General features: G+C 38.0%; 2 pseudogenes; both read right to left on the reverse strand.

Annotated features, from left to right (window-relative positions):
* Gm20832 (predicted gene, 20832) lies at positions 22,272-54,206 on the reverse strand (annotated as a pseudogene).
* Positions 67,375-67,753, reverse strand: Gm46704 (annotated as a pseudogene).
* Between the last annotated feature and the right edge of the window lie 4,336 nt (positions 67,754-72,089).

The following is a 72,089-nucleotide window of genomic DNA, read 5'->3' on the forward strand; positions in this document are numbered from 1 at the left end:
ATTTCTTTGCAAATGGAAATACCCTAGTGTAGATATTGAAAAATGCAGAGTCTGTTTATAAGGTATGTAAGTGGGCAACATGCTCTTGGGTAGACAAGAAAGTTTCCACAGTCCCTTGGTCATTTGTTGAACATTTCAAGGTATTTTGGATAGAGATGTTGTGGGACTCACCTGAGGAATAGTTGTAGCTTTTGATGTTTTGATGTTTTTTTTTTTTTCCAGCAGGACATGATGCAAGTATTACCTTTTAACAGAATTTCTGAAGTCTCCTATTTCAGAAGGATCAACAATTAACCTGTTTTTTTTTTGTTTTTGTTTTTGTTTTATTCCTAGAAACTGGATGCCTGTGGATCAATTTGGTAGAGGGCGAATGTCTACTGCTTTCAACCAGACAAGACAAGGAAAATAAACACTCTAGGGTAGATGGAAATAATTGTAAAGCACCCTGTTCAGATATGATAGACATATGACCTTTTGCACAGATGGTGAAGGTCTAAATTTCCTTGTGTATATGTACAAGTCTTGAAAATAGCTTCAGAATTAGGAGAAGGCCCTAGAGATACCTGCGTAGATGTGGCCTCTCTTAGAGCTTCATGGACATGTGTAAAAGGTCTAAGAGCCTCATGGGCATTTAGTGAAATTTTTAGACCTCCTTGTGTAACAGTGGAAGTTCCAAGAAAATTTTCTTCAGCTAGAGAATTGGATAACAACTTCTGTGTAGATATTTCAGGTGTCATAGACTACTTGATGGGCAAACAGGTTCCAAGGGCCCTTTGGAAGATGAAGTAAAATCCAGAGCTTTTTCAGGCATTTGGAATATATTATGGAGACTTATGCAGGCATGGAGAAGGACCAACAGCCCTTGTGCAGGTGCATAAGAATGTGTATTTGGAGAAGAGGGCTGATCCTCTTGAGAGATAGAGAAGTTCTCATAGTCTCCTGTGAAGTTTGGGGAGGTCATATGAATTCTTGTGCACAGGTAGAATACATGGAATTCCCTTCTTTAGCTGTACAGGATGCTTCAGACTCTTGTGCGTGCAAATCCCATCCGATAGCACCATGTTCACATAGGATTGGATCCAGAACCTTCTTTACAGATGGAATCTGTCCTAGAACATCTTTTGAAGATGTATCATATCCATGAGCCATTTCTAAAGATGGGACTGTGGCTAGAACTCTCTTCTGTAGATTTATCCTGTCCTACAGTCACTTTATGTGATAGAGTAGTATGCAGAGACTCCTGTACAGGTTTTGGAAATCCTAGAAACTTGGACATATATGGGGAATTCTTCACAGCCTCTAGTGTCCCCAGTGGCAGCTGAGAGGGTGATATCCTCTTAGTTGTGTATTCTACGACAAATATTGAAATTTTTTAGCTCACTGGAAGTGTTTTGGAATAATCTCTCAGGTGTTTGGGGCCTGCTGACAAATCAAGTGGGCTCTTTTGGCTGATAAGAGATATCTGAATAATTCTTGATCAGATCAGGACTTTCTGAAGACCCATTGTTTGGACAGAGCATCTTTCAGTCTTCTACTAGAATGACAATGTTTGTGTCACATTTCATAGCAGGAGAATGATATAATCTTCCTTTCTGTTGTAGAGAAAACTTAAGAACTGTCTTTGAATCTGTTCCATAGAGGGGGATAATCTTCTTGGCCCCCTGACAGAATGAGAATTTATCATAACCCCTCGGGAAGTTGCCTATGGTTCTAGTTCACTTTGTGCAGAAGTAATGTAGAGTCCCTTTGGAGGACTTAAGTGATTCTACCACATCTTGAGTATGTGTGGAACACTCAAGTGCAATTCCATGAATGGCAAAGGTACTTGAGCTCCTTGTGGAATTTTTTTCTCTCTGCTTGGGCAGGTATGAGCTGTGTGAGGCTCACTTAGGAAGTTGTGCATTTAATTCCCTTTGGACTGTAAGAGATGACATGAGCCCATTTTATAATGATAAAGGACTTTGAAATCCCTCTTGGTTTAATGGGGAAGTTTTGAAACCCCCTTGTTCAGCAGGGTCAGCTCTCAAACTCATTTTACTAGAAGCAGATTGCATATGGCACTTTGGGGGAGAAAGGAAACATATTGGGTTTCATTTTGAGAGGACTTAGCTCTCTGCCCTGCCTTGGCAGCTGTAAAGCATGTTGAATTCTCCTGGGAAGAGGAGGTGGGACTTGATGCATTAGAGACTAATAAGACATCACTGACATTACCGTTAGGCGAAGAAGGTTTGGAGCCCTCTTTGTCTCATGGGGCCTGTTGCTTGACAAGAGAGTTCTTCTCCAAAATGCTTTGGAGGAGAATTGGAAAGAATACAGTTATGTAGGGTAGGGAACAAACTTTTGAACTCCTAATGGAAGAGGAGGCATTTATGAATTTCTTTTAAGCACACGTGGGAAGTCTATGGGATGCCTGGGCAGATGTGCAATGTCCCATAGAGTCTTGGAAACTTTGCGTTAGTTCTCAAAACTTTTTGGTGCATAAGGACCTGCCCCGAGAATTTGAAGATCCCAGATCTCCTTGGTTAGATTGGGAAGGGTGTAGGGAACCTTGAATGTGTGGGGAAATTACCTGTCCATGTTGTCCAGCAGACGATGGCCCAGACACTGTGTTATCTTCTTTGAATTTGTGACTGGTATCTCCAGCCCTGTGTTTGGAAGATGCTGCAGGCACTCTGGTACCCGACTGGTCAAAATCCTTAGGTTCTTCAAACCCAGTGGACATAGGCTGGCTTCTTTTCACCTGTCTATGCATGGACACAGCAGATGAGGCCACTCATTTTCTGGTGGAAGGTGGTAAAACAGATTGTCTGGTACCCTGCTCAGTGGGTTACTCATGAACTCAGGAAACATCAGAGAAAGTGTAATTGTCCATTTTTTTTGTTCTCTTTTAGCTCCTTCAGAGGGCCCAGGGTCGTGTTAATGGCTGAAGGCTTTATAAGAGCTTTCGGTTTCTGTAGCTCTTCTGCAACATGAGCATCACATTTTTTGAATGTGTGGTCTTCATAGGGCTTTAGGCACCTGAACTTGTGCCGTTTCTGTATAAGGAGCCCTGGAGGCACAAAGTCCCTCGGGTCTCTGCTGGTCAAATGCTTCCCCTGTTGGCTTAAGGTGTTAAATACAGCTGGGGGTCAGTGAAGTGGGTCCCAGGCTATTCCCCGATTCGGGTAGGGTATCACTATTCTTTGGGCGACACTGAAGGCAGTACCAGGCTCTGGAAGCAGGGAAACCTGTGGTCTGTGGTCATAGGGTCAAGTCTGTGCTGAGGCTCGCTGCCATCTCTCCACATGTCTTGCCATTTAATCATTAAGAAAATTGTTCAAGAAACATGAAATGGGCGACTGACCCTTAAAGGGGCAAGGAATGGACTTGCCAATGGTGACTTGCAGAAAGAAACAATGAAGCAGCATCCTTTAAGAGTGATGTTCTCTCCTGAAAATTTTGGACATATCATAAGGCAAATCGCACAGAATATAAGTAACAGTGGCCTCAGGAATCAAGCAAATTTTGAGAACGGCTGTCCTCATGCCTAATCGGGCCTGTCCGGAGCCTAGATAATGACTATCCTCTTGCCTGCACAGGCCAATCTGGAACCTGTAGATTGGTTGTCCTTGTTCTTGCACTGGCCAATCCTAGGCTGCCTCACTTTACAGTTCTGCTTCAGGTAGCACGGCAATCGTCCAAAGTTTCTGAATGAGGAGGGACCCCAAGGACCCTCTTCTTTAGGTTTCAGAGTGCTACCTGGTCTGGTGCCCACTCTAAGGGGTCATGACAAGGAATTGTTGAAGTCAGAGCATGATATGAAGTAATGGACATGTTGTTCTTAGGAGGCTGTGATCTCAAGTCCATTTTACACCAGGATAGATCCCTATAGTAGTCAGTGAGATTTTCAGTGATGTCAGTTTCCATCTCATAAATGAATGGGTAAGTTTTATCCATACAATTCTTCCTCAGAGGCTATGGGGATAGACAAACACTGGCATACTTGCTAGGGAAAGAACTGTAGATAGTATTTGAATAGAGCAAAGAATTCATGGAATTGATATCACAGATATTATTCTGTATTTTAAAAACGACCTCTCCTACATAAATTTGTGACAACTGTGAGTCTAACTGGATGCTGAAAGACATCTCTTAATGACTAATACTTACTGAAATATTACTGTGCAATTAACATGTTATTGTTCAGAGAATAAGGGCAAAACAGTAATCTATTTATAGTACAGATGCAAGTTTTATTTCCAATATTTTAACTGTTTTTGACTAGATTCAGAACACAGACAAAGGTGGACTCCTGAATGTAGCACTAGTGGCCTTAAAGAATTGTTTTGTCTGTCACAGTTAGCAAGTTGGGTTCTTATTCATTTTCATATTTGGATTGCTTGTTGAAGGTCATATAAATCTCCTGAAGCACAACAGGATAATGGCTCACATCAGTGGCAACACATGGACCATTCAGTTTGAGTCCAATGATGCAGCTGGAATATAGTTGCTCAGGATTATTTATTAAACACTTAGTCAAGCTGATTCTTTGAAAGGTCATGTTTTATAGAAATTGGTACACTGAGAAAGTGTAAAATTGAGGCTATAAGTGAAGATCCTACTTTACTGACACCGAAACTTGTTTTGCCTGTTTTGTACACTTTGCCAGTTTTCAAAGAGCAGTTTTTGATATTGCTGGATGAAAGGTGTTTATTTGGCTCCTCTCTTTGATTTTTGTGAAGGATTTCTGTTTCCCTTTGGCTATGCAGCAATAAAGGTTTGCATCATTCAGAAACTCAGGGACACTTTCTATCAACCAGTTATTTCCTTGTGCCATTGCCTCAGTGCTATGCCATAAGTTCTTCTTGGAATTCTTGAATGCTTTACCACCCCCTCTCTTTTTTTTAACTCCAACTTATCTCAGGAGTTTATATTTAAAAGCTATTTGCTGTCAGAATATCCACTCTTCTCCTACAATCTGGGGTAACTTGTATTCCTGGCTAATTCTGTATTAACTATGCTTACCTGAATTTCTAGTTGGTCTTTTGCTATCTCTGAAAACATTGAATTTAAGTAACAGAACAATCCTGCTAGGCATGAAGAACTTGCTGCATGGTAAAATGGGTAGGAAATTATATGTATCGATTCAGATAATATACACCTTTTGAGAATTAGCTGTGCAATCTTAAAGTCAGAACAAAAAAGCTTTCTGGATTTAAGTTACTGTTACTATGTTTCTTTCAGATAATCTATAAAGGCAAAATGAGTAGTGGTTTATAAATGGAGAAATGCTTGATTTAAGCATGGTGATATTGAAAAGAAATTTCAATTTTTCACTTTGAAATTAAATCTATGAAGGTGATTACTTGACTTATGTTTTGAAAAGTTTTCTGTGAATTTTTCTAAATATTGGATATGTTTTTTAAACATATCATTATTAATAACAGCATTGTAATGTTGTTCAAATAAAATGACTTTTATTCATTGTAAATGTAATAATGAAAATAACTGAATAGGTTTGTAGCATTTAACACAGTAATTAATATTCTTTAATAAAGTTTTTAAAATCTACTCCTTTTCTTATGTTTATTCTCTTACATGAACAAACAATTGAATGACCAGGAAAGACATAAGACCAAGTCTTTTTGTAAACTAAATTAATATCTCTTGACATTTGGCATGTTAAAAGCTTGACACTGGAAGTCAGTCAAACAAAATGTTGGTTTGGATATTTAATAGGGCCTTTCTTTTTCATGACTGGAGCTTTCTTGATGACACCATTGTGCTTTTATGCTATTTCTCCTAGCAGAGTTTTGTGGGAACAGTAAGACACTGTCTTGTTTGTCCTGTCTTAATGTTTTCTTACAATTTATCTTCTTATGACTCCTCCTCATCCCTTCTCTCTTTCTCTCAGTCTCTGTCTTTCTGTTTTTCTGTGTCTCTGTCTATCTTTCTCTGTCTCTCTGTCTCTGTCTCTGTCTCTGTCTCTGTCTCTGTCTCTGTCTCTGTCTCTGTCTCTCTCTCTCTCTCTCTCTCTCTGTGTGTGTGTGTGAGTGTTTGTGTGTGTGTAGAGTGGATGAGGGAGAATGGAGGTGGATCTTAATGGCATGTATGTATAATGTTTTTTCATGTATGAAGCTTTACATATGTAAGAGTATATGTTCATGTGTGTGCATGTGCATGTACAGACCACATGTTAAAGCTGTGTAATTTGATGACTTCCACTCTGTTTACTGAGCAGGGTTTGGGTTGTCTAGCAAGGCAGCTTGACCCAGGATTTCCAGTCTTCCTCTGCTCAGAGTATAGGTGAGCAGACACACTCACTCACCACTGGGTACTAGGTTATCTGAACTCTTTTCCTCACATTTGTTTGGCAAGCACAATATCCCCTTAACTATTTCCCAGCCCCTATTATTTTTAAAAAAAATGTTATTAGGAATTGGCTTTTACTTCCTTTATTTCTTTCTCAGCAAGTTCATTGATGGCATATATAAATATGTTGATTTTTTAATGTGACTTTGTATCACTCCAATTTGCTGAAACTGTTTGTATATAAGTTTTCTGTTGAAACTATTAAGGACAGGATTCCATTTTCTACAAATAGGGATCAATTGACTACTTCCTCTCCCATATGTATCCATGGTGGTATGTAAACATGGGCAGCACTGTGTAAATTAGTACACTGGTTTTCAAAACTAGACTTATGAGATAGTCTAGCTGTCACACACCAAGACAAATACTTAAAGATCCCACGTCCTACATCTGATATATGTTCAATGCATGTTTATTGCAATATTCACAATAGCTAGGAAATGGAACCGCTTCTTTTCCATTATGAACTTAATAGATGAAATGTGGTATATAGGGCCGGTGAGATGGCTCAGTGGTTGAGCGCTCTGACTGCTTTTCTGAAGGTCCAGATTTCAAATCCCAGTAACTACAAGGTGGCTCACAACCATCCATAATGAGATCTAATGCCTTCTCCTGGGGTACCTGAATAGAGCTGGAGTGTATATATATGATATAATTTTAGTCAACTGAAAGGTAGTTTGCCACAGACAAACCTCACTTGGGTCCTTGCTCTATGGGCATATCTTGGATTCTGAGTAAAGGTGGGCAAGGATTTACCAAGAAGAGAGGCTGAGAAACAGACAGGACACAAAGGAGTGTGGATCTGAATGTAATTTGTCTCAAAGGGAGCAATAGTCTTATAAGTGACTTTTACACAAAATTGAGGAATGCCTACAAAGGACTGGCAGGGACCAATTGGGATAAAATTCAATGTTAAAAACTGGGATCAAAAGTAGCCTTCCCTAAGGTTTGCTTAATCTTAGAAGTCATAGGCAATGGTTTTGTGCCCTTGCAATAGTTCCTCTTCTAGTCTATCATAGAATACCGCGGGCCCCGAGGTCATTGAAAATTCCTGTGTATGTTTGAAGCTCAACTATCTATAGTTCTAATTATCTATTCTGGTTTCTTCTTATAACACAACCTTTCTTTTTTTTTTTTTTTTTTTAATTTTTTTTTCTTTCCATTTTTTATTAGGTATTTAGCTCATTTACATTTCCAATGCTATACCAAAAGTCCCCCATACCCACCCACCCCCACTCCCCTACCCGCCCACTCCCCCTTTTTGGCCCTGGCGTTCCCCTGTTCTGGGGCATATAAAGTTTGTGTGTCCAATGGGCCTCTCTTTCCAGTGATGGCCGACTAGGCCATCTTTTGATACATATGCAGCTAGAGTCAAGAGCTCCGGGGTACTGGTTAGTTCATAATGTTGATCCACCTATAGGGTTGCAGATCCCTTTAGCTCCTTGGGTACTTTCTCTAGCTCCTCCGTTGGGAGCCCTGTGATCCATCCATTAGCTGACTGTGGGCATCCACTTCTGTGTTTGCTAGGCCCCGGCATAGTCTCACAAGAGACAGCTACATCTGGGTCCTTTCGATAAAATCTTGCTAGTGTATGCAATGGTGTCAGCGTTTGGATGCTGATTATGGGGTGGATCCCTATTCCTAGATAATAGTAAATTCTTGCATATGATAGTAGTTTGCCCTGAGAATTCTAACTCTGTGGAACAGATAGTAATGCCTGATTTCTTTCATTAACTCTCTTGCAGTACTAGAGGTAAATCTGAATGTCACTGAATAGGCAGCATCCTTGGTGAATTCAAAGACCATAGTTTGCTCAAGGAATGCCTAGGACAGGAATTCCTAGGTGAGGTATCTAACTTAGCAATATGTCAAAATCAATCCTTAGAGGCACTTACAAAAAAGCAATATTAAGGGAAAGCACACAGATCCATTTACCGACTAAAGCAAGGACATTGGAACATTCATTATACAGGTTACCATGAATACAGGAGACTAATTTTCCGTGAAGTTTTCGCCTCGGGACCATGTCTAGGCTTTTCGGCCTGTCAGGTGGGTCACTACTGGTGTGTTTGTAGCAGTAGCTGAAATCAAGGCATTTGGAGGAAAATGGATGGAAGGAGAGTGTTTTGTTAGGTGAGTTAACACAGATTTGGAACAAGGTAATTAACATAGTTTTGCTCTCATACAGGTTTGAGGCCATTTTTATATAATTTCGTGCATGTGTGAGTTTGAGTGATAGTATTCTCTTGCAGAAAGATAGAAAACCTAATATATTACTTATCATAATGAACATAAAGGGGAGTTAGCAATTGCTGTATTATTGCTGTGATCAACCACTATTACCAAGGCAACTAGTAGAAGGAAAGCTTTATTTGTCTTATCATTCCAAAGGGATAAGACTGTATCATGATGCCACAACTCTTCCCTGCAGCAGAGCTGGTGTTCCAGAACTCCTCCCACATACAGAGATATCTTGACTACTAGGAGGTCTGTCATAGCCAAGCTCACAGATGAGATACCGCTTGCCACAATACTGTGCCTACCTGGGACCTCAAGGGGCCCAGTGAAGGCAAACCATATCTGTCTTGCCCTGGTAGAGATACATTTTCCTTCTGGCCGAAAACTGGGCCTGGGCCAGAGCCGCTGCTCCAGATCCAGTCCCACAACCATCGACAACTTTGATTCCCGGAAGCACCACCACAACCAGTTCACAATCAGCTCGTTGGAGGAACAGGATCCAGTCAGAAACAATAAGGCCAGTAAAAATCTGAGATAAACAAATGGTGAGAGGCAAATATAAAAATTGCAAAAGACCCAAAAAACACTGAAAGTTTAAAAAAATCAAGAAAACCAAAAAAAAAGAAAAGAAATATATATATATATATTTCTAAAAATAAGAACCTAAAGCCCTAACATAATATACCAAATTTCTAAAAAATAAAATAAAATAAACAATGACAAACAAACAAACAAAACAAAAGCCTTAAAAAAATAGAAATTAAAAAAAATCCTAAAAGCCTTTAAAAGCCTTAAAAGACCCTAATACCCTAAAATACTTTAAAATTCAAAAGAAATCAAGAAACATCCATCCCTCTCCAAATATAGACCTCAAGAAAACCCTAAAATCCCAAAAAAATCCAGAAATATTTTTAAATCATAAAAAAACTAAAACCCTACATATAATCCCTGTCATTCAAGCCCCCCATCCTAAAAACTCTAAAATACTTAAAACTCCCTAAAAGACTCCTAAAATCTTTAAAAAAAAAACCTAAAACACTTTAGAATCTTTAAACAAACACTAAAAGAGACCTAAAAAGCTTTTAAAATAACCTAAAATACTTTATATTTATCTATCTACCTATCTACCTTTCTACCTATCATCTACCTACCTACCTACCTAACTACCTACCTACCTACCTACCTACCTATCTTCTCTATCTATGTATCTTATCTTATCTATCCATATCTATCTAACTGTCTGTCTGTCTATCTATCTATCTATCTATCTATCTATCTATCTATCTATCTATCTATCTACCTACCTACCTACCTACCTACCTACCTACCTACCTACCTACCTATCTATCTATCTATCTATATATATACTTTTTATGGTTTTTCAAGACAGTGTTTCTCTGTGTAATTCTGCCTGTCCTGGAAATCACTTTTTGGACAAGGCTGGCCTTGAAATCAGAAATCTGCCTGCCTCTGCCTGCCATATGCTGGGATTAAAGCCATTGGACATCATAGAAAGGAGACCCGAAAATACTTAAACAAACAAAAATACAAAACAAAAAACAAAACAAAAATACAAAACAAAACAAAACAAAAAAAAAAAAACAGGAACTCTAAAAAGACCATTAAAAATTCTAAAAACACTTTAAAAATGCCCTAAAATTCCCCAAAATCTCAAGAACCCTAAAAAGACCTTAAAAATTGTAAAAACAAAAAAACAAAAAAAAAAAACAAAACAAAAAACAAAACAGAAGAACAAAACAAACAACAACAACAACAACAACAACAACAACAACATGTCTTTAAAAAGTTGCCTGAAACACTGAGGAAACCCTAAAATTATTTTTTATATGAAAGAACCTTAAAAAAAATCCTAAAAGCCATAATTAAAACTTTACAAACTCTAAAGAAAAATCTAAAATTCTAAAGAGAACTCAAGAAGTCTTACTAAAAAAACAAATGAAACAAAGAAACAAAATATAAAACAAACTAATGAAAAAAAAAACCTAAAACTCTAAAATAACCTTAAAAAAAATAGAACCCCAAAAAAGACACTAAAAACCGCAATGCCCAAAAATCCTGTGTACATGTGCATGAGAATAGGCACACACGAATATATTAAATAAACAAATGAATTTGAATAAATAAATACAAATATTTTGACTGTAGGCCATGTTTCTGCTATAAGCATTAAAGTTGGCAAAATCAGAGCTGGCAAGAAGGCTCAGCAAGTCAAATTTCTTTTTTTGCTCCCTGGCAACTGGATTTCAAGGACTGAATCCATATGGGAGAAAGGGAGAATTTCACTGAGTTATTCTTATACACAATAAACAAGCAAAAATAATCAATCTGTAATAATTAAGGCCAAATGTTGGCTATTGCATTAACTGTGGTGGAATTAGAACTGGTTATGTTATAATTGTTGCTGAATTCCAAATTGGTTGATGAATGAGTTTTACTGGGATTCCTTACAGGAATAAGTGTGAGGGGTTACTTACAGGAGCAGAAATGACTCAGGGACAGCTGCACCACCAAAGCTCACCCCACTATGGTCCACAAAAACGGGAACCTGGAGAATAGAGCAGACAGCTCAACAGGTTGGAGAGAATCCTTTCAATGTAGCTCAGTGGATCTAAACCTCTTCCAGGCAAGGTAGCTCCAGCTCCCTCTTGTTTCTGCTTCTTTCAGACAACTAGTCTCAACTTCACCAAGACTCTGTAAGACCCCCAAAGCTGGGCCTCCACTCAAGTCCCAGGATGAGCTGCCCAGCACCCCAAAGACTCAAGAGAAAATCACACCTAATGCAAACTGCAAGAGGTTTTATTATCAGGTAGCTGAGGAGAAACTCCTTCTGCCATGCAGGGCAGGGGAGTTTGACCCTGAGCCGTAACATTACAGGACTTTAACAGCTACCTGAGGAATTGGAAGAAGTTGGGAGGAGAGTTGGCTATAGGTGGGGGGTAGTGGGGGAGTAGTCTGCACCTCCTCTCTATATCCATATCCTTGTAGGTCTTCCTACAATTATCGCATCTCTGGCTGTAAGGCACAGAAACAAAAAGGCTTTTGCTGGCAATAGAATACAAAGAGCTTCTTTCTGATGTTTATTTAGAGATCAAGGGAAAAAAAAAAAAAGGTTGGGAAATGTCCAGGGGCTCTTCCTTCCAGGGATAAATGCTATAACACAGGGTCTCACATACCCTACTCCTTCTAGTAAATAGTTCTAATATTAGAACTAGGAAAATTAATGTTAATTTTGGCCCAGCTGTCAAATAAAGCCAACATGAGGTCACATCTTCAGAATGTGGCCCAGCTGTCAAATAAAGCCAACATGAGGTCACATCTTCAGAATTTGTTACATTGAGAGCCCCAGAAGCCCTTTAATGAGACTAAAGAGTTTCTCACCAGAGGTGGGATGGAGGGAGGAGGTTCAGTTCCTGAGCCAAGGCCAGTTAGTGCAAGCAGGGCTGGGCCAGTGGGCCTCGGTGGGGCCAATAGGAGGAGCCAGACACAGGCTGGAGGAGCAGCAGCAGAGCTTGTCACAAGAACCAGTTAGGGTCCTTTTCATCTGGGTTTATGGTTGTTAGAAAGGTGGTGTCAGGCCAGGATAGGATGCTCTATTTGAAATTGATGTGGTCCCATTGTGGTTCCTGGTACCTATGTATTTTTTGTTTGTTTGTTTGTTTGTTTGTGTGTGTGTGTGTGTGTGTGTGTGTGTGTCTGTGTGTCTGTGTGTGTGTGTGTGTCTGTGTGTCTGTGTGTCTGTGTGTCTGTGTTTGATTTTTTTCAGCAATTCCCAGGAATCTTTTTTGATCAGTTATAGGGCCTTCAAGTGAGCTGGCAGGAGTTGGGAAAAAGGAACACCAGGGTCAAACATTCTCCCTGCTTCATTAGGTCTCCCATGGAGGAGTTCAAAGGGTGTAAGTATAAATTTCCCTGGGAACAAGGCGAAGGTTAGGATTGTTGTCCAATCTTTTCTGCTGGTCTCTAAAGCCAATCTAGTTAAGGTTTACTTTAATGTTCTCTTTATCTGCTCTACATGTCCTGAAATCTGGGGTCTATAAGCAATTGTCTTATCTGAGCAACTAAGGAGAGGATGTTGTCTGATGAAATTACCTTAGGGATGCCAAATATTGGGAAAATTTCCTCTAATATCTTCTTTACCATGACATTGGTGGTCTCCTTCTTAGTGTGGAAGGCTTCCATTCACCCTGAAAAGTGTCTAAAAAAACTAATAAATATTTATTACTGTACTTGGCTGGATTAACGTCAGTAAAATTTATTGCCCAGTATGCCCCTGGCGGGTCACCTCTTAGCTGCTTTCCCGGGGCGAAGCCTGAATTTTAACTGCTAGCAACAGAGTATTCCAGGAAGATTGACAAGGGAATAAAACACCCAGTTCTAAGAGCCTTTTGAGGTGAGGTCTGATGCCCTCGAGGGCCTCTTTGTTCATGGGGTATTATCATACCCCAATAGGAGTCGCACCAGCTTTGAGCATCACAACGATGGGGGCACCCTTTTTGTCATTTTTATACCTGCAGTCTCTGGCCAGGCTTGAGGATATCTCTCTAACCAGTTCCCTTCTAGAACTTTTCTCTAACAGGTTTGAGGCTCACTTTATCTATATTAGTTTTCTGATTTTCAAGCTAAAATTATAGAGATGGTGGAATCCAAGAGACTGAAGTTCCTTCTGAAAAGAAACTTATGTGGGCTTTTATTTTGATAGTAAGTCTCTCCCCAACAATGGGGTGGAGCATTCAGGAATGATGAGAAAGTAATGAGTTACTTGGCTTCTTCTTAAATCAACTTTATTATCAGTGGTCCAAGAGTATGGATTCTGACAAGTAGCCACTATTACTACAGTTATCTTGTTCTTCAATTTCCCCAGTGGCTCTTTCAGGACTAAAAATTCTGCTCTGGTATCAACAAGGAAATATGTTGTGGTTGCCTCCACAGTTAGGATTACCCTAGGCTCGGGGAGGGGGGCCTGAGGCCCATCTGCCCTAGGCATTGTCCTCTGGGTTAAGGAACTTGGGAGGACTGATATCTATTTTTTTGGGGGGGGCAGTCTTTTGCCCAGTGTCCATTTTTTTTTTTTGAGTATGCACATTGGTCCTTATCTAGAGGTGGTTGCGAAGGTCCTCTGGAGTTTTGAGATCTTCTTGGTGCTGTGTTACCCAGGTACACTGTCTGCCTACTTCCTCCTCCCTTTCTATAATATTCCTTATCACCTGCAATTATATCTAAAACCCTAGTTAAATTTCTTACAGCCTTCTATCTCGTATAATTTATCTTTCTTCAGACTCTCTCTTTACTCTTTCTCTTTTTTCTTCTCCAGTCTCTCTCTTATAGTACACTTTCTCTGTCTCCTTAACCATATCTTTCAAAGATAATATTTGCAGACTCTATAGACACTGTAACCTTTTAATGTCAGAAGCAGACTGGCCAATGAAAGCCATGGCCATCACTGCCTGCTGGCCCTCTGATGTAGGGTCAAAGTGAGTGTAAGGCCTGTATGGTTCTAAGAGGCACTCAAAAAAACACTGTTGGGAGCTAATTTTCCTCTTGTAGGATCCCTCTTACCTTGGCCAAATTAGTGGGGCACCTGCCAGCTCCTTTCAGCCCTGTTACTAGAGCCCAGAGGAAAACTGTCAACTGCCCCCTACTGTGAGGCCTTTTAGGGTCCCAGTCAGGACTTGTCAGAGGCAAGCCTGCATCTATTTCATTCAGAAGATGTGACAGCCATTCATTGACCCCTAGCATGTTCTTTCTTGCCTCCAGCAGTATCTTTTTTTCTCCTCTGTGGTGAAAAGAATGCTCAAATTCTGTTGACAGTTATCCCTAGTGGGCTGATGAGAGAACATGAGAGATTACATTAGATGAGTATGGCTAGACGGGTTTCCAGAAAAGGGGGCATGATATGCCTTCAAATTATAGGATCAGTAGAGGAAAATGGCCAGTACTAAAGGGACTGGAGTTGTCTGGGTTCTGATGGAGGAGGGCCATAAGTATATAAAGGCAGCACTGTGCAGTCTGTTTCCTCTAGGTTCCGAGCTCAACAGCCTCAGGTTCCAGCTGCTGGTCCCACCCCCACATCTCCAGAGGTACCTCAGACATGTTGAGAGGTCTGGGAGGGGACGAGTTGGGGATATGGTGGTAGGGTGTTATGCCATTTTGGAGGTTCTTCTATCTCTGGATATATCTTTGTGGGAGCCAGGGTTGCAGTTCAGACTCCACTATTTTTATCTCAGTTTTTTTTCTCTGAGTGGCAGAGAGTTAGGTCTCAGGAGTCTGGCTTTTTCCACTGAACTCAAGGTTTCAACAAGGATGGGGGGGGGTCCTTGGCTAAATTTTTTTAGATGAGATTCTATGGCACTTGATTTGGTTGAGACCCTGGTCCCCTCTGCCTAAACAACATTTTAAAGGGCAGAAATCACAATCAAATCAAGAGTGTCCTCTGGTGTTAAACCAACACCAAAAGCTTGCCATTCCCTAGAGCAGAAAGTTCTTCAAAATCTCTTTCTGACATCTACAGACAGGTTGTGAATCCTAGTCTTAATTTCAGTCCAAATCACAAGACTCATACAAGGGGAGTGCTAATAGTCTGTCTCATTGTCAGAGTCACATTCAGGGAGACAAACAAGACATACACACAATAAATTACGATAACTGCAACCAGTACCCAATCAGACAGCCGAGTAAGCACACTCTTAACTCTGCACCCAGTAACAGAAAAAGATGACTGAGTGAGCACACTCTCACTTGGCACCCAGTAACAGAAATGGATTGCTGAGTGAGCACCTTTCAATTGGCACACAGTAACAGAAACAGATGGTTGAGTGAGCACCACTCAATTAGCACCTAGTAACAGAAACAGACGGCTGAGTGAGCACAGTCTCAATTGGCTCTCCGATGGGAAATACCCAGGCATCCCTGGAGATCCCTCAGACCTTCTGGGATGTCTCCCAGGTTGGCAGGCACTTACTCCTGACACATCTGTCAGTAACCCTCCCCTCCATCCCAGACAGGGAATTTGTTGCTCTCATGTGCACAGGCTACTGTAAACTAAGAATACAAAATTCAAAAAAAGCCTGTAGACAAAGACATAGACAATGACATAGACAAAGGCAGGATCTTACCTCTCAGCGGGGATTTCTGAGAACTGGGGTAGGCCACAAATCTCAGCAAATGAGCACCCACATGTAAGACCACCAAAAGCTGGGCCTCCACTCAAGTCCTAGGATGAGCTGGCCAGCACCCCAAAGACTCAAGAGAAAACCACCCCTGATGCCAAATTCAAGAGTTTTTACTAAATCTAGCTGAGGACAAACTCCTTCTGCCTTGCAGGGCAGGGGAGTTTGACCCTGAGCAGTAAGAACAGGGGGTTTTAACAGCTAGATGAAGAATTGGGAGGAGTTGGGAGGAGAGTTTGGAGGAGATGGGGAGAGTTGGGAGGAGTTGGGAGTAAACTTGGCTATGGGTGGGGAGTAGTCTGCATATCCTCTCTATCTCCATATCCCTATAGGTCTTCCTACAATTATCACATCTCTGGCTGTAAGGCACCGAAACAAAAAGGCTTTTTGCGGGCTATAGAGAACAAAGAGCTTCTTTCTGGATGTATTTTAGAGATTAGGGAAAACAAGGTTGGGGATTGTCCAGGGTTTTACCTTCCAGGTAGAAATGCTCTAAGCCTTGGCCTCATATTTCTCTTTTGTACCTCATCTTTCTGCATATGAGAGGGACTCTCAGCTTTTATTCCTTTCTCTGGCAGGGAGAAGCCTACTGACTTTTGTCAGTTTGAGGGACTCCTTGAAGCTCTTTGAAGGTGTTTGCCTTCCTGCTTAAAGAGCTTCCTGGATTTCTTTTGAGTTGTTTATCTCTCTGCTTAAGGAGCTTCCTGTAGGGTGGAAGGTTTCAATCCTCTGAGGATACTATTATACAAATGTATATTAAGGGCTTTTGGAGTTATAGTAGTAATAAATTCAATATTTCTTGTATTGTACAGTTAATAATTTTATGTCACAAAATAATATTATACTAATAAGTATTTAAACTGTGTCTTATACTGCTAATATGGTTTCACATATACATGGGAGTTTGGTAGCCTCAGGACTCTGTCCAGGTAGCTGGATCATGTTAATGGATTTTACACTCAGATTGCCATTCATTTTATTTTTAGTTGCCAATTTCAAGGGCACACCATTTACTTTGCGACTACCAGTACTTTAGATTTTTTTTTTTTATTATTTTCGTGACAGGGTTTCTGTGTATACCCCCAGCTGTCCTGAAACACACTTTGCACAGCAGCCTGGCCTCGAACTCAAAAATCTGCCTGCCTCTGCCTCCAAAGTGCTGGGATTAAAGTCGAGTGCCACCACCACCTGGCTAGTACTTTAGATTTCTAAATGGTCCCCTCTGGTAAGTTGGAACAGGAAGAAAATTGTACAGCTAGTACCCAACACACACAATCCTGATTAGGTGAGAAAAAGTATAATCGAGGCTGTGTACCCAACATATCCAGTATAGCCCACAAAGGGCATGGTACCTGATACCTACATTGACATTTTTTTCGGTCCTGTCAGATATTAGAGAAACTAGACAAGAATTAGATGTTTTGTTCAAAGTGGTTTGGAAATCCACACCATTGAATTTCCTAAGTGACTGCATTAAAGAATGTTTGGCCCAGGCATGTGGGGCTTCCAGCTGAAGTTTAAATCACACTTCCATTAGGTAGGTCAGTTTTCCCCAACAACTTAAGTATTAGTTCAATTTTGGTTTTGGTTTTGTCCAGGATCTCATTATGTAGCTCAGAGTAACCTGGAACACACTGTGTAAACCAGGCTAGCCTCAAAATCACAGAGGATTCTGACTCTGGAGTGCTTAGGTTTAAACACATGTGCTATTACCATTCCTAGTCCTAATAATTGAAGTTTTAGTGAGTCAAGATTTGTAGCAGGACCGGGGAACCTTGTCTCATACAAAGGATTACAGGAATCCAGTTCTTTTTTTTTTTTTTTTTTTTTTTTTTTTTTTTTTTTTTATCTATCCAGGCCATAGTTCTTCCATGTTAGTTTTTTCACATGCATGGCCAAAATACACCCTTAGCTACTGGACTCTAGTGTCTACCAGGATGCCACACATGCACACTGTAGTGAAGTCCGCTTGGCAGTCCAAGCGCCCTGGAAGCACTCATGAGTCAAAGAGTTTCAAAACGAACTCAACTCCTGGATCTTTGGCATTCTCATAACCCACATATTCATACCCTATCCCCTTGTTAGTCTGGTGTACAGATCCATGTGCTCTATTTTAGTAATATCTTATTATAAGTGCCTTTTAAGATTGATTTCTGACATAGCTAAGCCTTTGCCAGTGTTCCAATGTTATAGAAAGTCCTTGAGCTGACCATGGGTTTGGAATTCAATGTTGCCTATTCAGTGACATTCAGAATTGCCTTTGGTATTACACTATCACTTATAATAAAAGCCAAATCACTCCCACATACAGGAATTTACAATGGTTTAGGCAGTAGATCTGGCTGTGGTTTTAGGGTAATGAAATGGTTAGCTAGAGCCAAACTCCCTAATTAGAAATATGACTTGGGTGTGAAAGCCATTGCCCTAGGAGTGTAAGACCTCACACCTGGCTTCTAAGACTTTAGGTGACCTTAATTAGGGCTGACTTCGTCTCAGTTGTTTTATTGACCAGTTCCTGCCTGTCTTTGTGTTTACATTCCTCTCTTTTGTGTAAGAGCCATTAAGCATCCAGTAACCTCATTTGTACTTTGCCAATGTGTCACCTAACTTCCCTATTTTCTTGTGTATAAAAAGTTTGATGCTCAATTTGACAAATGACATTCAGATAGTACACAATCTCACGTGTTGGTCTGTCTGTCATTCGCAGACTCTTTGCCCATCTCGGACTAGTGACTCTTTCCATGCAGAAAGAGGGACCCAGAGGGTCTGTGGCAACAGGACCAAAAACAGATTTCTTGCTATGGGAGCAATGAGAAATGGGCTAATTTTTATTTCCTCATAAATAGAATGGAAGATCTGGATGTCACTTAATGCATGATAGAAACTCTCTTGACATTTAACACAGACCCTGTGATAGTGCCCTTTCCAATCTGCCAGCCAGTATTCTGTCAGGGGTTTCTTAAGTTAGTGATATTGAAATTAGAATGTTTCCAGGTCCCTAGTTGACAGTCTGATGCAGAAGGCTCCTTTTGAAGGAGCACCATTTTTTCACTTGTAGTGCCAGGTTGTTCATAAGATGTGCTTCCAGTAGGAAATGTAAAAATGGGCTTTAGGGGTACATCTGGCCAGAGTTGAAGGATGTTCACATATATAGTTATCATTTAGCCTGTATGCCCACTCTGAGTGCTGCCAATGACTCAATGAACTTGATCAGCCATAATCTAGGTTTGCAGAGACATATAAAATTATTGACACTGGTTGTCCTAGGTTAGAGAATAGTAACTTTTGGATCATTTGTCCCTGTCCTAAGGGATGGCTCTGGTCTTCTTGTCATTTCACTGTTGGGGAAAACTGCATATCAAAAAATAATGTCTCCCATGTTGGTAGATGGAGTATGTGATTTTTTTTTATACTTGAAAAGTGGATGTGACAAATGAAGCTGGGTCAAGTAAATCCTTATCCCAACTGAGTCAGACAAATACAGTAGATAACAGAATTAGCAGGCTGGGCCCACAAAGCAGGGGAAGACCAGTCCAAGCAAGCAGTAAAAAAAAAAAAAAATCTGTCCATGCTGTAGGCAGCCAGCACCTAAAAGATGGTGCTGGTCTCAGGTACACCATCTCAGTAAACAACACCACTGAGCAGGTGCTAGACCAAATCTGGCACCAACCCCTCCTGAGTGGGTGCATGCAAATTAACATGTCTGCAGACTGACCAACCCCAGCAGGACTCATAGCCCTCCCCAGTGCAGGGTGTATTTAAAAAGTCCTCCCTGGGTTCCTGGGGTTCCTGTAGCATTGAGGCATTCCTGCTCTTAAGCTGTTGAAAAGAATTCAACTGTGTTGCATTCTCTTTACCAGGAAGAGGTAGGCGAAACATCACCCCAGCAATTGTGTTCCTCTTTTCTTGCCTTTGGAGGGCCTCAGCAAACCTAGCGCTTTCTGAGCTTCCTAAAACTTGGAAGTTTTATTTGCTTCTGAGTTGTAGGATCCTCCATCCTCCTTATAGGAAAAAATGTATGAGAATTTTGCTTCCTATAAAAACCCAGTAAAGTTATATATGTAGTTTTTTTTTTATTTTGTTTTGTTTTAATCTCATGTCTGTCCCCAGCTGCAGATAGTTTTTGTTTGAAATTCTAGTGATTCTTGAGAGTGTATAAAAGAAAGAGCTCCTGAGAGGACCTAGGGCAGATGCTGCTCCTGCTGCACCTGCTTTTGTTATCACAGGATTAAATGAGCAATGCTCTTGTCAATGGAGCAAGTTTGTGGATTTATTTGTGTCAAAGGGCACTGATGGACATACATTGTTGCAAGGAGAAAAACAAGTGCATAATTTAGCATTTTTAATGAGTAGGTAAGATTAGGTTATCTGAATTTATCTGAAGGCCAAGCCAAATGAAATGTTGTTTTGATTCCTTTTTGGGAATACAAAAATCCATGTCTCAAACTAATATTTATAGATTTTGTCAGTTGCTTTTAATGTGTTAGTGTTATGAAATATTACATGGCAAGGGAATACATTTGCTGGGCCCATGCATGTTGTGACCTTCAGAAATTACACCACCGAACAGACCTGGTATAAAGGGAATGATTGGGAGAGGTTAGAGGAGTGAGGAAATGGGGGAGGTATAGAGGCATAGAGACAGAAACAAAACCATTAGGTCAGAAAAATATGGGGCAAAGAACAGATAGAGGGGAAGCTGAAAACAAAGAGAGAGACAGAGCTATAGAAACAAGAACAATGGGAACAGAGAGGTTGGGCCTAGAACAGAGAGAGGGGGCTAATCAGTCCTTTTATCCTGTCTTGAAGTTAGCAGTTTAGTTTCTTTCAAGAAAGAAATATACTTTCAATGAATTTTGTAAGTTAACAGGAAATATTTTCATCTCTGAGAGCAATGTTAATTTTAAAGTGTTTATAGGAAATTTTTGTGGGACTAATTTCTTAAGAACAATATAAGCCAGGTATGTTGTCACATACCTGTAATAATACCTACATGGAATGCTGAGATCACCTGGAACCTAAACATTCTAGAACTTCTTGGACAATACACAACATACTATGTGCCTTTTTCAAAAATGAAATGAAGTGAAATAAAATCAACCCAATGTACCTTCTTTATTTGTATCTCTTACCTTAGGAAACTAATAAGATAATGAATCAAAAAATAAATAAATTTCAATTATCTGTATGAATGAAAACAATTTTAAATGTTAAGAAGGTTAAAAAAATCACTACAGTGATGGGGAGGAAAGAGCCTGGGTGGGAAATGGGACAAGAAGGTGAACATGATCAGGTATTATGTGTGTGGGGAACATAACTGAAGTGCTGAGGAAAAGCAAAAAGAATGGAAACAGGCAAATTTTTGAGGTAGGAGGTGAGAAAACCCTCGGTTATATCAGAGACCTGGGAGGTGAGGGACACTAAGGACTCAAAGGGAGGGACCTTAGAAGAAATGCCCTACAGTGGGGAGAGGGAACTTGTAGAGTCCTCCTCCAGTGGAGGGACAGGACATCAAGTGGAAAGATTGAGTTACCATCCCACAGTAAAAAGCTCTAACCCAGAATTGTTCCTGTCTGAAAGAACTGCAAGGAAAAAACATGGAGAAAAGCCTAAAGAAAAGGAGATCCAGTGACAAGACCAAATTGTGATAAAGCTCAAGGAGAGGCATCAAGGCCTGACACTATTACTGATGCTATTCTGTGCTCACAAAAAATGGGCTTATCATGACTGCTCTCTGAAAGGCCAAACCAGCAGGTGAAAGTGTCAGATGCTCAAATTTATATGCAACCAATAGACAGAAGCTGGGAACCCCTGTGGATGAATTGGGGAAAAGCTGGAAGAAGCTGAGGAAGAGGTTTACCCGGTAGGAGGACCAACAATCTCAAATAACCTGGACCTCAGGATGTCTCAGACACTGAGCCAGCAATCAGGCTTCATACACCAGATGATATAAAGCCACCAACACATATACAGAAAAGGACTGCCAGGTCTGGACTCAGTCAGATGAGGTCCATCTAATCCTCAAGGGACTTCAGGCCCCAGGGAGCAGGGAGGTCTGGTGGAGAGGGGACAGGATGGTGGGGACATCCTCTTGGAGATGGGGATTGTGGGCTTGGGGCCCTTGGAGCATGGGGGCATGTAGGCAGGAGATATGGGGTGTGGAACAGTAAGAGGGGGAACTAGGAGAAGAATAAAATCTCAACTTTAAAAAAAGTATAAGAATAAATTTTAAATAATTCAACTATATTAGCGTGTGGAATTTCAGTCAACAGGACTATATACCATTCACATATTCATTTAGATTTCCTTTGGAAGTTAATATAAAGATGCACTTACACTTAAACAAGAAAATGATTAAAGATATTTAAAAATAAAGAAGTTCTATTTTGACTCTAAAGGTATAACTGCTAGTTAACTTTGTAATCACATCACTGGGATTAACTTCCTTCTCAGAATCATCAGAATAACAAGGAATAAAGAAACTTTAAAACTCTGTTTCATAGGAAACAAAAAAGTTAGAGATTTTTTTATTTGTTTTATATATATACCAGCAAGTGAAAATTTTTCATGCTTCATTTTTCTGAAGATGGGAAAGTAGAAGAGTACTTCAGATTATTCTCCATGATGGCTCTTTTAAACATAGACATTTTTTTTTCTCAGTTCACCATCTACACCAAAAAGCATATCTTAGTTCTTTTTCCCCAAGTTCATCAAAACCTAAAACAGAAAAGTACCTCTTATTAAATAAACTCCCAAGGATACAAATATGAAAGATTCTGTGCAGATGATGTATAGGGTAAAGGTTAAGGTCAGGATTAGGATTAGGGTTAGTGTTAGGGTTATGTTTAATAAAGCAGGATAATTATAGTGTTATTAAAGTATGAGGTACATCTGAGGTCAAATTCCCATTTTATCATTTCATATCTTTAATAATTCCTACAAAGGCATTAGGATTTTATGGAAAATAGCAGTCATTTCAGTCAGAAATAATTCAAAATAATAAGTAGTTAAACTTTATGATTATTAAAACATATTTAGATTCCTAAGGTCATTTTATGGACCATGTGCAACATACCTCCATGGACTTCTCATGCATTTCTTTACCTGCTTCCAGGGTCTGGTTCTGACTACATTTGGACAGTTTCAATGCTTGTTGTTCTTTTTGACAACTATTCTACAAATGTAAAAGGAAAACATTAGTATAACAATTCTGTTTATTTTTGTTGTTACTGCCATGCAACATGCATGGTAGTCTAACAATAAAACACTAAATGTATATCTAATACTAAAACATTTATGTGAGCAAAAATAATTCTATATGAAAGTTAAAAGGAATAGTTTTCCAACTGATTTAAAATTTTAACAACTATTTTGACTAAATATGTGTATATTTTTACAATAACATGAAATAAAATTATGCTACCAATTGTGGGGTAGGAATTTTTTTTTAATGTGAAAGAGTTTTTCATAATGCTCAGACTGGCCTTAGCCTCCCAAGTTCTTATGTTTATCGGCATGCACCATGTATACATGAACTCGGTAAAATCCTAGTCTTGGAAGCTTAGATTGGTTTTCTCTAGATTCCAATCTCAAGCAACATATAGAAGTAGTAACATAAAGTTCTCATTGTATTCTTTAGGGTTGCACACAACCATGATAATTTGCATTTAAAAAAAATTAAGACAAGCCCTTTACAATTTTCATCTTGGGCTACTACAATCCTGTTTTGCCCTTTATTCACTGTGATCAATTTTTTACCTCACATTTGCACTCAAATCATCGTAATTAAGTAAAATTACCTCTAATTTGCAATGCTTATCTTTAAAAAAAGTGCAACTGCATACATTTGGAGACAAAGGGTTAATACTGGGTGTCATCTTTGATTTCACAGTACTGTTTCAGAGACAGAATCTCACTAAACCTAGAGCTCATCATTTATGCTACACCTGGTGGCTACAAAGATCTGGAGATCTTCTTATCTCTGAACTAAATCTGAGATTGTTTTTTTTTTTTAAATGCTCACCACTACACCAACTTTTTTTTTGTTGTTGTGGTGGTGGTTTGTTTTTAGTTTTGCTAGTGTGTTGTTGTTTATTTTGTTGTTGTTGGTGGTGGTGTGGGCATTCATCCCAATGCAGGGAATATAAGCTGGGGTCTCCATGCCTACACGGGAGAAAGATTACCAACTAAACCATATTCCAGCCCTGTAAATCATTCTTATTGGGCCCACATGCAGCATATGACACATTTAGGGATCTTTTCTTCTTTAAAACTTTCCTTCACTCATGGTAGTTTTCTTTCTACCAGTGGTTCTCTTACTTTACTGGCTCCCACTCACCAGCTGCCATATGCAGAATTACAAATCTTGAAGTACCCTGCTGTTCTGTCTTTAGACTCCTTATTTATAGGGATGATCACTTTCCCTTGAAATGTCATCCAGAGTCCAATGTTTAAAAATTGCCTTCAATTGGAGTATTTATTATTTATCTTTAGTTCCTATCTCTTTCCGGAACTGACTCATAATGGCAGCTTCCTCAATGCCTTCTGAGGCAAGAATGAATTTGCTGTTCCTTTCAAATTGAGTACTTTCCAAACTATTAAACAGTCAAATAAAAAAAATAGTTAATATGATTATCGTTGCCTCAGATCTTACTTGGAAACCAGGTGATGACTACAGTGACTGGTAGAGTAATGGAGACGTGATCTAAAATTGTTTGCTGATATTCTTCTACAGGAAAATTCTTCCAGGGCTGTTGAGATTGTTTGTTTCCATCCTCTGTTGTTACTAAATCTTTACTAAATTTAGGACTGTAAGAACTGATTTACCAAATTGAGTTGTTTTTTTAATATAAACAACAGAGTCCAGGTGAAACCAATAAATAAGCTTTCTCTCTTCTTTGAACTCTGATATATTGTGTGTGTTTTTTTTTTTTTTTGTAGTCACTGGTAATCATCTCTTGATCTTTCTGCAAATGTCTGCCTCTTGAAAATTTATGATCTGGTATACCATAAAATGCCTAGTCGTTTTCATTGATAGAGTATGCAATCAATAGTTTATATCTCAGTAAGACTAGAACAGAAGCAAGGATAGATAGATAATGTAACTTAATTTAGTTTCATATGCTCAACTCAAGGCTAGTTGTTCCATTCCTACTTAGTAATACTAGGTTAAATATTAAGTTTTTTTATGGTACCAACCACTGATTTATCTTTTTCTTCATTGAATTTCTGTACATCCATATCAGACTTCTGAAATGTAGTTATATACTGCTCACAAATTTGTTGTTGATGTTCTTCCTGTAAAGTACAGTAACGAAAGCAGGCACATTTCATACCAATATGAAAAAGAACACTCAAAACAAATTCAATTGAACATTTCATACTATAAAAAGAAAAATAGCAGTATAAAATTTCTAATGGGAAATCATTATAGATTTTTCCTCTAACATATTATCAGAGAGGTTTTCATTTACGTTTTAGCTTTTCAAAATTAAAGAAATATAAACACACACAACACACATGTAACACACACACACATATATATATATATACATGTACAAAATTTAATTATATTTCAATGTGGTTTTTTTTCATTATTTTCTACCAAATATAAGTTCTAATTCATTTTTCATACATTGCCTTAGTAAAGACAGTGCAAAACATGTCAACTAAAATATACAAATTGTCTGCATATGTAATTGTAGTTGTTCCTTTTGAATATTGTTAAACATAATAATCCATAAATTACATTCCTAAGACTATGTGCAAGACTTCTGTATTTCCACAATGAATGTAAATTAAAATTTAAATCTCATTAACATTGACTTAAAGCAGAAAATAAAATTTTCATAGATTTCTATGAATTAGATTTAGTTTGCTTGAAGGCATGATGTTATAGGGTTAACTTTTTAGACAAAATCAAAGCCACACATTTTTACTAAAGAATCAGACATGATATAATTTTTTTAAACTTCAGCCACATATAATTTCTAAAATGATACACATTTGACCCTACAAATATAACAACTCTACCTCTCTCGTTCGTTCATTTTGCAAAATCTTTCTAATTTCTGGTTGCTGCCTTTGAAAGATTCTTTGACATAAGTTTCCATCCATTTTCTCTTTATGTGAAGCGTCTTATAAATGTCATCTATATTAAAAATAAAGGGTCATTTTGAAGAAAAATTAGATGATTCCATGTATTCAAGTAAAAATAGATATAGATAAATTTCATTCAATAATGCTATGGAAACTTAAAATTAAATGATAGATATCACAAACATGCTTCATACTTTAGAATACTTAGGGTTTGGTATGTTCAGATGAAGGATGTTCAACCTGTAAAGTCTACAGAAATGTTCCACAACATAGAAAAAAACAGTCCATGTATTTTGGATAAGAAATATCTAATCTTATCTGAATTTTAATTTCTGTAAGGAAAATAATTTTGAGCTTCAAGAACAGTTTTCAAAAGAACAAATGCACAAAACAAAGGATCAAAAGTATACTTAATTCTTCATAGTGAAACACTTTTAATAAAGGCTAATTCTTTTCCAAATCTAAAAAAAGATGATGCAACTGAAAGAACAAACTTGACTGTGGAACTGTTAGACCCATTGTTTAAAATATTCAATTAAAATAAGAGGGCAGCCGGGCATATTGGTTCCCATGTTAATCCTAGTATTCTGGAGGAAAAGGCAGAGAGATATTTGTGTGTTCCAGGTTAACCTGGTCAACATACTGAGTTCGAGGACAGTCAGAACTACAAATGAGACCCTGTCAGAATCAAACCTGCGTTTGATTCCTAGCACCTACATAATGTGCACAAATATCTCCAACTCCAGTTCCAGGGGATGTGATGCCCTGTTCTAAATTCTGCATGCACCAGGTACATATGTATATGACTCACAGACATACTTATAGGCAAAATACCTATATAAATAAAAATAGATAAAAATGTTAAAATCTATGTTTAAAACAATGATCTCCAAGTTTTTTTTAATCAAAATAAAATTATTTCTAAAGTGAATTGGTAATTATATTTCAGAACATATCCTTTAAAAAAACACTTGAAGAAAATTATGGTAGGAACTTTTGATCAGTAACTGCTGCAGTTCATGAAAATTGTAATGCTTCAGAAAATGTTTAGTACCTTTCTAGCATGCACAGTTAGTTTTCAGTAACTAGGATGAAGCTATATTTCGGTGTACATGTTTAATATTCTCACCATATATAGTACTAGACAAAATCAGATTATTAAATGATTATTCTGCCTCCTCTAAATAGAGCAAATCCTTCAGTTGAAAAAAAATAATTTGGTAAAATGGGTAACTTGAAAGAAGCAAAATATTATTTTTTAAAAATATAATATTGTTTCATGGGGGTAGAGATATGGCTCAGCAGTTAAGAGTACTTCCTGTTCTTTGCAAAGGACATAGGTTTGGTGTCTAGCACTCATATAGTGGCTCACAACTATCTGACTCCAGTTCCAGGTATCTGAAATAATCAACTGATATCTGAACAACAGGTACACATGTGGTGAACATATATAACTGTAAGCAAAACACTAATACACATAAATAAGTCCAAAAATAGGTATTAGGAGCATTGTTTAGTAAGCCATGTAAGATGTTTTTTTGTGTATGATCCTAGTATTGGAAGCTTAAGCAGGAGATTTCCAGTGTAAAGAATGCATAGGTTAAATAGGAAAATGCAGGCCAGCCTGAACTACATAATGACACCATATCTCAAAGACAAGTTACTATCTTCTGAGAAAGCTCACTTAGCATTCAGTTACATATAATTTAAAACAGATACTTTAGAATCTGAGTATCATTCTCTCATTGTTTAGTAAGTTGTCTTCCACTTACAGTTAGATAATTCATTTCATAAAAAGAAAAAAAACAAACAAACAAACAAAAAAAAAAAACAATGAAGGGATTGGAGAGATGATTCAGCAGTTAAGAGCACTGGTTCCCTTCCAGATTTCTGAGATTGGAGTACCATAACCCACAAGGTGGCTCACAACCTATAACTTCAGTTTCAGGGGATTCAATGCCTTCATCTGGCTTCCTCAGGTACAAGACACACTAGTTGTGCACATACACATGTGAAAGAAAAAAAAAAACAATAACCATAACATAAAATTTAAAAATAAGTTATAAGGGTTACATTAAAGAATTCAGTTTTGCACTGTGCCATATAAAGAAGGAAGCACAGAAGACTCCTAGAAAAGAAACTGACTTAATATAAAATTAGCACTGGATCAATGAAAATATGTTTCATGTACAGAATTTTGTATACATATCACTTAGCTATGAGTACATGGAACTGTGAAATTGTTTACATCTATTTTTTTTCCTTTTAAAATTCCTTCAAAGCTGTTACAAATACGACTCAGTAGTCAAGAGGGCCTACTGTGAAAAGAGGAGGTTCACAAAGTACTTTTTTTTTTGTTTTTTAAGGTAAGTAATGTCACTTCATGCTTATCAAAGGATAATTCATCAAAGATGAACTCACAATTCTGAATATCTATGCTCCAAATACAAGGGCAACCAAATTCATAAAGAAATTTTACTAGAACTCAAAGTACATATTGTACCCCACATAATAATAGTGAGAAACTTCAACACCCCACTCTGAGCAACGGAGAGGTCCTGGAAAAAAGAAATGAAAAAGAGACACTCTGAAACTAATGAGAAGTTATGAAACAATCGGATTCATCAGATACATATATATGTATCTGTCACACACACACAGACACACACATACAAACACACACACATATATTGAAGCAAATTCACACACAGATCTCATTAGATGAAGAGAAATTATTTGAAAAAAAATCAACAAACCTTCATGATAATAGTCTTGGATAGATTAAGAATTTTAAGCACATACCTAAATATAGAAGCAAACCAGAAGCCAACATCAAATTAAATGGAGAGAAACTTGATGCAATCCCACTAAAATAAGACAAGACAGGACTAGACAAGGCTTCTTACTCTTTCCCTACCAATTCACTATAGTACTACAGTTCTAGACAGAGCAACTAGAAAACAAAAATTGGTCAAAGGAATAAAAATTGGAAAGGAATAAATCAAAATATCACTATTAGCAGATAATAAAATAGTATACTTAAGTGACCACAAAAATTCCATCAGAGAACCCATAAACCTGAAAAACAACTTCAGCAAAGTGGATAGATATACAATTAACTCAAACAAAACAGTACCTTTCTTCTACTCAAAAGATAAACAGGCTGAAAGGCAATTATGGAAACAACACCTTTCAAAAGTCACAAATTATAGTTCCTTGATGTGACTCAAACCAAGCAGGTGAAAGATTTCTATGACAAGAACTTCAAGTCTCTGAAGAAAGAAACTGAAAAATCTCAGAAGATGGAAAGGTCTCCCATGGTCATAGATTAATTTAGTAAAAATGGCTGTCTTCCCAAAAGCAATCTACAGATTCCATGCACTCTCCATCAAAATTTAAACTCAATTCTTCGTAGAGACAGAAAGAGCAATATGCAAAACCATTCAGAATATCAAAACTCCAGAATATCCCAAAACTATTCTCAACAATAAAAGAACTTCAGGGGGAATCATCCCTGACCTTAAGCTGTATTATGCAGAAATAGTGATAAAAAATGTATGGTAATGGTACAGAGACAATGCCTTCATGAAATGGAGAGATCTAAAATATATCATCCTGTGTGATCTCAAAGGAAAAAAAAAACATGGTATGCACTCACTGATAAGTGGATATTATCCTAAAAGCTCAGAATACCCAAAATGTAATTCACAGACCACATGAAGCTCAAGAAGAAGGAAGACAAAAGTGTAGGTGTTTCAGTCCTTCTTAGAATGGGGAACATAATATTCCTGATAGGAAATGTGGAGATCAGGGCAGAGACTTAAGGAATGACCATCCAGATTCTGTCCAACCTTTGGATCCATCCCATATACAGAAACCAGGCACAGTCACTATTGTGGATACCAACAAGTGCTTGCTGATAGGAGCCTATTATGACTGTCTCCTGAGAGGCTCTGCCAGGGCTTGGCAAGAACAGAGGCTGATGCTCACAGCCAACAATCAGACTGATCATGGGGTCCCCAGGGGAGCAGTTAGAGGAAGAACTGAAGGAGCTGAAGGGGTTTGCAACCTTACAGGAAGAACAACAATATGAACCGAGCAGACAGTCCAGAGCACTCGGGGACTAAGCCACCAAACAAAGAGGGGCACCCATGAGTCTAGCTGCATATAGAGCAGAGGATGGTATTGTCAGACATCAGTGGGAGGAGAGGTCCTTGGTCCTGTGAAAGCTCCATGCCCCAGTGTAGGCAAATGCCAGGGTAGGGAGGTGGAGTATGTGGGTGAGGGAACAGGCTCATAGAAACAAAGCAAGTGTCAAATGGAATAGGGATTTTCTGGGGTTAAACCAGGAAATGGCTGATATTTGAAATATAAATAAATACACACACACACACACACACACACACACACACACACACACACACACACACACACACTGATGGCTTTAACTGTGACTTCAAGTGGGTTTACATCTAATCACAGGATGATCTAAATTTTTCCCATTCCTGCTAGTTTTTTGATAAATTAGAGTAAATGTGTCTGCATCTCAATCTCCAAATAAAATTATAGTTGCTCTTATCACAACCTTTTTCATCACAATACAAATCTAAGACAAATCTTAAATATAAAATTCTTCCTGGCTGGACAAATATTTTACTGCTACAGCAAGAAGCTCTGGTTTCAATCTTCAGGAATGAAAAATAAAATCCCCCAAAATTTAGATATAAAAAATAAAGAAGGCATGATTCCTTGAGCCCCATTACATTTCTGAGGCTGAGGACTTCAGTTACAATGCCAGTCCAGGCTGCAATTGAGGTTTCAGACAATCCTGAGATATAGAGCTAGAGCTTACTTTCCTAAACCAAAACAACAAATAAATAAAGACAGCCTGGTCTGAATTATGTCTGAATTCCCAGCACTTCTGAGGCTGAGAGAAGCCTCTAGTATTTGTGGCAGTTTGGAACCTATATATAGAAATTTCGGCAATGTGGCATTTTCACAACACGTTAAAATGTAGACTGGTCTTCTGTTTCTTTTTAATAAATTCCTGATGGGAAGCAGTTGCACAGAAGAGGTTCTTGTCTGTTTCATCCACTAAGTGAAGTCCACTTTACTCACACCTCACATCCCCAGGCCCCAAGAATACTTTCAGGGTCTCCATTTCCTTGGCCTTCCTGATTTATGCTAGGAGCTAGTCTGTTCAAACTCTTGCACTTACAGTGAAGTTCTCAGTTTTTCTCAGCAGAGGCCTAAGTGGGAAAGGTCGATTGTGAACCTGGAAGTAGCAACTTCCTGAGTCCAGTGAGGGTCACCTAATCTCATTACTCCTGAAGAAACACCTCCAAAACTCCACCTTCATCCCCACCGAGACCCCTAGCTGAACCAGGATTAACCAACAGACAATTGACTACCTCCACTGAGACTTCATCCTACCATGATTCCTCAAGAATTTTGCTTCCTCAAGAACTCTTTGTAGCCACCATACTGGGTTTGAACAGCTGGAAAACACTCTCAGCCAAGCCCATTGCTGATTGGCTGTGTTTGCACATGAGTACTAAGGGTGAGAGAGACTCTTTCAGTCATCTGTGATTAAAGCTTCAAAAACGGGTAGTATTTTAACTTCCACTACTACCCAGAGGCTTTCCCTTTTCTAAGTTTGCAATACTAACTTGAAAGTTAAAATAAAATGAACTCCAAAGACGACTCTCCTACTTTGTTTCAGATGAAGGGGCTGTTCTGTGTAACTCTAAATTTTTTTTTTTGTTTTTTTTGTTTTTTTTTTTAACTAAAGTGTTTTTGCATGTTTGTATTTATATAACATGTATGACTAGTTCCCCTAGAAACTAGAATAGGATGCCAAAATCCCTGGATCTAGAATTAAAAATGATTTTGAGAATTATGTGGGTTCTAGGAACTAAATCTTGGTTCTGTCCAAGAGAACAAGTGTTCTTAATTTCTAAGCCATCTTTCCATTCCTATCCTGTGTGTGTTTTAAGGTGTGCTGGACCATTTCTCACGATAGATGTTTAATTTTACTATATAATGGAGAGTATAAAAAAATTTACTTTGTTAATGTTGTGTATTTCCAGAAACAGAAAAAACAAACAAACAAACAAACAAACAAAACAGCAACAAAAAACATAATTTTAATGGATTGTGTAAATCATAAAAAGTTTCAGGATAAAAATGGAGTGTATACATTTCAGTATATAGGTGCATAAGGAGGCCAGATATAGACATCTGTTTTATTCTCAATTATATTCCAAATTTCTTTTTCATTTTCTCTCTTTTTTTTTTTCATGTCAGGGTTTATCTGTATAGCTCTCTTTAACCTGGAACTCACCCTGTATACCACGGTGGCCTCAAAACCAAAAATCTCCCTGCCTCTTCCTCCCAACGTCTGGAATTAAGGCATGTGCCACCACTGACTGACCCAACTTAAAACTTGAGATAGGTTCTCTCTGAATATGCAGCTCACCAATGCCACTACCTCGGCTAGCCAGCAAGCTGTCTCCACCTACTCAGCACTGGTTGGCAGCCTCCATTTTAGAAGTGGATTCTAGGCCCCCACTTTTATTTTCAAGGAAAACATTTTACTAAAACAGCCATCTCCCTAGCCTCTCTTCAAGGTTTGTTCTGTTGCTATAGACACTGAAATTTTTTGTTTGTTTGTTTTTTGTTTGTTTGTTTTCTTTTTCTATTTCTCTAATCATGCCTAAGTTTAGGCTCCTAAAATGCTTAGTTGTGGTTTTGCTTGTATCCTTACAACAGCAAATTGTTTTTCTTGCTCACTTTACAATTTTCAGTTAATTTGGCACACTGGACGAACTGACATTTCATTTACTAGGCTTATTGCTGTGTTTTGTTTCTTTGGTGCTTTTTTTTTTTTTTTTTTTTGTTAATTTGCTGGGTTTGTTGTTTTTTGCTGTTTTTTTTTTTTGTTTTTTGTTTTTGTTTTCACCACTGAAGATGAAATTCATAACTTTTAATTGTGCTTTACCACTGAGCTACATCTTTAGTTAATCTTTAGTTTTGAATGTTGGATGAGAAGTCATCTGTATGTATTTTTTTAAAGAAAACTATAATTTCTGTGAAGCCTACAATTATCCCCCTATGCTATAGGTTCTATAGAGATCTGTTTCCCTTGTATGGCCTCTTCAAGAAACAGGGAAATATTTCTAAAACACATACCTCCAGATTTATCCAACATACTGCCTACTTCATGTCTGTGAAGACAGAACAATAAAAAATTAAAGCAAGAAATATAGTAGACTGGTAGGCCATTTTTTTTTTACCACACACAAAACTTTACACAGAACCTTCTTTAATTTTTTATAATAAATATATAATGTTTGGTTTGGAACAAATGTAATATGCATATAAAATATATGGTGGACTACCAACTTGAACTTGGATTATTTACTTTTATCAATTCATACATTTACACCCCACAAGGAGTTTATTCATAACTCTTCCACACTTGCCGAGACCCTTTTTTTCCCCAGATAGTCCCCTACTTATTTTTATGATGTTTCTCCTTTTCTTTGAGTGTGTCAAAGATCACGTGCAGGTGGTCCTATTGTATGAGTTCCTATGTGTTTGTGATCACAAATTCTAAAGGATCCCAAGCTGGGCTTGAACTTAACATATAGCAGCATCTGACCTTGAAATGCTGATCTTCCTGAATCTAGTTTTCCAGTGAAGGTAACACAAACACTACTTTTGAAGTACTTTATTGAACTGGCAAAAAAAAAAAAAAAAAAAAAAAAAGAAAGAAAGAAAAAGAATTGAAAATATTACCCCATGTCTTCATCTCCTTTTACTTGAGGCGATATATTTTCATCTTTACCAATTTCTGGGTTGTTTACTGTATTGACAATAGAAAATGTAAACATTTGAAAGTATGCAATATTAGTAATAGTTAATAAAGTACTATCAATTTGAATTTCTTTGGAAAAACTGCCCATTTTGAGTTTTTGAAACAGATTTTAAAAATTAACTAATTACATCCAGGAAATCTAGGACACAAGGAGAAGAAAAAACATAAGGATAACAGGTATAGATGAGAAGTAAGATTTCCAAATTATAGGGCCAGTGAATATCTTCAACAAAACTATAAAAGAAACCTTTCCTAACCTAATGAAAGAGATGTCCATGAACATACTAGAAGCATGCAGAACTCCAAATAGTTTGGACCAGAAAAACAACAACAACAACAACAACAAAAATCCCTGCCATCATATATTAATCAAAGCACCAAATGCACAAAACAAAGAAAGAATATTAAAAGCAGTAAGGTAAAATGGTCAAGTAACATATACAGGAATTCCTATAAGAATTACACCTAACTTCTCCCCAGAGAATATGAAAGCCATAAGATCCAGGGTACATATCATACAGACACTAAGAGAGCAGAAATAAGAGCCAAAGCTATAATATGCAGCAAAACTATTTTACCATAGATTGAGAAAACAAGGTATTCCGTGAAAAAACAATATTTACACAATATTTTTGAACAAATCATACCCTTCAAGGGATAATAAAGGGAAAACTCCAATATAAGGAGGAAAATCACATGCTAGCAAAAGCAAGATATTAATCTTGAAGTAAACCTAAAAGAAGATAGCTACATGAACAAAATTCCAACAAAAATAACAGGAAGAAACAAAGACTTTGTCTTAGTATCTCTTAATATCACCATATTCTATTCACCAATTAGAAAGAAATAGACTAACAGACTGGATGTGTAAGCAAGACCCAGCATACCAGAAACAAACCTCAGGGACAAAGACAGATATTACCTCACAATAAAAAGCTGGAAAACAATTTTCTAAGCAAATGTTCCAAAGAAACAAATTTGAAGTAGCCATTCTAATATCAAATAAATTTGACTTATACCCAATGTTATCTAAAAAGACAAGGAGTGACACTTCATATTCATCAAAGTTAAAATTTACCAAGATGAATTTTCAATTCTAAACATTTATAGTCCAAATGCAATGGCATGCATATTCATATAAGAAACTTTAGTACAGCCCAAAATGCACATTGCATCACACACAATAATAGCAGAAGACTTCAACAACCCTCCCTCATCAATGGAAAGATCCTTGAAAGAAAAATTAAAAAAAGACACAGTTAAACTAACAGAAGTTATGAAACAAATACATTAGTTGATATCTATAGAACATTTTATTCTAGAACAAAAATTGTCCATTCTGCTCAGCACCTCATGACGCCTTCTCCAAAATTAACAATATAATCAGTCACAAAACATGCCTCAACAGATATAAAAATATCCAAATAATCTCATACATCCTATCTAATCACCAAGGACTAAGGCTGATCTGAAATAATAATATAAATAATTGAAAACCCATGTACACGTAGAGGGTGAACAAAAATCCAGTCAGTGATAATTCAGGAAGGGAAGAAATAAAAAAAATAAATATAAGACTTTTTAGAGTTTAAAAAAAAATGAAGTTACTACATACTGAAAGTTGTGGAACACAACAAAAGCAGTGTTAAAGGGAATCTCATAGCTCTGAATGCCTCTAAATAGAAACTGGAGAGAAGATAGAGTAGTAGGTTGACAGCACACCTAAAACCCCTTGAATAACAGGAAGGAAAATCACCCAAGAGGAGTTGAAGGCAAGAACTAATCAAACTCAGGGCTGAAATCAAACAAGTGGAAACAAAGGAACTATAACATAAAATCAAACAAACTAGGAGCTGGACCTTTGAGAAAGTCAACAAGATAGATAAAACATTAGCCAGACTAATTACAGGGCACAGGGAAAGTATCAACTTTAACAAAACCAGTAATGAAAAGGGAGACATAACAACAGATACTTAGTAAATCCAAAAAAATCATCAGATCCTACTATAGAAGCCTGTAACTTAGCAAAAGTGGAAAATCTGGATGAATTGGACAATTATCTAGACAGATGTCAGGTACTAAATTTCAATCAGGTTGAGATAAACCCTGTAAACTCTCCCATAACCCCCAAAGAAATAGAAGCAGTCATTAAGAGCTCCCCCCTCCAAAAAAAAAAGCCCAGTATCTGATGGGTTTAGTACAGATTTCCATCAGACTTTCAATGAAACACCAATACCAACAATCTTCAATCAATTATACAAAAACAGAAGAAAATGAACACTACTTAATTTGTTCTATGAAGCCACATTTACTCTTATACCCAAACCATACAAAAACCCAATGAAGAAAGGATACTTTAGACCAATTTAACTTATAAATATTGATGCAAAAATACTCAATAACATTCTGTTAAACACAATCCAAGAACACATCAAAATGATCATCCTTCATGATCAAGCGGCTTCATCCCGGGGATACAGGAATGGTTCAATATATGGGAATCCATCAATGTAATCCATTATGTAAAGAATCTCAAGGAAAAAACACAGTATTATCTCATTAGACGCTGAGGAATCATTTAAAAAAAAATCAACACGCCATCATGATGAAAGTCTTGGATAGATTCAGAAAGCAAGGCCCATAACTAAACATAGTAGCAAACCAGGATCCAACATCAAAATAAATGGAGAGAAACTTGATGCAGTCCCACTAATATATGACAAGGCTTCCCACTCTCTCCCTACCTATTCACTATAGTACTTGAAGTTCTATCCAGATTAAATAGACAACAAAAAGAGGTCAAAAAGTTAAAAATTGGAAAAGAACAAATGAAAATATCACTATTAACAGGTAATAAGATAGTATATTTAGTGACCCCAAAAAATCCACCAAAGAACCCTTAAGCCTGAGAAACAACTTTAGCAAAGTGATTGGATATACAATTAACTCAAATAGATCAGTAGCTTTCCTCTACTCAAAGGATAAACAGGCTAAAAAGGAAGTTATGGAAGCAACACACTTCACAATAGTCTCATATTTTAATACCTTGGTGTTACACGAAAAAAGCAAGTCAAAGTTCTGTAGGACAAGAACTTCAAGTCTCTGAAGAAAGAAATTGAAATTCTCAGAAGATGGAAAGATCTCCCATGGCCATATATTGGTGTCCCAAATAATTTAGTAAAAATGTCTATCTTGCCAAAAGTAAGCTCTGATTCCATGCCCTCTCAATCAATATTCAAACTTAATTCTTTATAAAGATAGAAAGAGAAATATGCAAAATCATTTGGAATAACGAAAATCCAGGATATTGAAAAACTATTCACAACAATAAAAGAACTTCAGGGGGAATCATCCCTGACCTCAAGCTGTATTATAGAGAAATAGTGATAAAAATGTATAGTGACCATAAAGAAACAATAACTTCAGGAAGTTTACACGCAAACGGATAGGTCTAAAGTATATCATCCTGTATGAGGTAACACTATCCCAAAGGAAAAAATATGTTATGTACTCACTGATAAGTGGATATTATCCTAAATGTTCAGAATACCCAAAATGTAATTCACAGACCACATAAACCTTAAGAAGGAAGAAAAAAGTGTGTATGTTTCCGTCCTTCTCAGAATGGGGAACAAAATACTACTGGGAGGAAATATGGAGACAAAGTGCAGGGCAGAGACTGAAGGAACGACCATTCAGAATCTGCCCCACCTGTGGATCCATCCCGTATATAAACACCAGACCCTGTCACTATTGTGGATACCAACAAATGATTGCTGAAAGGAGCCTAATACGGCTGTGTCCTTAGGGGCTCTGCCAGAGGTTGGCAAAAACAGAGGCTCATGCTCACAGCCAACAATCAGACTGATTATGGGGTCCACAGTGGAGGAGTTAGAGGAAGGACTGAAGGAGCTGAAGGGGTTTGTAACCTTACAGAAAGAACAGTAATATGAACCAAGCAGACCCACCCCCCCACAGAGCACTCAGGGACTAAGCCAGCAAACAAAGAGGGGGACCCATGGTTCCAGCTAAATACATAGCAGAGGATGTCCTTGTCAAACATCAGTGAGAGGAGAGGTCCTTGGTCATGTGAAGGTTGGTGCCCCAGTGTAGGCAAATACCAGAGCAGGGACATGGAAGTTGGTGGGTGGGGGAACATGTTCATAGAAGCAGAGGGAGGGTGGAATGGTAAAGGGAATTTCTGGGGTGAAACCAGGAAATGACTAATATTTGAAATGTAAATAAACACACACACACACACACACACACACACACACACACACACACACACACACACACACACACATACACACACACCTAATATGATGGCTTTACCTGTGACTTCAAGTGGGTTTATATGCAATCACAGGATGATCTAAATTTTGGTCCCATTGTTGCTAGGGTTTTGATAAATTAAAGTAAATGTGTTTGCATTTCAATCTCCAAATGAAATCATGGTTGCTTTTATCATAACCAAGCTCCTCAATTTTTTTCATCATAATACAAATCTAAAGCAGATCTAAAATATAAAGTTTTTCTGGCTGGACAAATATTTTACTGCTACAGCAAGAAGCTCTGGTTTCAATCTTCAACAAAGAAAAAAGGAAGAAAAAACAAACAAACAAACAAACAAACAAACAAATTTTAAATATAAAAAATAAAGAACACATATTTCCTCAGGACCAGGTACATTTGTAAGGCTGGGGACTTCAGTTTCAAGGCCAGTCAAAGCTGCAGGTGAGGTTTCAGACAATCCTGAGATATAGAGTTAGAGCTTACTTTCCTAAACCAAAACAACAAATAAATAACAACAACCTGGCCTGAATTATGTCTGAAGTCCCAGCACTTCTGAGGCTGAGAGGAGCCTCTGTATTTTGAGGCAATTGGAGCCTATACATAGAAATTTCGGGAATCAGCCATTTTAACAACAGGTAGAGGTAAATGAAGACTGGTTTTCAGTTCGTTTTTAATGAATTCCTGGCAGGCAGCAGCAGCTAAAAGAAGGTTTTAATCTGTTGGCTCCACTAACTGACTTCCAATTTACTCACTCCTCACATCCCCAAGCCCCAAGAAGACTTCCAGGGTCTCCAATTCCCTGACCTTCCTGCTTTCTGTTAGGAGATAATTCTGTTCAAACTCCTGCCCTTAGCGAAGTTCTCTGTTTTTCTCAGCAGAGACCTAAGTGGGAAAAGTTGATTGTGAGCCTGGAAGCAGTACCTTCCTGAGTCCAGTGAGGGTCACCTCCTCTCCTTACTCCTAAAGTAACACCTCCACCCCTCCACCTTCTTCCCCACACAGGCCCCCAGCTCAAACAGGATTAATCATCTTTCAACAGAAAATTGACTACCTCTACTGAGACTTCTCCCTACCATGCTTCCTCAAGAACCTTGCTTCCACAAGAACTCGGCTTGATGACTACCACAAAGCATACTGGGTAACAGGGTTTGGATAGCGAGAAAACAATCTCAGCCAAGGCCCTTGCTGGTTGGCAGTGTTTGCAAATGTGTACTAATGGTGAGAAAGGCTCAATCAGTCGTCTGTCATTGAAGAGCAAAAAAGGAGGTAGTATTTTAGCTGCCACTACTACCCAGAGGCTTTCCATTTTCCAAGTTTACAATACTAACTTGAAAGCTAAAATAAAACGGACCCCAAACAAGACTCTCCTACTTTGTTTCAGATGAAGGTGCTGTTGTTTGTAATTTTCAATTGTTTTATTTATTTAAGCAATTTGTTTTTGCATGTTTGTATTTATAAACAAAGAAACTAGAAGAGAATTCCAAAACCCATGGATATAGAATTAAAAATGGTTTTGAGCCATTGTGTGGGTCCTAGGAACTAAAACTTGGTTCTGTCCAAAAACAACAAATGCTCTTAATTTCTAAGCCATCTTTCCATCCCTGTCCTTTGTGTCTTTTAAGGTGCCCTGATCATTTTTCTTGAAACATGTTTATTTGTACTATACAGTGGAGATTACAAAATTATAACACTTTCTTAATATTGACAATTTCCTCAAAGAGAAAAAACAAAAAGACAAAAACCATCATTTTAATGGATTGTGTAAATCACATAAAGAGTATTGTAAAAACCTGATGCATATATATTTCAGTATAAGTATGCATAAGAAGGCTACAAATAGACATTTGCTGCATTCTCAATCACATTCCAACTTCCTTTTTTTTTTTTTTTTTCCTGGACCTCACCCTGGTTACCAACTGCTGGGATTAAGGCATGAAACACCTCTGACTGCCCAAACTTAAAACTTGAGACAGGTTCTCTCTGATTCTGCAGCTCACCAATGCCACTAGCCTGGCTAGCCAGCAAGCTGTCTTCACCTACTTTTCACTGGGTTGCAGCCTGCATTTTTAAAGCTGATTTAAGACCCCCTCCTTAATTTATATACTTTCAAGGAAAGCACATTACCAAAACAGCCATCTCTCTAGCCCCTCTGAGAGGTTTGTTCCCTTGTGGTAGCCACTGTATTTTTTTTTTTCTTCTCTAATCATGCCTAAGTTTAGGCTCCTAAAATGCTTATTGCTGGTTTTGCTTGTTTCCTTACAAGAGCAAACTGGGTTTCTTGCTCATTTTACAATTTGCAGTTAATTTGGCAAACTGGACAACCTAACATTTCATTTGCAAGACTTATAACTGTGTTTTGTTTGTTTGGTAGGATTTTTGTTAATTTGGTGCATTTGTTGGTTTGTTTGGGGTTTTTTTTGTTATTGTTTTGTTTTGTTTCTTTGTTTGTTTTTGTTTGTTTATTTTTGCCACTGAAGATGAAACTCATCACTTTTAAATGGTGATTTACCACTGAGCTACATCTTCAGCTAATCTTGCATTCTGAATGTTTGCTGAGAAGTTATCTCATATGTGTTTTAAAGGAAACTACAATTACTGTGAACCCTAAAATTATCCCCTTTTGCTATACAGTCTAGAAATCTGATGCCCTCTTCTGACCTCTTTAAAAAACAGGCAAATACCTCCAAAAACACATACCTTCAGATTTATCCAACATACTATCTACTTCATCTCTGTGAAGAAAGGAAAATAAAAAATTAATGCAAGAAATATAGTGAACTGGTAGGACATTTTTCTTACCCACACAAAACTTTAAAAAGAACCTTCTGTTAATTATTTATAATAAATATATAATGTTTGGTTAGGAACAAATGTCATATATATATATATATATATATATATATATATATATATATATATAATACATGGTGGAGTATCAAAGTGATCTTGTATCATTGACTTTTAACAATTCATACATTTACACCCACAGTAGTTTATTCATTACTCTCCCACTCTTGCTGAGACCCTTTTTCTTCCCAGATGGTCCCCCTCTTATTTTTATGATTTTTCTCCTTTTTTTGTGTGTATATCTTGGAAGATCTCAGGCAGAGATCTTTTGGTCATATTGTACTAGTTGCTATGTGTTTGTTATCACAAGTTCTGAAGGACCTCAAGATGGGCTTGAACTCAACATATAGCAGTGTCTGACTTTGCATTGCTATCTTCCTGAATCTACTTCTCCAGTAAAGGGAATACAAACACTACTTATGAAGTAATCTATTGAACTGGCAAAATTATTGAAAATGTTACCCGATATCTTCATCTGCTTCTGCTTGAGGTGATATATTCTCATTTTTATCAAATGCTGGGCTCTTTACTGTATTGACAATAGAAAACAGAAACATTTGAAAGGATTCTATATAAGTAATAGTTAATAAAGTACTATCGATTTGAATTTCTCTGGAAAAACTTCCCATGTGAATTTTTGGAAGAGATTTTAGAGCGGAAATATTTACACCGAGAAAATCCAGGACACAAGGAGATGACAAAACTTAAGTATAATAGGTATCAATGACAAGTAAGTTTTTCAAATTTAGGGACAGTGAATATATTCAACAAAATTATAGAAGAAAACTTCCCTAACCTAAAGAAAGATTTGCCTATGAATATACAAGAAGCCTACAAAACTCCAAATAGTTTGGACCACAAGAGAAATTTCTGCCATCATATAGAAATCAAAAAACCAAATGCAAAATAAAAAAGAAAGAAAAAAAAAGAAAAGAAAAAGAAGAATATTAAAAGCACTAAGGGAAAATGGTCAAGTGACTTATAAAGGAAATCCTATCAAAACTATACCTAACTTATCCCCAGAGATTATGAAAGCCTTAATATCCAGGGCAGATGTCATACAGACCCTAAGGGAGCAGAAATGCCAGTCAAGGCTACTAGACACAGCAAAACAAGGTATTCTGTGGAAAAAAAAATGATAACTACACAATATGTTCGAACAAATCCAGCCCATCAAAGGGGTAGTAATGGTAAAACTCCAATATAAGGAGGGAAATTACACTCTAGAAAAACAAAGAAATTGATCTTGAAGCAAACCTAAAACAAGAGAGCTACATGAATCACATTCCAACTCTAACAACAAAAATAACAAGAAGCAACAACTACTTTTCCTTAATATCGCATAATATCAGCAGACACAATTCACCAATAAAAAGACATAGAATAACAGACAGGATGTGTAAGCAAGACCAAGCATACTAGAAACAAATCTCAGGGACAAATACAGATATTACCTTAGAGTAAAAGGCTGGAAAACAATTATCCAAGCAAATGTTCCAAAGAAACAAGTTGGAGTAGCCATTTTAATATCAAATAAATTCGACTTTCAACCCAAAGTTATCAAAAAAAAACAGGAGGGACACTTCATATTCATCAATGTTAAAATTTACCAAGATGAATTCACAATTCTGAACATTTATACGCCAAATGCAATGTCATCCACACTCATAAAAGAAACTTTAGTAAAGCTCAAAAACACACATTGCACCCCAGACAATATTAGCTCAACACCCCTCCCTCATCAATGGGAACAAAAATTAAAAAGAGACACAGTTAAACTAACACCAGTTATGAAACAAATACATGAGTTGATATCTATAAAAAATTTATTTGAATACAAAAGGATATCCCTTTTTCTCAGCCCCTCATGATGCGTTCTCCAAAATTGACCATATAATCAGTCACAAAACTTGTCTCAACAGATATAAAAATATCGAAATAATCCTATGCATCCTATGAGATCACTAAGGACTAAGGCTGATCTGAAATAGAAATATAAGTAATTAAAAACACACATAAACATAGAAGGTGAACAAAAATATAGTTAGTGATAACTCAGACAAGGAAGAAATAGAGATAAATTTAAGACTTTTTAGATTTTAATGAAAATGAAGCTACAACATACCAAAAGTTATGGGACACAATGGAAGCAGTTCTAAGAGGGAAACTCATACCTCTGAATGCCTCCGAATCGAAATTGGAAAGAGGATACTGGAGTAGGTTGACAGCACACCTAAAAACTCTAGAACAAAAGGGAGCAAATTCACTCAAGATATGTTGAAGGCAGGACAAATATCAATCTCATGGTTGAAATCAACCAAGTGCAAACAAAGGAATTACATAAAAAAAATCAAACAAGCTAGGAGCTGGTTCTTTGAGAAAATCAACAAGAATGATAAACCATTAGACAGACTAAGTACAGGGCACAGGGACAGTATTTAAATTAACAAAACCAGATTTGAAAAGGGAGACATAACAACAGAAACTTAGGAAAGTCAAAGAATAATCAGATCCTACTAAACAAGTCTATACTCAACAAAAATGGAAAATAAGGAAAACAAATGGACACGTATCTAGACAGATATCAGGTACCAAATTTAAATCAGGATCAGAGAAATTCTGTATTATTTCCATAACTTCTAAAGAAATAGAAGCAATCATTAATAATCTCCCAACCAAAAAAAGCCCAGGATCTGATGAACCATCAGAGTTCAATAAGATCTTCATGTGATAGACCCTGACTTAGATTGTTTCTCACTTGAAGGTAAAGCCCCTGGACATTCCCCAAGCTTGTTTTCCCTGATCCCTAAAAATGCAGCCAGAAAGAAGTTCTTTGTTCTCTATAGTGAGCAAACAGACTTTTCATTTCTTATCCTTACAGCCAGAGATATGGTAATTGTAATTTTACCAAGGACATCCAGCAGAAAATAACACTCCTCTCAACTCTTCCTATATCTTCCCAAATCTCCTCCCAACCCTCCTAAACCCTCCCAACACTTCCCAACTTCTTCCATCTCTCCTCCCAACTCATCTCAGTTCCTAAGCTAGCTGTTAAAAGCCCCCCACTCTCAACATTCAGGGTCGAAATCCCCTACCCTACACAGTGTTAAAAATGTCCTCAGTTAGCTGATAATAAATCCTCTTGCAGTTTGCATCAAGTGTGGTTTTCTCTGGAGTTATTGGTGTCCTGGCCAGTTCATCCAGGGACTTGAGTGGAGGCCAAACTTTGGGGTTCTTACATATGGGGGCTCATCTGCCTGGATTTTTGGCCTATCCCATTTCTTAGAGACGCCACTTGCAGGTAGGATCCTGTCTTTGTCTATGTTTTTGTCTGCCTGCTGTGTTTGAATTCAGAATTCATGGTTTACAATCTTTCTATTCTGTATGGAGGGGAGGGTTCCTGACAGGCATGTCAGGAGTAACCGCATGCTATACTGGGAGACATCCCTGGAGGTCTGAGGGAGCTCCAGGGATGCCTGGAGATCTCCCATCAGGGTGCCAAATAAGTGTGTGCTCACTTGGCCATCTTTTAATGTTACTGGGTACCAAGTGAGAGTGTGTTTACTGTTTCTGTTACTGGGTGCCAAGTGAGAGTTTGCTAACTTGGCCGTGTGTTTCTGTTACTGTATATATTGTTTGTCTTCCTGTATGTGACTCTGCAGTTGGGACAGACTATTAACACTCCCCTTGGATTGACTCTAGAGCATCAAACTGAAATTATGACTAGGACTCACAATCTCTTTGTAGATGTCAAAAAGAGATTTTGGAGAACTTTCTGCTCTACAAAATTGCCACCTGTTGATGTTAGTTGACCACCAGAGAGCACCTGGTTGAAACCTTGAGTTCAGACGAACAAGCTGGGCTCCCTAGTCCTAGCTTTCTGCCACTCAGCGGGGGAAAAAACAAAAAACAAAAAACAAAAAAAAAAACAAACAACAAAAAAAAAAAAAAAACGAAGATGTAAATGGCGGAGGGAAGGGAGGAATGCAACCCTTGGCTCCTCTTGAGATGTTTCCAGAGATGTAATAACCTCCAGAATGGCATAATACTCCACCCTCATATCCCCAACCGGTCCCTTCCCAGATATCTCAAAAGGGAACTGCTGGAAACATGGGGGAGTGACCAGCTGCTGGAAACCAAGACAAATGAGCTCAGAGCCTATTGGGACCAGACTCAACAATCACGCTGGCTTTAAGTACTTATGGCCCTACTCCAGCAGACCATGGATATGCAGCTCCTTCAGTATTGGCCTTTTTCCTCCTCTGATCTCTATAATTGGAAGGCAAAACACGCCCCCTTCTCTGAAAACACCTCTAGCCTTACTAATCTAATGGAATCTCTCATGTTCTCTCATCAGCCCACTTGGGATGACCGTCAATAGCTATTGCAGTTTAATTTTACCACAGAGGAGAAGGAAAGGATTCTGCTTGAGAAAAGAAGTATGTGCTGGGAGCCAATGGATGGCTGACACATCTTCCAAATGAAATAGATGCAGGCTTCACTCTGACAGGTCCTGACTGTGACCCTAACAGGCCTGAAGGTAGCAAGCAGTTGACACATTTACACAGAGGTAGGGTAGCAGGAAAGGGAGGAGCTAACAGGCACCCAAGCAATTTTGTCAAGGTAAGAGAGATCCTAAAGAGGAAAAGGAGCCACCAGCAGTGATTTTAGAGTGCCTCTTAGAATCACACAAGCATTACGCTCCCTTTAACACTATGTCAGAGAGCCAGCAGGCAGCAGTGGCCATGGCTTTCATTTGGGCAATCTGCTTCTGACATTAGGTGAAGGTTACAGCATCTAGAGAGTCTGCAAACATTATCTTTTCAAGATCTGGTTAAGGAGGCAGAGAAAGTGTACCATAAGAGAGAGACTAAAAAAGTAAAAGGAGAAAGAGAAGAGAGAGTAGCTGAGGCAAGAGAAAGTAGACCAGATGGAAGGCAGGATAGAAATTTAATTAGGATTTTGGATACATTAGCAGTTGATAAGGAAGTTTATAGAAAAGATGGAGGGAATAGGCAGACAGGGTAACTGGGCAACACAGGGCCAAAAAGACCTCAGAACTCCATAGGAACTTCACACCACCTGTAGATAAGGACCAATGTGGTTACTGTAAAGAAAAGGGACACTGGGCAAGAGACTGCCCCAAGAAAGAGACAGATACCAGACCACCTAAGTCCTTATCCCAGAGGATGATGACTAGCAGATATGGGAAACAGACACCCTACGTGAGACTAGGGTAACCCTAACTGTGGAAGAGACCCCCATGGCTTCCCTTTATGATATCAGAGCAGAGTTTTCAGTCTGACAGAGCCACTGGAGAAATTGAGGAACCAGCAATCCTTAGTATTCAGGGCTACTGGTCAGAAACCATACTCTTGGACCACTGATAAGAAAGTTAATCTATGAATAAGCCAAGTAACTCATTCCTCCCTCATCATTCCTCAAGCCCCACCCCATTGTTGTGGAGAGACATACTAGCATATTTAAAATCACAAATAAGCTGCTCTTTGGAAGGAACTTCAATCCCTTGGCAAGCCTCTGTCTCTATAAATTTAACATCAAAATTGGAAGAAGAATATAGATTACATGAGCCTCAAGCCCCATCAAGAAAAGTACTAGAATGGACCTAGTTAGAGAGATATCCAACAGCCTGGGCAGAGACTGGGTGTATAATTGAGGCAAAAATGGTGCCCCCCATCATTGTGAGATTGAAAACTGGTGTGATTCCTTTCGGGGTACAATAATACACCATGAGCAAAGAGGCCCGAGAGGGCATCAGACCTCACCTTCAAAGGCTCTTAGAACTAGGTGTGTTTGGTCCTTTGTCAGTCTTCCTGGAATACTCTGTTGCTACCAGTTAAAAAGCAAGGCTTTGCCACCTGGCACTCCCTAATAATACCTTCTTACTAAAGAGACTGGGACTTTCTCATGGACCCCATATATGGGGAGGCCTTTAAAAAGATTAAAAAATTGTGCTTAGTGCCTCAGCCCTAGTCCTGACAGATGTGACCTAGCCATTCACTCTCTATTTAGATAAAAGAGCAGAAATAGTGAGATAGATCCTGAACTAAGCTCTGGGGACATAGAAAAGACTTGTAGTCTACTTGTAAAAAAAAAAAAAAAAAAAAAAGACCAAGTGGCCAGTGGATGGCATTCTTGCTTAAAAGCTACCACTGCTGTGCCAGTACTTCTCAAAGATGCTGACAAACTGACTTTAGGTCAAGGAACTATAGTAGTAGCCCCATTCTGCCCCCATGCCTTAGAAAACATTGTTAGACAGCTGCCAGATTGCTGGATGACTAATGCTCACAGGACCCATTATCAGAGTCTCTTACTGACTGAGAGAGTGTAGAGAGAGTATAGTTTTCACCCCTGCTATCCCTAATCCTTCCACCTTGCTGCCTGAAGCTGACATCTCCCTACCAGTGAAGGAGTATAGACATCCTGGCAGAAGAAATCAAAACTAAGAAAGAAGTCACTGACCAGCCATGGCCAGGCTGCTCGAATTGGTACAAAGATAGTATCAGCTTTTTGATTGAAAATAAAAGAAAAGTGGTGCCAGCAGTGGTCAACGGAAAAGAAACCATCCGTGCCAGCAGCTTTTCTGAAGGAATGACTTTCCAGAGAGAAGAGCTAATCACACTTATCCAAGCCTTGCAGCTGGCAATAGAAAAGAACATCAATATCTAAACAGACAGCAGATATGCCTTTGCCACCGCTCACATGCATGGTACTATCTTTAGAAAAAGGATGCTACTCACATCTACTGGGGAAGATATTAAAAATAAAAAAGAAACCTTGAGACTGTTAGAAGCCATACACTTTGCAAAAAAACTTGACCTCATACATTGCAATAGTCACCACAAAGTCCATGAGGCTCTAGTGAAGGGAAATCTGATGCCTGACCTGGCTGCCCTAAGAGAAAAAAAAAAAAAAAAAAAAGAATGTCAAGACCATTATAAACTCAAAGATGCAGGCTTTGATTATATTCCAGAAGATCAGGAATTAACAGGCAAAATACCTGATATATGTGTGCATACTACCCAGGGAGTCGCTAAGACCCAAGATGGTTGCTCTGTCCTGCCCACAAGAGAAAGGTAATCTACAGCATCAATCTACACCACCTCATGCACTTGGAAAATGAGAAGGTCAAAGAAAATGTTAAGAGCTCAAACTGCTATGTTATAAGATTGCCAGATGTTGCCCATGAGATTGTTAATGAATGCCAAGCATGTGCCCTCACCAATGCTGGGCACCACAAGAACACCCCCCAGAAAGTGGATAAGAGTTGACTGACCAAGAGCATACAGAAAAGTAGATTTTCCTGAAGTTAAACCAGCCAAGTACAGTAATAAACATCTATTTGTTTTTTGTAAACACCTTTTCAGGCTTGGTCGAAGCCTTCCCCACTAAGAACAAGAACACCCTTGCCATGGCAAAGAAGATATTAGAGGAAAATTTACTAAGATTTGGCATCCCTAAGGTACATTCGTCAGACAATGGCCCCTCCTTCATTGCCCAGGTAAGCCAAGGGTTAGCCAGACATTGGGGGATCCATTGGAAGATACATTGTTCTTATATATGCCAGACTTCAGGACAGGTAGAGTGGATGAATAGAGATTAAAAGAAACCTTGACTAAATTGGTTTTAGAGACCTGCAGAAAAGATTATGCAGCTCTTTTTCCCTTCACCTTGTTCTGAGTACGGAACACCACAGGGAAATTTAAACTTACACCATTCGAACTCCTCAACTGGGGACCCGCCCCCCTTTAACAGAAGCAGGTGGAATGTTTGACCCTCATGTTTCTTTTTCAGAACTCCCACTAGCTCACTTGAAGGACCTACAACTGGTCAGAAAAGATGCCTTGGAAATGTTGAAACACAATAAAAAACTAAAACAAAAACACAAAAACAAAAAACATACGAACCAGAAAACAGCTTGGTGCCACATAAATTTCAAACAGGAGTACCTGTCCTGGTCTGGTGCCACCATTCTGGTAAACTTGAACACAGATCAAAAGGACTCTCCCTGATGCTTCTCACAAGCCCTGCTGCCACACCTCCAGCATGTGCCCGGTTCTGGCATCCAGCCTGCCATAGCCCACTGGCCTGGCACTGCTCACACACAGTGGGCACTGCACAGGAACCTCCCTCCCTCCCTCCTCCCACTGGCAAGAGGCTCTTTTGTCTCATTCAAGGGGCTTCTGAGGTTCTCAATCTTACATATCCTAAAGCTGTGACCTCATGTTGGCTTTGTTTGGCAGCTGGGCCAGAGGTTTAATTTTCTAACTTATAAGATCAGAACTATGTACTAGAAGGAGTGGGAAATGTGATACCCCAACTCAGAGTGTTTCTCCCTGGAAGGTAAAGGACCTGGACATTCTCCAAGATTGTTTTCCCTGATTTATAAAAATACAGCCAGAAAGAGACTCTATGTTCTCTACAGCCACCAAAAAGCCTTTTGGTTTCTGAGCCTTACAGCTAGAGATTCAAAAATTGGAGTTTTGCCAAGGACATCCGGGCAGAGAAGAACACTCCTCCCAACTCTTCCCAACTCCTCCAAACTCTCCTCCCAACTCATCCCAATTCCTCAGCTAGCTAATAAAAACCTTCTTCTGTCACATCTCAGAGTCATACGCCCCTGCCCTGCACAGTGGAAGGAGTTTGTCCTTAGCTAGCTGATAATAAAACCTCTTGCAGTTTGCATCAGGTGTGAATTTCTCTCAAGTCATTGGGGTGCTGGCCAGCTCATCCCAGGACATTACTGGACTTGAGAGGAGGTCCATCTTCGGGGTCTTACACATGGAGACCTAATACCAAAACTCTTCAAACTATTATGCAAAATCAAAAGAGAAGGAACACTATTGAATTTGTTCTATGAAGCCAGATTACAATTATATTCAAACCATACAAAAACTCAATGAAGAAAGGAAACTTCAGACCATTTTCCCTTATGAATATCGAAGCAAAAATACTCAATAAAATCACTGCAAACCAAATAAAAGAATACATCAAAACGATCATCCATCATGGTCAAGTAGGCTTCATCCCTGTAATGCAGGGATGGTTTAATATATGGAAATCTGTCAACATAATCCACTATAGAAACAAACTCAAAGATGAAAACAACATGATCACCTCATTAGATGCTGAGAAAGCATTTGACAAAATACAACACCCATTCATAATAAAAGTCCAGGAAAGGTCAGGAATTCAAGGCCCATATCTAAACATTAAAAAAAAAAAAAAAACAATAGACAGCAAACCAGTAGGAAACATTAAAGTAAATGAAACAATCCCATTAAAATCAGGGACTAGACAAGGCTGCCCACTTTCTTCATACCTATTGAATATAGTACTTGAAGTCCTAACCAGAGCAATTAGACAACAAAAGGAAAACAAATGAATACAAATTGGAAAGGAAGAAGTCAAAATATCACTATTTCCAGAATATATGATAGCACGTATCAGTGACCCAAAAATGCACCAGAGAAATCATAAACCTTATATATGACTTCAGTGCAGTAGGTGAATATAAAATTAACTCAAACATATCAGTGGCCTTTCTCTACTCAGAGGAAAAAGAGGATGAGAAAGAAATTAGAGAAAAATCACCCTTCACAATACTCACAAATAATATAAAATAGCTTGGTGTGACTCTAAATTAGAAAGTGAAAGATATATATGATAAAAACTTCATGTCTCTGAAGAAAGAAATGAAACAAGATCTCAGAACATGGAAAGAACTCCCATGCTCATGGATTGGAAGGATTAATATAGTAACAATGGCTGTTCTGGCAAAAGTAGTTTATAGATTCAATACAATCCCCATCAAAATTCCAACTCAATTCTTTACTGAGTTAGAAAGGGCAATTTACAAATTCTCCTGGAATTTGAAAAAAAAAAAAACAAACAAACAAACAAAAAAAAAAACCAACAAAAAAAAACCAAAAAAAAAAAAAAAAACTAGTTTAGGAAAAACTACTCCCAACAATAAAAGAACCTCTTGTGGAATCACCATGCCTGACCTCAAGCTGCACTACAAAGCAATTGTGATAAAAACTACATGGTACAGGTATAGTGGTAGACAGGTAGATAAATGAAATAGAACTGAAGTCAGAGAAATAAACCCACACACCTATAGTCACTTGATCTTTGACAAAGGAGCTAAAACTATCTAGTGGAAAGGAGACAGCATTTTCAACAAACGGTGTTGGTTCAATTAGCAGTTAGCATGTAGTAGAATGTAAACTGATCTATTCTCAACCCCTGTGCAATGCTCAAGTCTACGTCGATCAAGGGACTGCACATAAAACAGAGACACTGAAACTTATAGAGGAGAAAGTGGGGAATAGCCTGGAATACATGGGCAAAGGGGGAATATTCTTGAAAAAAAATACCACCAATGTCTTGTGCTATAAGATTAAAAATGGACAAATGGGACCTCATAAAATTGATAAGGTTATACCCAGAAGTTCAAACTTGTAATAAGGAAACATGCTTCACTTTGTCCATAGCAGCCTTATGTATAATAACAAGAAGCTGAAATGAACCCAGATGACTCTCTTTAGAGGAATGTATATAGAAAATATGGTACATTTACTTAACGAATTACTACACAGCTATTAAAAACAATGAATTCATGAAATTTTTAAACAAATGGATGGATCTGGATGATATCTTCCTAAGAGAGTTAACCCAATCACAAAATACACACATGATATTCACACATTGATGAGTGGATATTATCCCTGAAGCTCAGAATAACCAAGGTAAAATGTGCAAAACCCATGAAACTGAAGAAGGAAGACCAAAGTGTGGATATGCTGTTCCTTCTTAGAATGGGGAACAAAATAATCATGGAAGGAGTTACAGAGACAAAGATTGGAGCTGAGAATAAAAGAATACAGAGACTGCCTCACTTGGGGATCCATCCCATAAACAACCACCAAATCCAGACACTACTGAAGATGCCAACAAGGGCTTGGGTGCAGGAGAATGATATAGTTGTCTCCTGAGAGGATCTACTAATGCCTGACAAATAAAAAAGTGGATGTTCACAGACATCTTTTGGACTTAGCACAGGGTCCCCAATTATGGAGCTGGAGAAAGTACCTAAGGAGCTTAAGGAGTTTGCAGGCCCCTAGAAGAAAAAACAACATGAACTAACAAGTACCCCACAATTCCATGGGATTAAACCACCAATCAATGAAAACAAATAATGGGACATATGACTCCAGCTTCATATGTAGCAGAGGATGGACTAATCAGGCATCAATGGGAGGAGAGACACTTGTTCCTGTAAAGATCCTATGCCCCAGTATGGGGGAATACCTGGGTTAGGAATTGGTAGATGGTGTGTTGGGGAGATGGGGGAGAGGGGAGAGGACAGGAGATTTTTTGGAGTGGAAACTAGAAACGGGGATAATATTTGAAATGTAAATAAGGAAAATATATAATAGAAAAAGAAAGGAAATGATTTATTTGCAGGTTTTATGAAATAAATTCATGTTTGGCAAACATATTATACGAACAATGTTCATGTCTATTCTTGAGGCGAAATCAAGAAAGTTCTTCTCTCTCAACATATGCTGATATAGTTCCAAGAGTAGGTTTATGTGCTGCAAAACCTTGTATATAGGAATAGAGAGATATAGGTAAAATTAGAAATGAAGTATATGTAACTCTTAACAAAGACTTCTTCCATTTCAGGTGACTAGGTAAAGTCTAATGAACTGCAGGACACAATTAATACTGGAAATGCTATACCTTCTGAAAGAGCCTCCTCTGAAACTTTTATGTCATCGTCCTCATCATCAAAGTCCAAAAGTAATAAGTAACCTTCCTTTGGTATCACCTTCAATTTCTTAAGAGCCATTCTTCTCATAAGAACTCAGTAGTCTTCTTAGTTAAAAAAAAAAAAACAATAAAAATAAAAAGGAAAAAAAAAGAACTTAGTTACCTGATTAAAAATTATCATTTAAATAATTAAAAATAACAAAAAATCAAACAATTATTTTAGCTCAATGAAAGATCATTTCTTTTTTTACTTAACATGTATATTTTTAATCAATTGCCTTTATCAGAGATTTCTGTGTACATATTCAACATGGTGATGCATATATATATATACACTTACCCGTACCATTTCCTCTGTGTATCCCATTTATCATGTCCCTCTCCCTCACAACTTGTTTTAAAAACTTCTTTAACTCACTTCTTTAAAAACCTCCTTTAGAACCTAAGTTATCAATCTGCCATTTCTCAGTTTAAAAAGAGACAAAAACTGGCCAACCTTCAACATATGAGTCCTCCCCTCCTCCCAAAAAAATGATGAGCAACATCCTTTGACCTTTGAGGCATCAGAATTTTGGTCCTATCTCCCACATAATATTTTTAAACAAAACATCAGCAATTCTGTTTACCAGTTTATCTCAGTCTAACGTAAACTCACAGTTCTATCCAGAAAGATAAAGAACATGGTAACTGTATATTCATATCAAAAAGATCCACCACTAAGTCTACAAAAAACATGAACCACCACCACCACCCACACAGAAAGACCTTATATTGGAGAAATTAGGGATTTGGGGAAGCCGAGGATTTCAAACATCTGAAGATTGAAAGTTCAAGGCCAGACCAAGCCGGGCCAGCTGAAACTACAAAGATAGATCCCATCCTACAGAACCTAATCTGAGAGAAAAAGCTGAACTTGGTGGTGCAAGTCTTTAATCCCAATACATGGGAGACTGAGACAGAAAGATCTGTGGTCAGAATCCATCCCCAATGACTTATGAATCTCTTACAATATCTCCTCTTCTTCTTTTCATTCATCTTCCTATGCCATTCTACTATCTGCAATGTTCATACAGTCTATACCAAAGGAACACACCATAGAGAAGACAATGAGGAGGGAGGAATCCTCAGTGTGTTTCTAAGGGATCCTGAACATCACACAGGACAATCGCCAAGGCATCTCACCAATGGCTCCCTGTTCCCTGACCCACAGTCCTGCAGCTGGTTCTCTGATCCTATCCCCAGGCCCCAAGCTTTTCTCTTCCAAGGGTTCCCAATTCTCTATGGCCCTGACCTGTTCAATCCTCTTCCATGAATACGGTCCTCCACCTTCCATTCACCCTCAGATTCCACAGAAAATGGCGATCAGGAGGCTTTTCCTCACATAGTGCCCTCCTGGGCCTGAGATTCCCCACCCTGTCACACCTCGATTGTCCAACAACCCTGATCAGGGCAGACTATCACTTACAGCTCATCTAAGAGGAGAACACCTTCCCAACCCCGCACCCTTCTGTGCTTAGCTCCTCAATGGCAAAAAAAAAAAAAAAAAAAAAAAAAACGTTGTCAGGGGCCAGACACGGACAGAAGCCTCAGAGGATCCTTTGTGATGCCAGCTGGAGCAAACAGGTCTCACCAAAGGACTGTGCTGATTGGCTGAATACACCCTGCGCATGCGTTCATGGAATACCAAGTCCTTTGAAGGGAGATTTTAGAAGTTGGGAATAATCTACTGGCTTTAAGACAAATGATTTCCAGTTTGTTGGTTGACAAGTGCTTACAAACTTTAAAATCCAGAACAAATATGTAACATATGAATTACAGCAAGTGGCTCTATTTAATTTCAGCTGTAGAGGCTCTTGTAAGCATTTTTGGTTTTTTATTTATTTATGTGCATAAACATTTAATAATGTGGACTTCTGCATGTACACATGCACACCAGAAGAGTCTGTGCTGCCCTAAGAGTTCAGAAGGGAGCATGCAGATTTCCTACAACCTCTGGTAATCTCCTTTCTCTACTTTCCTAGTCCTCAGCTTGATAGAAGAGTGTGCTAGGCAGTGCAGGCCCTCTCACTCTCACCTATGTGCTTGGCCGCTCAGGCCCTCTCTCTCACTTAGGCGTTAGGCTGGGCAGGTCCCCCCCCCCTCTCTCTCTCTCTCTCTCTCTTAGGTGCTAGGCTTCACATGTCCTCTCTCTCTCTCTCTTATGTGCTAGACTGCCCAGGGCCCTTCTCTCTCTTATGTGCTAGGCTTCCCAGGACCTCTCTCTCACTTAGATGTTAGTCCTTGCAGGCCCTCTTTCTCACTTATGTGCTAGGCTGGGCAGGGCCTCTCTCTCAATTATATGCTAGGCTGCCCAGGTCCCCTCTCTCACTTATGTGCTAGGGTGAGCAGCCCCTCTCTCTCACTTATGCCTCTGTTGCCTACAGAGGCTGCAAGAGAGCACTGTTTCTCTGAAACTGTGATTGTGCATATGTTATGAGCCACAATGTGGGTGCTTTGTGCCTGGTCCTCTGCATAGAATAGGTGCTTTTCTTTTTTGTTTCTATTATTATTATTATTATTATTATTATTATTATTATTATTATTATTATTATTATTATTAAATTTCAAGACAGGGTTTCTCAGTGTAGCACTGTCTGTCCTGGAACTTACACCAGCCTGACTTTGAACTCAAAAATCCTTGTCCTCTGCCTCCCAAGTGCTGTGATTGAAGGCATGAACCACCACTGCCCAACCAACAGTTGCCCTTAACAGCTAGTTTTTCCATTTTTTCAACTAGTCTAGTGTGTATTTCATGTATCCAAGAGCATTCCGCCCATTTACTTCCAGTGTTTTCCTACTTGTGCATTAGATTTCCAAGGCTGGTTTGGTGGAAAGAAATGAAAGGAAGTAGTTAGAAACTTTAATAATAATAATAATAATAATAATAATAATAGAAACATTTTAATGTGTTTAAGTCTATCATTTTTAAAATGTATGAGTCCTCTTTTTGTGGGTTCACCTTCATGAAAGAAGGGGACATCAGATCACTTTATATATGGTAGTAAGCCACCATGTTGTTGCTGGGAATTGAACTCAGGAACTGTAAAATAAAAGCTCATTCTCATAACTGCTGAGCAATCCCACCAGTTCTAGAAATATGTTTTGATTTAATTTTTATTGCATTATGATAAGAAAATATACATAATTTCAATTTATCTGAATTTGTTAACATCTAAAAACATATTTTGAGTAAACAGACTTACATCACATTTTTCTTTTTATTTTGTACCCCAACTCCTCCAGCTGATGCCCACTCAAACCCTATCAAACCTTCCATTTTTTATCATGTTCATTAATATTTATAAAATATTGTAACAATGAATATTAAAAATGTTGTTTGATAGAAACAACAATCAATTGAATACTTATTTATATATTTGTCTGCAGCAATACTGAAAATACTTTTTTTTCATAAATTTTAAATAACTCCAAATATATTAACTGTATGATATATTAAAATAATATATCACTATTAGTTTTTTTTGGTGAACATAAATAGTCTTTTGGTTTGTTTGTTGTTTGTTTGTTTGTTTGTTTGTTTTGTTTTTAGTAGATATTAAAATTCTTGACTTACAGATTATGCTAACAGGACCCTGAAGTTGTCTTGTGTGAGGATAGTCCAGTGACTGGCAAATACAGAGTGGATGCTCACAATCATCTATTGGATGGAACACAGGACTCCCAATGGAGGAGCTAGAGAAAGTACCCTAGGAACTGAGATGGTTTGAAAACCTAAATAAGAACAACAATATTAACTAACTAGTACCTCCAGAGCTCATGTCTTTACTTGAATGTGTAGCAGGAGATGGCCTGGTAGGCCATCTGTGGGGGGAGAGGCCTATGGTTTTGTGAAGGTTATATGCCTCAGCTCAGGGTACTGCTAGGGCCTGGAGGTGGGAGTAGGTATGTTGGGGATCAAGGAGAGGTAAGGGGGGAGGCGGGAGAGGACTTTTGGAATGTAAACGAAGAAAGTATATAATAATTGTAAAATTAAAAAATAATCTTGGCTTACTGTGATACAAAAAAAAAAAAGAAAAAAAGAAGAACAATTTATGGACACTGGATTTCATTGTAATAAGGCTGTACTTGAATGTCCCTCACATCACCAAAGTATTTTACATCCATAGTACTAAGGGTAGAGTTGACATATCTGCTGTGGCAAGGAATGAACTGTAGGCATGATTTTTGGATACTAATTTCCTGCTATGTTCAAAGCTATTTGATTTGAGTGATTGTGGTCATTCTCAGGCCACAGGTAACAGGGTACATTCACTTAAGGAATGGGTGTTTATTAAGATGGTCTATCCATGAAGTCATTGATCAACTGTTTCAATGAAGAATTGTTCTGCTTGGAGAGTGTCACAGAAGTTAGTTGATGATAGAATTCAGTTTCATTGGATGTGATGATTTTCAAAAGCATTCATGTCAGAATAATAGTAACTTATAAAGTCCTCTTCAGAATTTATACAATAATAATAAATATCAAACAAAGCCTTTAGTCTCACTCTTTGCTGTTCTCTTATAAGCCACCCCCAAATTAATTGTCTACATTTATTTTGGTTTATAAAGAGTTTTGAAAAATTTAAGCTGTTCTGAAAACCATAGTATAGTGTAAAAATATCAAATAAACAATCCTACTAATACAGAGGCTGAGATAGGGGAAGCATGTTTTCAAGACCATTATGTGGCACACAGCAATACAGTGTTATGTACAAACAAGAAGAAAGACTATATGGATTATACAATATTGGACTTATTAATCCTATTTACCAAATTAGGAACAACATAATGAAAAACGGACAATTTCTAATTCCTCATATTTTTGAATTTCATTCAATTAGGTTATGATGGTAATATTAATTTTCATATTAATAGATATTAAGGTAAAGTGATTGTTACTTCCTATTAGTTTTATTCTTAGAGGTGGAAGCATGTTTTTGTGGATTTGTTGTAAGATTACTTTCTTGTTTCTTCTATGGTGTAGTTTCACTCCTTGTGTTGTTGTTTTCCACCTATTATTCTTTGTAGGGCTGGATTTAAGGAAAGATTATGTGTAAAATTGGCTTTGTCGTTGTATATATTGTTTTCTCCGTCTATGGTGATTGAGAGTTTTGTTAGGTATAGGAGCCTAGGCTGGCATTCATGTTCTCTAGAGGTGGAATAGATGCTGGGATTAATATCTTTTTTATGAAAATACATCCATGAGTTGAGAAAGGAGGACTTCCACTGGCCTTTGTACCCTAGTGCCATGTTCTAGGTGCTGCTAGTGAATGAGGAACTAAGTGACACCCCAGTGACAACAGAAACCACCTCTTTCAGAATCCAACCTAAGAATGTCAGGCAGAGTTTATTTTGGCTGACTCATGGTAACCAGATCTTATATAGAGAGGGTGGGACTCATGTATCACTTCAGAAAATGCTTTTAAGTTTAGTCTTATATATTTTACAGAGAAGGAAAAGAGAGAAATAACTTAATGAAGGATAACACCCAAGAAAGCAAATGATCAAGGCAGCTTTATAGCAACACACAAATCTGCCCAACACTAGTGTTTACTAGTGGTTTGTTGGTGTTAAATAGGCATGGAGGCTACTGGACCATAGAGGGGCTGGAGAAAGTCAGATTGCTTTTTGTTATTGTTTTATTTTATTTTAACATTTCCCTTTTGAATTCAGGCAGTCTCATTTTAGATTTTTCCTGCTGCTAAGACCACTAGTGTTCTCTGGTACATTCAACCTTACTGATCTCCAGGCGACGAGACTTGTCAGGAGCAGAGTGGAAACTGGATATTTTACAACCAATTATCTGGTCCACTTGCCTACCTCTGGTTATCCCAGTTTCTCCACCTAAATTCGTTACTGATAATTTCCTCAGCATGCAGCCTGCCATGATTCACAGACAGGTACAACAACTGCTTCTGCCTCAGTATTAAATTCAAGTCCTTTCTCTTCTTCAGGAATGTTAATATTTGACGATATACAAATGTATTTATCTGAGGAAGAATGGGCTATGCTAACCCATCGAAGAAGACACTCTACAGTGTTGTAATGCTGGCCATCTACAAGCTAACCACCTGACTAGTTTAACTGGTTAACTATAACTCCTTTCCTTTGTGTATACATTGTGTAACCTGGACTGTAACGGTGAAATATATACTCTGGGATATATTGCCTTTTGGGTTATAATTTATTTAGATTGCTTCTTCGCTGTTGAATCAGGAACTGCTACAGAAAAAAAATATATTTTCTATGTTATTTTTTGTTTTGGGGTTGTTTGTTTTCTTTGTTTTTTTAACATACAATTTCTCTGCATAACCCTGGCTGTCCTCAAGATCAATCTGTACAGCAGGTTTACTACAAACTCACCTGCCTTTGTCTCCCAAGTTCTGGGTTTAAAACATGCACCACCACCATCCTGCTCAGTGTGAAAGTTCTTAATTTTAGTAAGGATCAATTATTTCTCTTAGAGTGAATATTTCTTCCATGAAATCTAGAACTCTTAACTCTCTTAATCATACATATACTCCAATTTTCCTAAATTTTTTATTTTATTCTTACATGCCCTTGTGAATTATTTTACATACAGTATAAAGTTGAGATTGAGTGTGAGGCTGACTCTTTTACCTATTATGTGTCACTGCTCTCGGGTGAAACAAAACATACAGCACAAATTATATATATGCATAATTTTATAAAACTATGGTGTATATATTATATATAATTTATTTTATATGTAATATATTTTATCATTTATAATATTTTGTTATATAATATACTTTAAATGTAGTTTAAATATACTTTAAAGTAAATTACAGGGTGTGATCCAACAATAGCTGTCTACCAACTGATATTCTAAGAACCTCATAGTTATTCAGTCAATGAGGTGGATTGTCTCAGGTAGTCTCCAGTGTATTATGGAATACTGAAAATGGCCTATATTGACAGTGAAGGAATGGGCTTCCCAATGAGGGCAAACAGGCAAAGAAAACAAACTTTCTTCTTCCATGTCTTTCATATAGGTTGCAGAACATTTATATAAGTGTGTGCCAGGTTTAAGGTGACTTTTCCCACTTGAAAGATTCAGATTCAAAATGGATCTTGCCATTTCAAATTATTAAGAAAAAAGTCCATTAACGTCTTGCCCAGTCAGTTGGATTTTAGTTAATTCTTGATGCAGTAAAGTTCAAACCCAAGAACACTCATCACATTGTCCAATTGGCTCCCCATCATTTATTGACATTTATAGCCTTCCCTCATTGAATTGCTTGTGTGTTTTGTTAAAAGTTACTTGGCAATTTGTATACATATGTCCAGACTGAGCTGTTTGACATTTGTTGTTATTATTTAACTCTTAAAAAATTATAGATAAGCCCTCATATCTATTATACAATATTTTTCTACTTTATTCATTCTTGTTATTCTTTGCATTGTGAAGAAAGAGATGGCTCAATTCTTAAACAGTACATGTTAAACTTCCCGTTCTGTTTATAGCACCAAATATAGTTTAACAAAAAAACTGTCTAATGTCAGGCAGTGTGGGAACAGGTCTTCAATCCCAGCATTTGGGGGGTGGGGGCATAGGCAGGCGAATTTCTGAGTTTGAGGCCACCTTGGTCTACAGAGTGAGTTTTTGGAAAGCCAGGGGTAAACAAACAAACTTTGTCTAGAAAACAAAACAAAACAAAACAAAAGAACAAAAAAACCAAGAATAAAAACCTACTTGTGTCTCTAAGTCTTCTGGTCTCTTTGCATTCTGAATACATATCACACACACACACACACACACACACACACACACACACACACACACACACACACACACACACACATGCACCCTCACACACAGACAAACACCGTTCAGATTTTAAAATACATTATCTGACTCACTAAGAAATAAAACTACATCAGTGTTCCTGGTGCCAGAAAACCTTTAATCATAATACAAATTTAGTTAAACATCAATGATTTTATACAGGAGAGAATCCTGTTTAACTGTATTGAATGTGGGAGACCATTCCTTCAAAAATGTCACCTCATTAAGCACCAGCTGACCCACATTGCTGACCATCCCTATACATGTAACCTGTGTGAGAAAATGTTTACCAGATGATCAAGGCTTCTCAGACACCAGAATGTACTTAGTCAGAAAACTCAGACAGAATTGCCAAGCTAAGGAAAATTAGCATATTGCAGGGACAGAAGGTAAAGAAGGTTTAAAATCTAGAAAATTTGGGAGAGTTATGTTTCATATCATAAAAAAAAAAGATACAATAGAATTCTACGTTGTTTCCCACTGTCTTTCATTATCTGTATTATCCACACATTTTTTGTATTAGTAATAAAAGAAATGAGTATTTGTTTGACATTTGTATCCATACCTATGTTTTTGTTTGACATCTGTGTCCATAGCAATGTTTTCTTAGACACTATCCTCTGGTTTCAGGTACCATGGACTATGCACACTTTTCTCAGAAGAGATGTAAAATGCTATTAGGGCCCTTGAAATCAGAAAGAATTAATATTCATGGCATAGTTTCAGTGGCTATAATGTTGACCATCATAGAATACCAAAACAAAGATTCAGGTAAATTTATGAACAAGATGATAAGACTGTGTCTTCCTTCAGTGTAAGCATGGTAGTTGTCACCTCAGTTTCTCCCTTGACATTGTCTATTTTCAAGGAAGCTTGGGGAACACAAGAAGACCTGAAAGCCAACACAAACCTAAGAAACTTGTAAGCATTTGAAGTCCACTTACAGATCTCACTGTCCATACTAGTTATCCATCTCTGTGGAAGTAAAAGAGAGCAGTAAAGTGACTTTGATTATTTTGGCTTTTATTACACACACTGGAATTTTTAAATGATTACATACTACTCCTGTGCCTAAAGGGATGTACAACTTGTGATTTCTTAATTTTAAATGAGTATAGCAGTTTTCTCTATAGAAAAGTTTGAGCATTTAATTTATTGATAAGGTCAGTGCATGGGAGCTTATGTACCCTCTCCAACATGGTATGCATCTGGGATACTCGAGGGTCTCATCCACTAGTAGTCTGGCAGAGAAACACATGTGGCTTATACTTTTGGTCCCAATTAGAAGCAGGGTAGATTGAATCCCAGGTTTATGTTGAAATAACAACTGCTTGGCCAGGAGGATTCTTCTTAAGATGGCCATATAGTCAGAGAAGTGAATCCTGGCTTGTGAGTTCATGAAAGACAAATTATTTTGTGCTAGCTACTTTAAGAAACATGGTAGGTTCACACACTGAGACACACCGACACAGACACACACACCAATACGAATTCACTCTAGGATCACAGAGAATAAAATTCTCCTTAATAATAATTGTTGAGATGAGTTTTCTCTAACACCAGAAAATAATCTGTCCTGGAGCTGATTTTTTAAATTAGTTAATCAATCAACATCCCAAAACTAGTATTCCTTCTCTTCTCTGCTCCCTGACTTCTCCTCCACTCTTGCTACCCCAATCCACTCTTCCTCAATTTTTCTTCAGAAAAGAGATCTTCCATGATAACTCCTAGTTTTGGCTATTGTAGTTGCACATCCACTCATATTGATGATAGACAGGCCTGGCAGAATTTCATCCCATTGGTTATGGAAATAGAGTTAAGTGAAAGACAGGCTATGTGAACAAATCTTAACAAAAATGTACCCTCATTAACCATAAACTCTTTTTTATCTCTCTTTTTTTTAATTAGGTATTTTCCTCGTTTACATTTCCAATGCTATCCCAAAAGTCACCCATACCCATCCCCCCAATCCCCTACCCACCCACTCCCCCTTTTTGGCCCTGGCGTTTCCCTGTACTGGAGCATATAAAGTTTGCAAGTCCAAAGGGCCTCTCTTTCCAGTGATGGCTCACTAGGCCATCTTTTGATACATATGCAGCTAGAGACAAGAGCTCTGGGGTACTGGTTATTTCATATTGTTGTTCCACCTATAGGGTTGCAGTTCCCTTTAGCTCCTTGGGTACTTTCTCTAGCTCCTGCATTGGGGGCCATGTGACCCATTCCAATAGGTAACTGTGAGCATCCTCTTCTGTGTTTGCTAGGCCTCGGCATAGTCTCACAAGAGACAGCTATATCTGGGTCCTTTCAGCAAAATCTTGCTAGTATATGCAGTGGTGTCAGCGTTTGGAAGCTGATTATGGGATGTATCCCTGGATATGGCAATCACTAGATGCTCCATCTTTTCGTCACAGCTCCAAATTTTGTTTCTGTAACTCCTTCCATGAGTGTTTTGTTAACTATTTTACAAGTACAGCTTTACATTTTTCTCTTTAATATTTTTACATTTTATACATCTTCCAAGCCTGGTGGACAAAGAGTTCTTTTAGTCAAATTGTACTAATTCATACCAATATTGTCCAGGGAAGTTTCTTGGTAAGCCCTTTAGAGCAACAGTTTCTTGCTTTCAGCTGTTCCTTCATTGTGAGGAATAAAGTATAAACACAGTACATAGCCACAGTTTCTGTCATTGATGAGGACTTGGTCTGTGAAACATACTATGCAGATTCTTAGCCTCTGAACTTGACAATGGTTTACAGATGCTGATGTGAGCAAAATGAGGAACTAAAGGACAACTTTGTTAGGTCTCAGGTCTGCTTGTGCACACTGTTACCAGATAATAATATGGGTAATGAGATCTAGTTTTTTAGTGCAGAGTCATTTCTCCCTGGTCAATATGAAAAGTTTTATACATTTCTTGAATATCACCTACTGAAATTTAATAAATTTTAAATTTAAATTATTTAATTACAACAAAAAAACCAACAGCAATTAATAATTAATAATAATATTAACAACAAATAATAATAATGATAACAATTAATAATAATAATAATAATAATAATAATAATAATAATAATAATAAATACAGTGAGACTGATGAGCCTGCAGTGACAGGACTTTAGCATCTATGATAGAATTTGAGTCAGGCATTGTGTACTCACACATTAATTATGAGGATCTTGCTTAATTTTGTGTACACAGAACTGGATTATCGCATGGATCGTTTCCCCCTCTTAAATTCTGAGCATGTGAAGAAAAGTGATGTTTCTCTTTCTTATACAATTAAGCAGATTCCATAAAAGCTTATCTTTTCCCACTTCTAAATAAGCATTTTCTTTTAATTTATTGGCATGTTGTATGCTTTAACTGTTTGTTAGTTGTCTGTTAATTTTTGGTTGATCTTACATATAAAGCAAGTTTGATAAAAATTTGGTAAGGAATTTTATGCATTTTATAATTGTAAAAAATTTTTTTCCACTCACCTCAAAGTGCTCTGTGGTTATAAATTGGCCTCTCAGTTAGTAATACACAACACAAATTCAATTCCACTTAACCCTTCTGAAAATGAATTTTCATGGTATTGTCTGATTTGAATCTAATAAACCTATTTATCTAAACCAGAGACATTTGTATTAGGAAGGAAACTACTACTGTCTGTTGTTTAGAAAATGGAAAAGATACTTCTACAGTAAAAGAAAGAAAGGAGGGCCTGCCTTCAGCAATTGTGGGAAGTTTGTGTTACATGTGCATTTTTCAATTCAGCAGCATCTAGGGCACTCAGAATACACAGAGGTTTCTTCATATGTGGTGAGAAAAACCAACTCTACAGGAATCCCAGGCAAGTGCTTCAAGCGAAGACTTACTCGTGGGAAAGTAGATGTAAAACCTCCCATCTGCATGGGAGGTTTGTAGGAAACAAACAAGCTCCAAATCCTATAAATGTAGTCTCTCTGAAACTTCCAGTAGGAGGTCTGCTTGTTTTTATATGATTTTATACATTTTAATGTACTTACATTATGGGTACATGTGTTTGATTAAGTACAGATGTGTGTAACTGTGCACAAACCACTGCACATGTGTAGAGATTGCAGGACAGTGTGGAAGAGCCAATCCTCTTCTTCTACCATGTATATTATTTCAGAGATGAAGTTCAGGCACGCAGTCTTGAGTGGCTAGTAACCTTACTTGAGTGGCTAGTGGGCCACCTCATACATTCCTTGAGCTTTAATTCTTTACATCCTCTGAAGATTGCCTGTTCATTCATCATGTCAAAACTCACAGAGACTATGAAGGTGGTCATGCTGCAAACCAGCATGAGTATAGAAAATGAAGCAATCAAAGTTTAAATGAGCCATTGATATTTCTTATCATCCTATCACTCCCATAGGTCGAAGTGGTTAAAACTCTCACCCAAAGTGTCTGTAGCAGTATCTGTATGCACAGCGCCTGCAAGGTCTGAGATAGAAAGAGCCCAAGCAATGAGAGGGAAGGGCATGCATGCCACTATCTTTACCTCAGAAGTTATTTCTAGTTTGTAGCTTGGAAAGGAAAACATTCGAATTTCCACTAGGGTATGCAAACCATGTTTAAATCTAATTCTCTAGTTCAGCATTGCCTGGCAAATGAAAATCGAACTGGATAACAATCTTGGAGTTCCTTTATATAATAAGGTATTGTCATGGTTCTTTAAAGAATACCTTAAGGGTCCTTTGTTTATATATTATGGTTTGCAGTTTTTTTTTTGTTTTTATGGGATATCTGAGTGTTTGTGAACATATATGTCTCTGTGTTTACATGTATATTTCTTGTGCTTTTTCTTTGCCTCTTTTTTATTATGTTTGCTTTGTTCTGTTCTGGTTCATTTGTTTATTTTGTATCTTAATCTTCATTATTATTGTTATTAGTATCATTAATAGTATCATTATTATTTAGATGCCTGTTTGTATTTTAATAAAGGGAGAAAGAAAAAGTGTGAATTTGGGTGGGTCAAGAAGTGGAGAGTTTGTAGAAGGATTTGGGGGAACAGTAATCTGAATCTATTGAATGAAAAGCTGTATTTTCAATGAAAAGTGTCTTCCCAGAAATTTTGATCTTACTATTAGTACAAAGGAATCAGAAACTGATTTTTTAAAGAATCATATTATATACAGAGGACAAAAATGAAAGCTTTTCCAACTTAGAAAAGTTTCATTTTGCAAGTATGATAAGGACCCTAGAGTTAATAATCAAGAACACAACACAAAGCAGAAAAAAGTACAAAGCACACACAAATATACAGGCAGGAATCAAATTAGTCAATTTATTGACCTTTATAATGGAGCACAAATCCTCATCCATTCTCCATGCGGACAAAACAGATTTGCTGTTGTTTCCAATGACTTTGAGTAGGAATTCATCCAGTAACCTTTCTCATCTATTTCATTAGAGCTGACTCATCCCTGGCAAGATTCCAAGACAGGAAAAATAGACTCCATAATCCACTTGGGTATGTGTTTCCAAGTAGTTTTACAGATGATCACATGATTAAACAACTAAAATAGACCACATCTATCCTAGTACAGTTCTGGAAGACAGAAAGTGTAAATATCAAGGAGCTGTCTAGTCTTACTAGTATTGCCTGGTACTGTGAATGGCAACCTACAAGTTGTAAGTCCTTGTGACACTTTCATGGGAGTTGTCTAAGACTATCTTTATGTCAGGTATGTATGTTAGGATTTATAACAGTAGGAAAATACAGTTATGAAGTAGGAAAAAATAATTTTATGTAGGGGCTCACCAAGCATGAGGAAGAATATATATGAAGGAACTGTAGCATTAGAAAGGTTGAGAACCACTCTCTGGATGCTTGAAAACAGAAAACATGATGGAGTCATAGGCTCGTCTTGGCTTCAGTCTGATATCGGCTTCAGACTATTATCTTGCTTCCTTTTGTTTCTTGTGACCATGAGGGGAATAACCTAGATAGTATAGTCAAAGGACCAATCTGAGGACATGTTCAGAATCCATTTTGTGAAAACATGTGCTGTTGTATCATTTGGACAGGGCTGTCTTTGGAACCAGTGCTATTCTGCATGCACATGAGTGCTTTGGTGCTTTGCTCTTTCTTCCTTTCTTTCTTTCTTTCTTTCTTTCTTTCTTTCTTTCTTTCTTTCTTTCTTTCTTTCTTTCTTTCTTTCTATTTTATTTTTTTTATTTTTTTCGAGGCAGGTTTTCTCTGTGTAGGCCTGGCTGTTGTAGAACTCATTCTGAAGACCTGGTTGGCCTTGAACTCATAAATTTGCCTGCCTCTGCCTACCAAGTCAAGAGAATAAAGGCTTGCAACACCACACCCAGCTTCTTTGATTTTTTTTTATTCTGCTATTAAAATATTGTTCCCAAGGTTGTTTATTTTATTATTTTATTTTATTAGATATTTTCTATATTTACATTTTAAATGTTATCCCATTTCATGTTTTCCCCTCTAAAAACCCATTAACATGCCCCTCCTCCCCCTACTGACCAACCTAAGCACTCCTGCTTCCCTGTTCTGCCATTCCCTTACACTGGGGTATAGAGTCTCTCAGAACCAGGATCCCCTCTTCTCACTATGTCCACCTAGGCCATCATTTGCTACATATTCGGTGGCAGCGATGAGCCCCTCACTTTGAATTATATGGTTGGTCTTTTTTTTTAATTACATATATTTTAACTTACATTTCAAATGTTGTATTCTTTCCTAGTTTCCCACTCCTCCAGAAACCCTCTATCACATCCCCTGTCCCCCTTCTTCCACGAGGGTGTTCCTTCACCTGTGCACCCACTCCCACCTCACAGTGTGGTGGCTAGCAAGTTTATATCTCTGTATCCTCATCATTCAACACCATATTGGGGATCCTGCAGCTTAAAGGGAAGAGATGTCCAGATTCTGAGCATTGCAGGGTACCATCCAATACATCAATCTCAAGCCACATGTGGGTACATCTTCCTCAAAAACGTTTCATCCTGTTAATAGCTTTCAGTTGGATCTTTAAGTACCTCAGCCAAGATTGAGGTGTCTGCTCCCAGCACAATCACTTCCCACTTCATTTTGGGGAGCATCTGGGCCAGGAAGTCAGGGTAGATCTCCACATAGTTGATGCAGATTTCAGTGGCCTGCAGGCACAGATGGAAGTCATGCATGCCCAAGCCCTACACATTTGAGCTTAGGAGATTGTAGGTGAGCAGTTTCATGTTGTCACTTTTGATTTCTGCACAGGACTTATATTTTCTTTCAATAATTTTGGGATTTATTTACATTTTAAATGATAGCTCCCTTCCCATTTTCCATTCAACAAATCCCCATCCCACCCACCATCTCCTCCCTTCCCTTTGAAAAAAAGGCTTAGTTTGTATTATATTTCTACATTGCACTCCATCACTGAGTGAAATCAAGACAGGACACATGTAGGAGTATAGGCAGGGTACAGGGAGAAAGGCTGCTTATTGGATTGCTTTCTCAGCAAAGTTTTCTCAGCTTTTCTTCTTATAAAATTTCAAATCTTTTTTTAACTTTTATTTTAATAACATACCCACAAACATACACACACACACACACACACACACACACACACACACACACACACAAGACATAAGATCACTAAGGAACAAGCGAAATGATTGTAAAGCAATGTCCTAAATGTATTTCATTATCTCCAGTGCCACGTTTATAAGTCAATTCTAGAGGCCTTATGTCTAATCATATTTTTCAAATGGATATAACCCATTATGCAGAATTTGGAAAACTAAAATATGAACATGTTTGTATCGATACTTGTTCAGGATTTCTTTTTGCTTTTTTCTGCTTCTCTGCATAAAGGAGAGGTTTCTAAAAAGGTAATTGGTCATTGCCCACAAGCATTTAATGCAATGAGATTGCCTAAACATATCAAAACAGATAATGGGCCATCCTATTCTAGTAAAAATTTTATTTCATTCTGTAAGGAATTTGGAATCAAATATAAAACTTGAATTCCTTATAAGCCCATGGCAAACGGAATAGTTCAATGTGCTCATCACACCTTAAAGAATTGGCCTTTTATGACAAAACAGTGGCAGTTATATCCCCCAATGTCACCAAAGGCACATCTTGCCTTTACTTTATTTGAACTAAATTTTTTGCAAACTGATATTAAAGGTCAGTCTGCAGCAGATCACCACTGGCATCCAGTTACTACTAATTTGTATGCATTGATAAAATGAAAGGACCCACTAACTAAGGATTGGAAGGGTCCAGATCCGATTCTAATCTGGGGAAGGTGCTCGGTTTGTGTTTTTTCACGAGAAGATGGAGTACAGAGGCTGCCCAAGAGATTAATTTGTTAGCTGAACACAGATCCTGAATCTTCTTATAAGTATCACTCTGAGAACTAAAATTCCTCTTTTGCATAGAATTTAGTTGGGGACTCAGCCTCCCAGAAAAGCTGTTTTCCTGCTACTCTTAGAGCTTTGCAATTTGCAACTGAATAAAGTACCTGGACTTCCCCAAAAGAAGCTTTGCATTGCTACTTTCTCATTGTCTGGGTCTCTTTTTCTCAAGCAGGTCAACCAATATCCTCCAATCAGACTGCAGTGGGAGTGCATCCCTGCAAACAAAGGCTTAAGGTGGCAACTGGTATTTTCATTCTAAAGACATTCTACCATGCATTTTGGCTTTAGGTCTGATTAGAGAAATAGGTTTATTAGAAGGGCTAGAAAGGCAGATATTTCAAATATTAGAAGAGATTGGTTTTTATTCTGATAGACGGTCTTAGTCCCTTTGCTGGTCTCTGGTTTTCCACCCTTGCTGTTACTGCATGCTCCCCTAATTTCCTCAGGCTGTGGGAATAACAGAGATGAGGAGGATGACCTCCAGCTCCTAATATAGCCTAAAAGCCACAAATTGTGGTGTTACCAGTGATATAATTCTTGTTGAGGCCTTGCTAAATCTGAGGTTGGCAATTCTCCTTTAGGAGATGCACAGTACTGAGAAATGTGCATACTGATTCGTGATGATATGAATACAGTATGGGTACTGCTTCGGTGCAGATATTTACTGTATAATATCATGGGTATTCTGTGTTCTTTGTCTAATATCCACATAACAGTGAGTGCATACCATGTGTGTTCTTGTTTTAGGGAGAGATGTTCCACATGTATCTGTTAAATCCATTTGGTCCATGACTTCTATAAGTTTCACAGTGTCTCTGAGTTGAATGGTAGGGATATAAAGTAGGGAAAGAATTTGTTCAACCCATATTACATGAAAAAATTAAATTAATATATACTTTTATTTAATCCAAAAAACATGCCTATAGACCCATCTAATGTAGGGATCCTATTTGATGTTTCCTCTTAGTAGGTGACTCTAGGTTTTTCACAAGTTGGCATAAGATTACTAGCACACTCAGATTAACATAAAAGCATTTTCAGTCATGTCTAAAACCATCACACCAATCGACTGAGATATTCTCTGTACATTCCATGGGATAAATGTCTGAAACACGGGTGTTTTTACAGTGTGTCTTGGTTTTAAAGTGTAAATCCTGAAAGGAGGGCCATGGTCAACCTTCCTACTTCCTGCTCCTAGGCCACTATTTGCTGCTCTGTGGCACTACAAAGGCTTCTTTGTTAATCAGGTACCACTGTGCCACAGATATCTTGAAGTGATAGAGTGTACAAGCATCCATAGGGACCTAGATGCTGATGAGAACACTCTTACACCATCTCCTGCCTTCACAACATACTTATTAAGATGGTGACATAGTGGAAAGAAATGGTGGAACAAATTCTTTAAAGCCCAGCGCTGTCCTCAACAGTCATCTCCTGATTTCTATATGGACCTCATATGTTACACTTTGAAGTCAACCCACAGTCTCATGTTTCTTGTGCCAGTCATTAGAGTGTCAATTAAAGCTAGACTTTGAAAATATATTAATAAGTCTGCGTTATCTTCATATTCCCTGCCCTTAATTATGGTAATCTTGCCAAGAATATATGTCTCACCATTCTCACTGACAGTTTACCTGGTAAATAGATAGTTGAGAAAAAGACATTCTTCTAAGGCCCAAATAGCCTAGTTAATCAGTATATGAGAAGCAGGGCTGACATCACTCAGAACAAAAGCTAAAGAGAGTCTCTTGTTTTGTGGAGAACTGAGAGAGCAGCAGGGACAGGGGCCTTAATGATAGTCAGTCCAGACCTGGAGGCTGGGTCTAACAGCATCCAAAGGAATACAGGCCAATTTTCTCCAGCTTCCTGGAGGAGCACTGTTTCTCTTCAAAATGTGACAGGGATGGCACCCACAAGGGGAAAAATGCTGTGTGTTCTAGACTTAATTTGAGCCATCAGGGTACTGATCCTCCCACCTTTCCCTTGCTATTACAAATGATCAACCTCAATAGGGGTCATGTAAGCTCTGCTGACACCAGAATCTCTAATTGCAAAACCCTTACAGGAAAAACCAGTTTTCCTCCACTCTCAGGATAAAAAGCAAGGATTGGGCTCATATGGCTAAGAATTTTCTGACTAGCTTTGAGAGAACAGCATGGTCCAAGGCCCAAATTTCAGATTTAGTGATTACTGACAGTTTAAAAAGTAAGTACCTGTAATGTTTGCTCTGTGGTACTAAAAAATATTGTCCCCAAATATATGAGGACAAAACGATGAGCATGTAGCCTAAGGAGCAACATTTCCCTGATAGAACACCAGGCACTTGGCATTCATTCTATACACAGAAATACCCCCGAGTCTCCAGACCACCTTCCTCAACTGTACATTACAAGCATTCCAAGTTTTTGTTATAGCCCATAAGATACAAGTCTTCAAGAAAACACAATCTGACACAAGGCAGAAACAAGAACTCATGTATTGATCAAATTGCATTATCAATAAAAAATGTCAGCAGTGGGTTGGCATCGCTTAGTGTCTGCATAAAATTGGTATAAATGGAACTAAAAGTTCTGTAACAGTTCATGAGTACAAGAAAAACAAGAGTATAATTTCTTAGTAATAAATACTTTCTGTTAAAGTATTCAAAACCCTGTCTAAGGTAGATTTGTCACTCAATGGTAGTATTTGATTTGTAACTTCAAAAGCTGACCTGTCCAGCAGGTCCAGTTATTCGAGGGTCTCAAGAGGACTTTCTCCTAAGAAATACATGGGGGGTAGAGAGAGATGAGGGTATTGTGCCAACAAAGATATGGAAACGTTCTGAATTACATCAGGACTCCAATGTATTAACCATGACCAAGGTTTAAATGCACAAGCAAAAAGGGAAGTGCCTTTCAGCAGGAGGAATGGGGCAGAAGCAATGCACCTCAGCAGGAGGGAAGGGGCAGTGGGGTAGGGGGGGGAGAGGAAGTACTTCTCAGCAGGAAGAAAGGGGCAGCGGAAATTTTTCTTTTGGCTACTACTGGTGGAAGCAGGAAACTGGTGTTATCAGGGTACATCTTGAGGTTAGGACATCCAGCACTGACTTAGGGTTGGAACAATCTGTAGTTGTTCTCCAAGCAGCGTGTCTGTGGCCTGCTTTTGACCCTCTTTTCTTATG

Source organism: Mus musculus, chromosome Y, assembly GCF_000001635.26.
Source record: "Mus musculus strain C57BL/6J chromosome Y, GRCm38.p6 C57BL/6J".
In the NCBI taxonomy this organism is placed as follows: domain Eukaryota; kingdom Metazoa; phylum Chordata; class Mammalia; order Rodentia; family Muridae; genus Mus; species Mus musculus.